Source organism: Gigantopelta aegis, chromosome 3 (assembly GCF_016097555.1).
Source record: "Gigantopelta aegis isolate Gae_Host chromosome 3, Gae_host_genome, whole genome shotgun sequence".
In the NCBI taxonomy this organism is placed as follows: Eukaryota; Metazoa; Mollusca; class Gastropoda; order Neomphalida; family Peltospiridae; genus Gigantopelta; species Gigantopelta aegis.
Window position 1 is genome coordinate 43,213,438 of NC_054701.1, and position 72,089 is coordinate 43,285,526.

A 72,089-nucleotide genomic window follows, 5' to 3' on the forward strand; every position below is an offset into this window, starting at 1 on the left:
AAAAATTAATAATAATAATATTATTAATAATAATAAAATAAAAACATGTTTAAAATCAAGGTCAAGGTCCGAGTCCTCGTTCGTATAGTTATCGCTGGCATAGAATGGTTTGTAGGTAACGAGTACGTTTCCTAGCGGCGGTGTAATTCATATGGTCAATAGACTTCTACGCCACAGGACCAGGGCCCCGTTCCACGAAGCGATCTTAGACCTAAGATCACCGTAACTGCACAGCTAACATATGCACTTAAGGTGATCTTGGCGCTAAGATCGCTTTGTGGAACGAGGCCCTGGCCGGCATAGATGGTGTAGTAGATAACGAGTACGTTTCCTAGTGGCGGTGTTATTCACATGGAAAATAGATTTCTACGCCAATGGACCTAGATGCTGTTAATTTACTATTAATATTTTAAAATGTAATTATTATTTTTAATATGATTAATTTCTTATCATTATTACACATTTACGCATATATTATTGCATGAGCGAGAGTTTCGTACAGAAACGAGTTTGGGAATTTTGTACTCCGCGAGCGAGGGGTGTAAAAGAATTTCCAAACGAGTTTAATACGTTTCGTGTGGTACTCCCACGTGTACTTTATAACAAACGTGAAATATAATTGTAATTTTTTTTTTTTTTTTTTTTTTTTTCCATTGTGAGTTATCCAGGGGTTAAACCTAGACTACATAATTAGGAGAAGCTAATTGTTCGTGGTCGTGCAAACAATGCTTGGCCATTTCTCTTGTACGAAGTATAATTTTAATTTCTTTTTATCTCATAATTATTGTAATTGATAACCACCCGTATAGTATTGTTGGGGAAAACTCGGTATATGATTTGTCGTTTGGACAATGGGTAGTATCGCAGGCTATTTATTTATTTATTTATTTATTTATGTTTCACAATGAGAAACTCCGCTGAGTTATGACACCCTAGAGAGATGAGTGACCCTAGCGTAAGGTTGTTGGCCGCTGTAAATACGACACCGAGTTTGTCCCATTGTAATTACAATAAAGAAAGGTAAAAAAAGACAAAGAAATCGTAAACAAATTCATACTTAGTACAAAAGAAATGATCAAGATTTGTTTGCACGACCACGAACAGTTAGCTTCTTCTAATTAATCACTGTAGGTTTAACCTCAGGGTAACCGACAATAGTTTGAAACAGACAGCGCCGGACGCATGTTTCGCAGAACTCTCATTTTCATATCATCACAATCATCAGCATACCAGTGACAGAGCCTAGTTGTTAAACACCACGATGTAGTTTTTACAATTAGAGCGATTTTTTTTATAATTGTATTCAGACATTACTTAAAGTCGCAGACCCTAGTTTCAACTCGTAAATATGGACACTGAGTTTAGTTAAAGGAACATACCCTAGATTTAACCCGCGAAAGTTAACACTAAGTTTAGTTAATCTACAAACTGGTAACACATTTGGATAAAGTTACAATTGAGTGAAATATGAGTCTGTGACTTTGAAAAGGTGAAATACCCTCTAAAAATAGACTAAAACTCGACTCCATAGCTGTTACTTCTCAGACGCACGTGCGTTTTTAAAAATATGAGAAATGCATTTTGTGATATTAAAAACACCAGGATGTCCAAAAACACTTCGAATGTACGGAAATTGATAATCTAAGCAATAAAATCTAAGTAAAGTATTATTTAAGTTACCAAAAACGGTTATAATAGACAAAAATATGCGTTAGTGTTTAAAAACTAGGGTATGTCCCTTTAATCTACAAACTTGTAACACACTTGAATAAAGTTACAACAGAGTCAAACAAGAGTCTGTAACGTTAAAACCGGAAAATATCCTTACAAAAATAGACTAGAACTCTAATCAATAACCGCTACTTCACAGACGCACGTGCGTTTTTAAAAATATGAAAAATGCATTTTGTGATATTAGAAATAACAGGATGGTCAGAAACACTTCGGTTCATCTAAACAGTAAACTATAAGTAATGTTTGATTTCAGTGATCATAAATGGTTCTAACATTGAAACATGTGCTGTTGTGTTTAAAAACTAGGGTCTGTCCCTTGTATTGTTTACATTGTCCGTACATTCTAAGTTTTCTGGTTACCCTGGTGTTTCTAATACCACAAAATACTTTTTTTTTAAAGAAATAATGGTTATAAAGATGAGCTCTTGTCTATTTTGAAGGATAATCCCCCGGTTCAACGTCACATATTCTTACTTATTCACATAGCAATGAAATATATTGATCTACAAAAACAAAACCATAAAAGTGATTTTCGGTGAAATCATATTCATATTTGTATGAACAAATTCATGATTCAATTATCCCCCTTGTAAATTATTACGTTTTAATTATTGAGGCCAGTGTCGCTTCTTCGTGTTTAAGTTTGATGATTACCAATGCATTTGATCGTATTTGAAAAAAAAGAGAGAAGTAATTTAAACAATTGTACCTATAAAAATGGATATGAAGTGCAATTACGATAACATATCTAAAACTGATTGAATATGAAGCTAAATAATGACAAAGTGTTTTGTCGTTGAGTGTAAATTAAAGTTAAACTTGGCGTTCGATTCGTTTTGTTTTTCTGTGTTTTGTGGGAGGATCGCTTTGTCAGGTATGTTTGCACAGAAGAATTATTAATTATTAATTTAATAAATTAAATAAAGGTAATTTTTTTATTAATATTTATTTTTAAAAGTCCATAGTCAAGTACATTTTGTGGAAAAGTTCTAACGGAACAAATATATATATTATGGCGATTTCGATAGGATAAGCGAAATATATTAACAAAAAGCAACATAATTGTCGTCATTTCGCTATTATTATTGTCATATTCATTATCATATTATCATCACTTTGTCACACAATATCTTTATTAATATCATCACTATATATCTAATGGCGACTTACACAGGCTTTATTAATATCATCACTATATATCTAATGGCGACTTACACAGGCTTTATTAATATCATCACTATATATCTAATGGCGACTTACACAGGCTTTATTAATATCATCACTATATATCTAATGGCGACTTACACAGGCTTTATTAATATCATCACTATATATCTAATGGCGACTTACACAGGCTTTATTATTATCATCACTATATATCTAATGGCGACTTACACAGGCTTTATTATTATCATCACTATATATCTAATGGCGACTTACACAGGCTTGTTAAGGGTTTTCCTCCAGGCGGGACGATATACTCTCCCATGGCATCTCTCGGGGTAGGAGCTGAAATAAAGCAACCATGTAATCTACAGGCATTATTATGTTATGTCCCCTCGGGAGGCCCATTGGACTAATTTTTTTTTCCAGCCAATGCACCATGACTGGTATATCATAGGCCGTGGTATGTGCTATCCTGCCTGTGGGACGGTGCATATATAAAAAGATCCCTTGCTACTAATGAGAACAGTGTAGTTGGTTTTCTCTCCGAGATTATATATCAAAATTATCAAATGTTTGACATCCCATAGCTGATGATTAATAAACCAATGTGCTCTAGTGGTGTCGTAAAACAAAACAAAAAAACGTTTTATTATATTATGTTACGACACGTTACGTTACATTACGTTACATTACGTTACACTATGTTACGTTACGTTATGTTATGTTTTGTTGTTATTTTTATGTTATGCTATGTTATTTTATCTTATGTTGTTGTGTTGTGTTGTGTTGTGTTGTGCTGCGCTGTGCTGCGCTGTTCTGCGCTGTGCTGTGCTGTGCTGTGCTGTGCTGTGCTGAGCTGTGCTGAGCTGTGCTGAGCTGTGCTGAGCTGTGCTGCGCAATGCTATGCTATTCTACTCTATTCTGTGATATTTCATTTTATTTTATTTTATTTATACATTTTGGGAAACAGAGTGGCGAGAGACAATGTTGTTCCAATATTGTTCACATGGATGGGTGGGTGGGTTGGCTGGGTGCAATTATTTTATAAACCCATCGCCCACAAATTTCATTTAAATTAAGTATATGTATGTATGGGAGGAGGGGGTGGTGGGCTGGTATGTGGCTGACTCATTAGACATAACATAATTATTACACTACCCCCATGTGATAAATTCTGGGAAAAACCCTTAATACAAAAGTGCACATAAAATATCAAATATGGAAATCAGTGCCCAACATCAAAACCCGTAGAATCTACTGTCTTATATATGAGAAAATGCATATGAAAAATATCTTGATGTAATTTCCATACGAGTAGTTTCCACAGTGGAGCGGTCTCACCAAACCCCCTTCCCTCACGACAGCGTGTAGAAATAACTATATGCTAGACCAGGGATGTGAGAGGGGCTGAAAAAAAAAGGTTTACTGCGGCCGGGGTCCAGGGACCGCTGAAGGGCCCCTGAAGGAAAATTGGTGTTTGCAACCCCTGGAAGTGCCAAAAATTGCATTCAATGCTAGCAAATCTAAACTGGTTATAACTTATACGGCACACATCATAAACTTGAAACCGTGAAAACATCCAAATGAACCTTGTGTGGTCAACAGTATTGAACATCATGTTTTTGTTGGGGTTTTTTTAGACGAAATTGGAAAATTGCATTTACGCGTTTCCGCATAGCTCTCACATCCCTGTGCTAGACACAAAATAGCTTCAATTTAACGTTTGCTTTCCATCCGTTAGTGTTATGTTTACACTTCTTACGTAATTCACACCCGCATGACATCACATCATTTGTTAGATAATATTATCTTACTTTTTTACGTAATTAAATCTTCGTTAATTGTCTCGTTATACCACCGAACATAAGGGACTTTATTACACCCAGACCGTTAGGCAACGGCATATGGGGAAACATGTACATAGAGAATAAAACATACGTGGCCGTTAGATACCATTTATCTCACAACGAGTTGTTTTAAAATGTATCTAACGAGCGAAAGTTTGATACGTTTTTAAACAATGCGTTTTAGAAACAACAAACATTTTCTATTTTTATATGCACAGAATAGAATAGATATTTAACGACACCCCAGCACGGGGGCGATGGGGGGCACGTGCCTCCAACTTTTTTTTACATTAATGTTTGCCATTGTAACCAAAATCTGATATAGAGTTTGTACCCGATCCGTCAGTGCTCCCTACCCCACCCCACCCCCACTCCTAAAGTCGTTCCTACGGGCCTGAAAGGTCGGGGTATGTTCTGGATAGGGGCAGAACTTAATATTAATTCTAACTTTCAGTAGGTGTTGTACCCTCCGCTTCTGACACCTATGCTACAAACTAAGAAGAAATAAATGTAGGCCTAAAGTTTTGAAATACAAATTCTAAAAAATGCTTACGCTTTGGACCAATAGGCCTATTGGTTTTCTTTGCCTCCGAGTCTGTCGTGTTCGTGTTTCTATGCATCACTTTCTGCATTTTCACCATAACCTCATCCACAGTATTAGGCCTACTCGCTATTACTGATGATTTCTTCTCAAAAAGCGACTCGAAAGATAGGGTCGACATAGATTTTGTTTTCTTTTACTCTAAAACAAACATTCAAATCACTGTCAAATCTATGACGTCATTGCGTAACTTTTAAGTTTTCGTTGGCATTAACGACTTTATCATTTCGAAGATACTAATAGATTATTACTGTATTCATTTATTTAGGGTATAATATCACTGTGTTTTGTTGATAACTACACAGAGAATACTAAACAGGTTCCCGTGTGAAACTGTTTATATTACCTTGGGTGTGTTTTCAATTGTACTTCACAAGCGAAAAAGCGAAAGCGACTGATATATGATTAAACACACACAAGATGTAATATAAACTGTCTCACACGTAAACGAGTATAGTATTTTATGTATTACACCGCACACCAATGAACAAAAAATCGCACAGAATGACATCCAAAATAACTAAACAAGACATTGAAAAAGATTAAAGACCGTGAAAATGACGTCGCTTACCAAATGACGTCATTTAGAAAAATGACGTCATGGTGTGGGCACTTCATTTAGCTATTTATCAATGGAATTTTGCATTCCTACGCCACACATCAGATTCTATTAATGAAGTTTACACAAACAATATTATAACCATATTCAAGGCTAAACCAAATTATTAAAATATATATTTTGTTAAATTATGCTGCTGACATTAATAATTATAAGAATTGACAGCAAGCAGTGGCGGATCCAGAAAATCCATTTAGCGCGGGGGGGGCAATGACAATGGCATAAGGCGGAATGCCAATGGAACTTTGAGGGAGGTTTGGTGGGGATCGTAAAAAAAATGAAAATTAATATATAATAAAATTATAACTGTCGCAAAATTTAGGGGGGGGGGGCCTCCCCTAGATCCGCCTCTAGCAAGTATTTTTTTCCGGTTTAAAAATATGAATCGAAAGAATCACGCACTCACTTTTTGCATGAAAATCTATGCGGAGTTGTACTGTGTGACACAGTCGATCACTTGATCAGAGGTTATGACCTCTCAAAAAGCATATTCCACAACGTGAAGAGACGATAAATATCACTGCGGTGTAATAAAAGAATTTCCAAGTATCAAGATATCCTTCACATCACTAGATAATAACTCTTGAAAGTTAAAGTTTGTTTTGTTTAACAACACCACTAGAGCACATTGATGTTTTAATCGTCGGCTATTTGATATGCCAGTCGTGGTGCACTGGCTAGAACAAGAAATCAGAAGTTTGCTTTGTGTAACAATACCACTAGAGCACATTGATTTATTAATCATCGGCTATTGGATGTCAAACATTCGGTAATTGTGACATATAGTATCAGAGAGGAAACCCGCTGAATTTTTCCATTAGTAGGCTAGCAAGGGATCTTTTATATGCACTATCCCACAGACAGGAAAACATATACCACGGCCTTTGATATACCAATTGTGGTGCACTGGCTGGAACGAGAAATAGCCTAATGTGCCCACCAACGGGGATCGATCCAACACCGCCTGCGCATCAGGCGAGTGCTTTAAAAATACATTTCTTTAAATGAGTCGCTGCGTCCCGAACGAATGACAAAATAGTAAACGTCGCGCTCTAAAAGGTTCCGTGAAGTCGTTTTACATTGATTGTTATAGACTGATAAATAGGATCGATCCTCGTCAATGGGCCAGTTGGGCTATTTCTCGTTCCAGCCAGTGCACCACAACTGAAATATCAAAGGCCGTGGTATGTAAGCCTAGGCTACTGGGTCATTCTACGATTAGTGTATCTTTTCAGATGATAAATTCAAGATGAGGCAATGTTGGTGAATACATTTTTATTGTCGAATCAATTAACGTATACAACCTGTTTTACATAAAATTTAAATATTAGAGATGGAGTAGGCCTACAAATATATATGTATTTTTAATCGCTTTACATTAGAAGGTATACACTTAAAATGTCATTGGTGTTACCGGACAAAACGTGTCTCTTTGCAATATTTCTATAGCAATGAAATAGGATCTGATACGCATACCATTGTTTTAGAAGTGTCTTTTGTAAGTTTTTATTACATGCATGAAATGTAAAAAGACGCATTAGGAAATAAGTAACATTTTCATTCCGTAAAATGCTTATTTGACTATTTCTGCATCATTGTTAACATCAACAGAAAAAAAGAGTAAAAAAGCTTTCGGAAAAAAAAAAAATGCAGACTAAAATATATTTTATTTGTAGAAAATTAGTTTGGTTTAATTATGTAAAATATTAACTATGCTGAACTACTTAAAACCACCCATAACACCAATGACACCAACCAAAAGTAACAAGGGGACAGGGCGTAACCCAGTGGTAAATCGCTCACCTTATGCGCGATCGATCTAGGATCGATTCCCGTCGATGGGCCCATTGGGCTATTTCTCGTTCAAGACAATGCTCCACAACTGTGTAACAAAGACCGTGGTATATACTATCCTGTCTGTGGGATGGTGCATGTAAAAGATCCCTTGCTGCTAATCGAAAAAGTGTAGCCCATGGCGACAGTGGGTTTCCTCTCTAAATATCTGTGTGGTCCTTAACCATGTGTCCGACGCCATATAACAGTAAATAAAATGTGACAGCGGGTTTCTTCTCTCAATATATGTGCTGTCCGTATTAGTCCTTAACTGTTAAATAAAATGTGTTGAGTGCATCGTTAAATAAAACATTTCCTTCCTTCCTTCCAAAGATAACACCAATGACAATAAGTAACACCAATGACAAAAAATTTACAATTGTTTTTCACGAATAACTATGAAAGCATTTCAATTAAAACAAATTATATATATTACAGTTTGAAATGTTGTTAACCTTAAAATCGTGTGTATGTTTGATATTAAAGTTATGACATTTTGGGGTGGCTAATTTTTCTTGAACATTTTTTTTGTCAATACATGAGATCTACACCGTTAATCAAACAGTCTTTAAAGCTCAATAATAGACACCATTACCACAACAAAATCTAATGTTCATAAATGTATTTACTTGCAAACAGTGATCCATTACATTTAGAACATAATTATACTGACTATTGACTGTATACACGGCGTGATATAACACTATAACATTTAATGTTGTAACGTGATGTAGATGTCTGGCACAGGCCGACTATACTCTTAAAAACGTAGGCGTTATTCAGTGGGTATGATACAGGCAGACCTCTAAATGTATATCCTGGAATAAATAGTTTTTTTGCCACCCACTCCTATTACTGTAATTCATAATATATAATATATATGACATCCAATAGCCGATGATAAATAATGTGCTCTAGTGGTGTTGTTAAACAAAACAAACTTTTTATAGACTGGTAAATTTAATTAACCATCTGACATCGTCATATCCCCCAAAACCCACCATAACTAGTCTATCAAAGCCCATGGTATGTGCTGTCTTGTCTGTGTGATGGTGCATAACATAAAAGATTAATGAAAAACATGTAACGGGTTTCCTCTCTAAGACTGTATGTCAAAAATGACCGTATGTTTGGCATCAAATAGCCGATGATTAATAAATCAATGTGCTCTAGTGGTGGTGTTAAACAAAGCAAACTTTAACTTTCAAATGTTAAATGAAAACAGTGTAAAAAACTGCTAAAAAAATACAAATAAATTAAAATTCAGAATAAAATTCATTATCACGAAGAACTTTCAATAAAAATTCAGGATGGAATCGAAATTTCTTCAACCAAATATATGTTTCCTAATTTGAAGGCGGGACGTAGCCCAGTGGTAAAGCGTTCGCTTGATGCGCGGCCCGTCTGGGATCAATCCACGTCGGTGGACCCATTGGGCTATTTCTTGTTCCAGCCAGTGCACCACGACTGGTATATCAAAGGCCGTGGTACTACCCTGTCTGTGGGATGGTGCATATAAAAGAACCCTTGCTGCTAATCGAAAAGAGTATCCAATGAAGTGGCGACAGCGGGTTTCCTCTCTCAATATCTGTGTGGCTCTTAACCATATGTCTGACGCCATATAACCGTAAATAAAATGTGTTGAGTACGTCGTTAAATAAAACATTTCCTTCCTAAATAAATAAACCTAACGACTGAAGACGATCCTGAATGTGGTTGAGGTAAAACAATATTATTTGACCGTTCTAACATCTCATCAGTCGACTATATTAACACGTTCCCTGCTGATTAAGGAATCGCGAAAGTGTTGCTCTTGCTCTCGAGAAAAGTTATGCAGCGATGATGCTTTCGAATGGAATGATTGTCTTTTCATAAAAATTGGTAGCAAAACACAAGCCTCTGGTTGATATGGTGATCCGGGTGAATCGCCACATGTAAATATGCGTCCTTGGGATATAATGGAAACGGCCAATCCCCTGGTTATATTAGAACATTATTCCAGGGCTTCTAGATTATGGTAGCCCTACTCCCATGGCTAGTGATATTCAATGTCGGGCTAGTAAATAACTACTATTACCATGCCCGACAGTTAGTGAAAATATTTTGTCAAATGCTGCAGTTAAGTGTATTTTGTAAATTTTAATATCCCACCCTCACCCCCATCCTCCTAATGTTAGTGTTTTTAAGCTCCATCTCCCTCTTCAGGTGACATATCCAATTATTACTATTATTTAGTAAAACTGTATTAACTTAAATAAAGTTGTGCTAGTGAATTTTTAATCGTAGCTAGTAAATTTTAAAAACCACTGATCCCCTGGCTAGTGGATTTTATAAAAATTCTAGTAGCCCTGTTATTCACAAAGCGAATACAGATACCGTAGGATGTTTTAGAAAATGATTGTTACAGAACATCTGTCCCGGGTCAGACTACTGGCTATCCAGAGATCGGGCCCGGGACAGACATACTCGAAACTCTAGTGGTATAGACGCATGCAAATAAATACTGGAATGGAATGTTACAGAACACCAGATTGTGGATAAGAGAGGTTTGTTTCCCTTGCCATGTCCGTCACGGTCAGTATCAATTTGGCGGCAACTTCCATTTCGACCCCAAACCTCACTAGTGAAATAAAAAGTCGCCATGGGATATATTGTCACGCGAGGTTGTAGATTCAATATAACTGTATTGCAGCACCAGGATTAATTACGGATTACTGATTAAACTGATCCACTTCAGAAGAAAAAAAATCAGAGCCGCTGGAATTGTTCTTTGACTATGGCCATTGCTGGAAATAACGGAAGTATAAAAGCTAAATATGTAAGAGTATTTTAATCATTTTACAGTTCTTGGCTTTTAAAAAACCGTGGCTTTTGAAAAATCGCACACCTCAAAAAGCTTAGGCGAGTGAAAACCAAGCATTATTAATTTATGAAGTAACTGGTACAGTGTACAACTAATTTTATGTTGTTTGGTTCCTTAGTGTTGTCTTGACTTCTTTTCCCATACAGGAATGGAAATTAAGGAAATGTTTTTATTTAACGACGCACTCAACACATTTTAATTACGGTTATATGGCGTCGGACATATGGTTAAGGACCACACAGATATTGAGAGAGGAAACCCGTTGTCGCCACTTCATGGGCTACTCTTTTTGATTAGCAGCCATTGATCTTTTATATGCACCATCCCATAGACAGGATAGCACATACCACGGCCTTTGGTGTACCAGTCGTGGTGCACTGGCTGGAGCGAGAAATAGCCCAATGGGCCCACTGACGGACATCAATCCCAGACCGACCGTGTATCAAGCGAACGCTTTACCACTGGGCTACGTTTCGCCCCCTTGCAGGAATGGAGTTATTAAAATGTCACGAGCAGCAGTGCTATAGAAATATAATTATGACATACACTAATGCAGACATATAATTTGATACACGCAATTATAGATACCTTTTGAGTGTCAGATGATTTGATGAACGTGCAGCTAAACGGGTGTAGGAATCGACTTATCTTGAATTTCATTATTATGTACATCGAACATGATTAGGACAGCTGGGATGGAAAAAAATCCACTGGTTCCGAGGAGGTGATTCTATTAGAACTATATGACCCAAGCATCTCAAGTATGCACTACCGAGTGAATTAGATCCATCATATTATTAAAAACATTCTTTTAAATAAATCGTTAAACATAGGCCTACAATTAGTTCAATTGATAATGTTGGTTGGGGCATTGGCATTCACGTGGCATTTTTAATTCAACAATTACACAAGTCTCCCTCCCTCATAATTTTGTAACACGTCTTTTGACCTACAACTACCAGTTACGAACGGCCACATCATCACCGTTACGTTATTGATCTAGAACGGTCCCGATGTTATTGATAATTTTTTTTTTACACAAAATCTGTCTTTACAAAGGATTTATTCTACTCAACGTTCATCAGGACGGCACTAAATACTAAGCGGTATCTGCCAATCTCACCGGCCTCGGTGGCGTCGTGGTTAGGCCATCGGTTAACAGACTGGTAGGTACTGGGTTCGGATCCCAGCCGAGGCATGGGATTTTTCATTCAGATACCGATTCCCGAGTGAGTGCTCCACAAGGCTCAATGGGTAGGTGTACACCACTTGCACCGACCAGTGATCCATAACTGGTTCAACAAAGGCCATGGTTTGTGCTATCCTGCCTGTGGGAAGCGCAAATAAAAGATCCCTTGCTGCTAATCAGAAAGAGTAGCCCATGAAGTGGAGACAGCGGCTTTCCTCTCAAAATCTGTGTGGTTCTTAACCATATGTCTGACGCCATATAACCGTAAATAAAATGTGTTGAGTGCATCGTTAAATAAAACATTTCTTTCTTTCTTCCTGCCCAGCTCAAGAGGACTGGTATAATCTTCAGTCCATAGTTCCAACCTTCCAACGAAACATCTTCCTTTTTTTTTTGGAATCCGATTCAGTTATTTTGGCATCCCTTCTAACTCATCTGAAAACAGTTGGCAGACCAGTCCTTTTTTTTCTTTCTTTGGCCTTATTTTTTTTTTTTATTCAGTCATGGACTTTACCTTTTTAATTAAATTACTGTTCCAAACTTTGTCCACCTCAAACTTACAACCCAGGTTGTACCCAGGGTAAACATGTCTGAATCTTAATTCGACACAAGCACCTCGAATATTCATAAACATCAAATGTGCTAGAACGTGGACAAAGCCTTTGAAGGGTATTGTAACAAAAACAGAATTAGTTTTTGGCACTGCTCATGTGAAAATCGTTTTAATGATAAAAATACTGGTTTAACAAATGTTTGTGCGTTATTTGAATGTACTAATATTCAGAATTGAAATGGATTCAAACGTAAACCAACAGCATTTGTTTGGCCCCATACATAATAACATAAAAAAATTTAAAAGTAAAATAAAGAAACAAAACTAATTGGTTTGTTGAGTATATATTTATTTTCTAATTTATCTTTTACAAAATAAGTGATGGTCATGCTATCCATACACACTTTGTGTAGTTAGTACTTACCACGGATTTTAGATAAATCACAGAATGTTCATGCCATAATTATCTTTCATAAGCAATACAGGATGCTATATTAAAATGTATTTGTACCAGTAATATCTGTTCAAAAAAAAAATCAACTTCATGATCATAAATCAATGCTTTAAGGATGAAAAAGCTCCACATTTAGTTCTGTCCGGTTTCCCCCGACTAGCTATTTTGGGTAAATGACAAGTGTATTTGACTACACAAGTCAGCTTACATTTGGCATGTTTCAATAAAAAAAATTCTAGTGGAACAAGCACATTTCAGATCATAATGGAATACATAAAACTTGAAATATGCTGGTCTTGAAGGACAAGTTAATGTTGACTTAATGTAGAGCCCTGAACAAGTTCAACATCGTGATCCAGAGAATGCTTGTAAATTCAAAGGGAAATGTTTGTGATCAACACACGAAACAGACCATTTTATAGAATATTACATGAACGTTTCTTCATTAATAATAATGTTCAACAACAGTAAGTTACATATAAAACATGTGATTCCCATGTAAATATAAAAAAAATTGTGATTCAAGAAAGATGTTAAAAACAACATCATACTGTTCTGATTAACAAGGCATCTAGGTATACATGTTCTGGACACACTCAATTTGAATAAAAATACATTTCTCCATATTATAGCATAATCAGTGAAGAAGGTTTGATTTAACAGATACACATGGGCCAAGGGCAAAGAAAATAACCTCTACTGAGCGACATTAGCCAGAGCTGGAATTAAGGCATAATATACATCTATCCCCTTCAGAAAAATCTTCTCATTCAGATATTCATTGTGGTCATGCAACAGAATCGGGGTCTTGTTCATTGGTGAGAAACCAATGGCTGGTATTCCACACTGAAAGATACAACAAATCACAAAAAAAAGAGAGTTAAAAACAAACGGGAAGAATCTTCATTTTAAAAGGTCAAGAAATATGTAACCAACATACTGACTACGTTTATTCATGGCATGAAACTTCTGTATGAAATTTCTACAGTAAAATTATTCAGTTAGCATGCTAGGTTATTTAACGTTGAATTCATGTCAACACAACAATTAACTGGTTACCAATAGTATGTTAGTTTCTCGAGATAGTAGATAAAACAGGGATCTTAGTTACTAGGCACAGTACATTATTTTTGGTTATAGCAGTTTTTTATACCAGTAACTTACACATGATATAAAATGACATATGGCATCTTGCTTAATTTATCAATCTTGATAAATCCAATATACTTTTGGTCATTTGTTTATTTGTAAAAAAAAAAAAAAAAATTAAAAAAAAAAAGGTCAGAGCCCCTATTTTCGAAACTATCTTAGCACTACGAAATCGTAAAACCATCATAGGTTGTGACATCACTACAGCACATGCCATAGTGACATCATAGCTTAAGATAGTTTTACGATTTCATAGGCTAAGACTGCTTCGAAAATAGGGACCCAGTACTCTAAGGTCAGTGACTATAAAACCATCATGTCTCTAAAACTATTAGCTCCACTATTACCTGTGGATCTAACAGCAGCCCGTTGGAGCTCATGTCCAGTTGACCTTTCATTCGACCAATCAAAACCTTACATGCAAAATCATTCCAGTGATTTGAAAAGAATTTGAAAACATTCGGGTTTATGCCGAGGGCATACAAAATGATTCGGGTGAATTACAAAGTATGCCGGAAACTAATTTCAATATAAAATTTGTTTCAAGATGAAAAAAAAACCCATGATGAAATAGCCATAAAATCTGTTTATACTAGTATACAATCCAGAGTTTATTACTGCACTTTTCCCCCTGTTTTTTCAATATTGATATAGACCAACAAGTTCGCCTATTGCATAAATAGTCTTGACCGATATTTTTAGAATTTGTATGCTCCCGAATAATGTTATAAAAGGCAAAGTGTAATTGGTCGATATTTAAATTGTTATTTATAGATGAAATGTCACCTGGACATGGGAGTCCACGCAATGATGTTAGATCTACTGGTGAGACCAGGAGATCTAATTTTAATCAGATTGGTGTTTTGTCTTGTTGCATTGACAGCAGATAACAGTTATGATTTAAAGTCATTCATGTAGCCTAATGACTGTCATCTGTGTAAATCTGCGTAATGAGACCACCAAATGTGGAATTTTCATGCCGTTCATTGCTTCATCAAAATACAATGAAACCCCTCAAAACTGGACATTTAATAAACCAGAATATCTTCACAATTGGATGTTTTTCAGTTCCTTTTTAAATATCAGTACATAAGAAAACCTCTCTAAACCAGATAAAAACTTACAACCAGACATTTTACTTGGTTTAATGTGTGTCCAGTTTAGGGAGGTTTAACTGTAAATGTACATTCAAGGCATAAATTACAAGTTACAATAGTTTTTAGATTAAAAATGAATTTTCAAATATTTCATTTTTCATTTTACTCTATTTGTGCCTATATCAACTTAATGTTCAGGCACGTTGGTCCTGGGCACAACTTAACATTGCCAGTGTCTGGGATGAATTTTCTAATAAACAAATTAGTACTATAAATAAATGTGAACAAGGTTTAATGAATATGTTAAGTCTTACAATTTTCATATAAATTGATCACAATGACTGCAGTTTGTATTAACATGTGTCAATATTTAAATAATGTCAAACCTTCCGGGTGTGTTTGCTGTCAGTTCCAGCCGGAAATATTTCTTTCACTATTTTTTGTCCTCTAAAAAAAAAAAAAAAAATTAATGTTAACAGTACATGATAATACAAGCAGTCTGCAGATTTGGTAAGTTGTGGGGGGGGGGGGGGGGGGGGATCTACTGTTGAAGCTTAGTTTCAGCAGATTTGGAGAGTGGGGGGGGGGGAACTACTGTTGAAGATTAATTTCAGCAGATTTGGAGAGTGGGGGGGGATCTATTGTTGAAGTTTAGTTTCAGCAGATTTGGAGTGGGGGGTAATATATTGTTGAAGCTTAGTTTCAGCAGATTTGGAGAGTGGGGGGGGGGGGGGTGGAATTTACTATTGAAGCTTAATTTCAGCAGATTCGGAGGGGGGAATCTACTATTGATGCTTAATTTCAGCAGATTTGGAGGGGGGAATCTACTATTGAAGCTTAGTTTCAGCAGATTTGAAGAGTGTGGGGGAATCTACTATTGAAGCTTAGTTTCAGCAGATTTGAAGAGTGTGGGGGAATCTACTATTGAAGCTTAGTTTCAGCAGATTTGGAGAGAAGGGGAATCTATTATTGAAGCTTAGTATCAGCAGATTTGGAGAGAAGGGGAATCTATTATTGAAGCTTAGTATCAGCAGATTTGGAGAGAAGGGGAATCTACTGTATGAGCACTTTAAAAGTTAGATATTCTCCCATTAATTACGCTAAGATTAAATGTCGAAATTGAATAATTAATTTGTAGTTATTTTATCACAAATGTAAAAACACAGAAATGTGGCACTTACAACTATAAATATAACAATGTATTTTAAAATTTAGATATTCTACCATTAATTACGCAAAGATTAAATGTCAAAATTGATTAATTAATTTGTAGTTATTTTATTACAAATGTAAAAACACCGAAATGTGGCACTTACAACTACATGTATAAATATAACAATGTATTTTAAAATTTAGATATTCACCCACTAATTACGCAAAGATTAGATGTGGAAATTGATCAATTAATTCTTGGTTATTTTATCACAAAACATTTAATGTAAAAACACCGAAACGTGGCACTTACTACTATAACAATGGACCTTTAATTTCACTAAAACTGAAATAATAAATCCAGTGTCTCGATCAATTAAAGGGTATTTTCCCGTGCATTACCGCTTCGGTATCCCATTATAAATGCCCATTATCTTGGGGTTAAAAGTCTGTCAAGAGTTATGTCAACATGACATCAATTTACAGACCACTAATTAAGACGACGTGTGTGTGTTATATTAGTCGGCTTGTTTAGCAAATCAATGAACACGGCAGTCGTGTCATACCTCAGGACAGTCCAAACACGTCGCCATGTTCTATACCTGTATTGATCCACCACAAAGAGATCGGAGGTCTCTTTAAAGCTCGTGATAATATCGCACTTGTCAAGTACCCGGTGCTATTAACAAGGCAAATAATATGCCACGTTACACATATAACCACCTAATGATTCATACAACGAAACACATATATAACCAGGTAATGATGTATACAGTGAAACGCATATATAACCACCTAATGATTGATACAATGAAACACATATATAACCAGGTAATGATTGATACAGTGAAATGCATATATAACCACCTAATGATTGATACAATGAAACACATATATAACCAGGTAATGATTGATACAACGAAACGCATATATAACCACCTATTGATTGATACAACGAAACGCATATATAACCAGGTAATGATTGATACAACGAAACACATATATAATCAGGTAATGATTGATACAACAAAACACATATATAACCAGGTAATGATTGGTACAGTGAAACGCATATATAACCAGGTAATGATTGATACAGTGAAACACATATATAACCAGGTAATGATTGATACAACGAAACACATATATAACCACCTAATGATTGATACAGTGAAACGCACATATAACCACCTAATGATTGATACAATGAAACATATATAACCAGGTAATGATTGATACAACGAAATGCATATATAACCACCTAATGATTGATACAACGAAACACATATATAACCACCTAATGATTGATACAGTAAAACGCATATATAACCACCTAATGATTGATACAACAAAACACATATATAACCAGGTAATGATTGATACAACGAAACGCATATATAACCACCTAATGATTGATACAGTAAAACGCATATATAACCACCTAATGATTGATACAATGAAACACATATATAACCAGGTAATGATTGATACAACGAAACGCATATATAATCACCTAATGATTGATACAACATAACACATATATAACCAGGAAATGATTGATACAATGAAACACATATATAACCAGGTAATGATTGATACAGTGAAACACATATATAACCACCTAATGATTGATACAATGAAACACATATATAACCAGGTAATGATTCATACAACAAAACGCATATATAACCAGGTGATGATTGATACAATGAAACACATATATAACCAGGTAATGATTGATACAGTGAAACGCATATATAACCAGGTAATGATTGATACAACGAAACGCATATATAACCAGGTAATGATTGATACAACGAAACCCATATATAACCAGGTAATGATTGGTACAGTGAAACACATATATAACCAGGTAATGATTGATACAGTGAAACACATATATAACCAGGTAATGATTGGTACAACGAAACGCATATAATTATAACCAGTAATGATTGATACAATGAAACACATATATAACCAGGAAATGATTGATACAGTGAAACACATATATAACCAGGTAATGATTGATACAATGAAACACATATATAACCAGGTAATGATTGGTACAGTGAAACACATATATAACCAGGTAATGATTGATACAGTGAAACGCATATATAACCAGGTAATGATTGATACAACGAAACACATATATAACCACCTAATGATTGATACAGTGAAATGCACATATAACCACCTAATGATTGATATACTACTCAAAAGAATTTAAGGGTCAAAAATTTATAACCAAATAAGTTTCAGAGTGTATTAGATTGATGATGTAAACTACACCAATTTTTTTATTTATTGTTCCATATTTACAAAAACCCACAAATAAACGTCACTGTATACAAGAAAGTCACATGACATGCTGTCAAAGTTGAAGGTTGTCAAACATGGATTTTACACATTAGAACATTCGTTTAATAGTGTGTGAATCCACCCCTGGCGCGAATACACTCGACACATCGTTGCCTCATGCTGTTGATCAGACGTCTGAAGAACTCTTGGGGAATGGCCTGCCACTCTGCCATAAGAAGTTGACCCAGGTCATGAAGGTTGGCCGGAGGGGCATGGTTATCCCGAACTCTCCTGCCTAATTCGTCCCAGGCGTGCTCTATTGGGGCCAAGTCAGGCGAATATGCTGGCCAATCCATCCTGGTGATACCTTGTTGTCTGAGAAAGTCCGTTACCACCCTGGCGCGGTGGGGTCTGGCATTGTCATCCTGCAGAACTGCCCCGCCGCCAATCTGCTGAAGGCCTGGGAGAACCAACGGCCGGATAATCTCATTCAGATAGCGGATTCCATTCAGATTGCCATCCACCACATAGAGGGGGGTCCTGTGGTGGATAGAGATGCCGCCCCACACCATGACGCTGCCACCACCGAACCGGTGATGTTGTCTAACGTTAACGTCAGCGAAGCGCTCCCCAGGACGTCTGTAGACACGAACCCGACCGTCGTTGAACTGGAGACTAAACCTGGACTCATCAGTGAACATCACTCGACCCCACTGAACACGTTGCCACCGCAGATGAAGCGTGCACCAGTGATGTCTGGCCGTTCTGTGACGTGGTAGGAGTGGTGGTCGAACAGCTTGGCAACGGCAGCGTAGATTATTGGCTCTCAGACAATTGCGTATGGTTTGATCAGACACTCGAGTTCCAGTCGCAGTCCGCAGATTGTCACGTAATCGGCGTGCAGTGGTTGTGCGTTGACGTAGAGCCATATTGGTGATGTAGCGGTCCTCTCTATTTGTAGTGCTTCGGGGTCTTCCCGAACGTGGACGATTTCGAACAGAATTCGTTGCTTGGTACCGTTGCCACAGTCGGCCAACGACACTCTGACTGACACCAAGTCTCAGAGCAACATTTGTTTGCGTATTGCCATCCTGAAGCCAAGCAATAGCCCTTCCTCGATCTTCGATAGTCAGTTGAAGTCGTACCATTGTCGAATTTGGAGTGTGCACCGTACACGAACGCAAACTCCAATTATATGGAAATTCAGCATTGAGAACATGGAATACACGTGCAAAGCGTGCAAATGAAGCCCTTTGTGAAAAAGCAAGTTATGGGCACTTAGCAGACCTTTCGCTTTCGCCCTAATTTACGTGCAAATGTAAGCATGTTTTCGCCATTAGAACTAGTCGACAGTGTCAATGATAGTGGATTTTCATTTCATTTATGGGTTGCTTAGACCCACTTTCGTCAAAATGAAACAATACCATGCGTGACATTATGGTCTAGCTAATATAATTGACATTCAGAAAATAATGTCGAAAATATTGTCTGACCCTTAAATTCTTTTGAGTAGTATACAATGAAACACATATATAACCAGGTAATGATTGATACAACGAAACGCATATATAACCACCTAATGATTGATACAGTGAAACGCATATATAACCACCTAATGATTGATACAATGAAACACATATATAACCAGGTAATGATTGGTACAACGAAACGCATATATAACCAGGTAATGATTGGTACAACGAAACGCATATATAACCACCTAATGATTGGTACAATGAAACACATATATAACCACCTAATGATTGGTACAACGAAACGCATATATAACCAGGTAATGGTTGGTACAACGAAACGCATATATAACCAGGTAATGATTGGTACAACGAAACACATATATAACCAGGTAATGATTGGTACAGTGAAACGCATATATAACCAGGTAATGATTGATACAGTGAAACACATATATAACCAGGTAATGATTGATACAACGAAACACATATATAACCACCTAATGATTGATACAGTGAAACGCACATATAACCACCTAATGATTGATACAATGAAACATATATAACCAGGTAATGATTGATACAACGAAATGCATATATAACCACCTAATGATTGATACAACGAAACACATATATAACCACCTAATGATTGATACAGTAAAACGCATATATAACCACCTAATGATTGATACAACAAAACACATATATAACCAGGTAATGATTGATACAACGAAACGCATATATAATCACCTAATGATTGATACAACATAACACATATATAACCAGGAAATGATTGATACAATGAAACACATATATAACCAGGTAATGATTGATACAGTGAAACACATATATAACCACCTAATGATTGATACAATGAAACACATATATAACCAGGTAATGATTCATACAACAAAACGCATATATAACCAGGTGATGATTGATACAATGAAACACATATATAACCAGGTAATGATTGATACAGTGAAACGCATATATAACCAGGTAATGATTGATACAACGAAACGCATATATAACCAGGTAATGATTGATACAACGAAACCCATATATAACCAGGTAATGATTGGTACAGTGAAACACATATATAACCAGGTAATGATTGATACAGTGAAACACATATATAACCAGGTAATGATTGGTACAACGAAACGCATATAATTATAACCAGTAATGATTGATACAATGAAACACATATATAACCAGGAAATGATTGATACAGTGAAACACATATATAACCAGGTAATGATTGATACAATGAAACACATATATAACCAGGTAATGATTGATACAGTGAAACGCATATATAACCAGGTAATGATTGATACAGTGATATATAACCAGGTAATGATTGATACAACGAAACACATATATAACCACCTAATGATTGATACAGTGAAATGCACATATAACCACCTAATGATTGATATACTACTCAAAAGAATTTAAGGGTCAAAAATTTATAACCAAATAAGTTTCAGAGTGTATTAGATTGATGATGTAAACTACACCAATTTTTTTATTTATTGTTCCATATTTACAAAAACCCACAAATAAACGTCACTGTATACAAGAAAGTCACATGACATGCTGTCAAAGTTGAAGGTTGTCAAACATGGATTTTACACATTAGAACATTCGTTTAATAGTGTGTGAATCCACCCCTGGCGCGAATACACTCGACACATCGTTGCCTCATGCTGTTGATCAGACGTCTGAAGAACTCTTGGGGAATGGCCTGCCACTCTGCCATAAGAAGTTGACCCAGGTCATGAAGGTTGGCCGGAGGGGCATGGTTATCCCGAACTCTCCTGCCTAATTCGTCCCAGGCGTGCTCTATTGGGGCCAAGTCAGGCGAATATGCTGGCCAATCCATCCTGGTGATACCTTGTTGTCTGAGAAAGTCCGTTACCACCCTGGCGCGGTGGGGTCTGGCATTGTCATCCTGCAGAACTGCCCCGCCGCCAATCTGCTGAAGGCCTGGGAGAACCAACGGCCGGATAATCTCATTCAGATAGCGGATTCCATTCAGATTGCCATCCACCACATAGAGGGGGGTCCTGTGGTGGATAGAGATGCCGCCCCACACCATGACGCTGCCACCACCGAACCGGTGATGTTGTCTAACGTTAACGTCAGCGAAGCGCTCCCCAGGACGTCTGTAGACACGAACCCGACCGTCGTTGAACTGGAGACTAAACCTGGACTCATCAGTGAACATCACTCGACCCCACTGAACACGTTGCCACCGCAGATGAAGCGTGCACCAGTGATGTCTGGCCGTTCTGTGACGTGGTAGGAGTGGTGGTCGAACAGCTTGGCAACGGCAGCGTAGATTATTGGCTCTCAGACAATTGCGTATGGTTTGATCAGACACTCGAGTTCCAGTCGCAGTCCGCAGATTGTCACGTAATCGGCGTGCAGTGGTTGTGCGTTGACGTAGAGCCATATTGGTGATGTAGCGGTCCTCTCTATTTGTAGTGCTTCGGGGTCTTCCCGAACGTGGACGATTTCGAACAGAATTCGTTGCTTGGTACCGTTGCCACAGTCGGCCAACGACACTCTGACTGACACCAAGTCTCAGAGCAACATTTGTTTGCGTATTGCCATCCTGAAGCCAAGCAATAGCCCTTCCTCGATCTTCGATAGTCAGTTGAAGTCGTACCATTGTCGAATTTGGAGTGTGCACCGTACACGAACGCAAACTCCAATTATATGGAAATTCAGCATTGAGAACATGGAATACACGTGCAAAGCGTGCAAATGAAGCCCTTTGTGAAAAAGCAAGTTATGGGCACTTAGCAGACCTTTCGCTTTCGCCCTAATTTACGTGCAAATGTAAGCATGTTTTCGCCATTAGAACTAGTCGACAGTGTCAATGATAGTGGATTTTCATTTCATTTATGGGTTGCTTAGACCCACTTTCGTCAAAATGAAACAATACCATGCGTGACATTATGGTCTAGCTAATATAATTGACATTCAGAAAATAATGTCGAAAATATTGTCTGACCCTTAAATTCTTTTGAGTAGTATACAATGAAACACATATATAACCAGGTAATGATTGATACAACGAAACGCATATATAACCACCTAATGATTGATACAGTGAAACGCATATATAACCACCTAATGATTGATACAATGAAACACATATATAACCAGGTAATGATTGGTACAACGAAACGCATATATAACCAGGTAATGATTGGTACAACGAAACGCATATATAACCACCTAATGATTGGTACAATGAAACACATATATAACCACCTAATGATTGGTACAACGAAACGCATATATAACCAGGTAATGGTTGGTACAACGAAACGCATATATAACCAGGTAATGATTGGTACAACGAAACACATATATAACCACCTAATGATTGGTACAACGAAACACACATATAACCAGGTAATGATTGGTACAACGAAACGCATATATAATCAGGTAATGATTGGTACAGTGAAACGCATATACATGTATAACCAGGTAATGATTGGTACAGTGAAACACACATATAACCAGGTAATGATTGATACAGTGAAACACACATATAAAACACACATATAACCAGGTAATGATTGATACAGTGAAACACACATATAACCAGGTAATGATTGGTACAGTGAAATGCATATATAACCAGGTAATGATTGGTACAGTGAAACGCATATATAACCAGGTAATGATTGGTACAGTGAGACACAGATATAACCAGGTAATGATTGGTACAGTGAAACACATATATAACCAGGTAATGATTGGTACAACGAAACACATATATAACCAGGTAATGATTGGTACAGTGAAACACATATATAACCAGGTAATGATTGGTACAGTGAAACACATATATAACCAGGTAATGATTGGTACAGTGAAACACATATATAACCAGGTAATGATTGGTACAACAAAACACATATATAACCAGGTAATGATTGATACAGTGAAACACATATATAACCAGGTAATGATTGATACAACGAAACACATATATAACCACCTAATGATTGATACAACAAAACACATATATAACCAGGTAATGATTGGTACAGTGAAACACATATATAACCAGGTAATGATTGGTACAGTGAAACACATATATAACCAGGTAATGATTGATACAGTGAAACACATATGAAAATTAATATCATAATATAAAAATCAAAATCTATTCAAGAATTAATCATTTGTTTTACCAATTATCCAATAGTATGTAAATCAAGGAGCTGTATTCTATTCCACAATTATTTTCTCATAGAGATGACATTTGTGGAAAAATTCGTATTGGGTGTTGGTGAATTTTGAGGGGCAGAAGTAGCCCAGTTGTAAAGTGCTCGCTTGTGGGGAGGAGTGGGGAGGCATGGGTCAAGGGACAGGCCCGTAGCCAGGATTTTGAGAGAAGGGGTCGTTTAGGCTTATGGTGAGGCATGAAGTGCACCACACAAGGGCACAAAGCGTTGAGGAATATTTAAAAAAAACAGTCATCAGTAAGGAGGGATCAACCGACCCCCCCCCCCCCATTGGCTATGGGCCTGAGGGATCAATTGCCTTTCAATGAACTCTGGTTTTCCGTCCCAACAAGTATCAGTATATTACACATTAGGACATTAAAGGCTTTGGCATATACTGTCCTGCCAAAGGGTAAGTGCATATAATATTCATTTCAATTTATTTCTATGCTTATATCCAATTAAGGTTCAAACACTCTGTCCTGGGCACACACACCTCAGCTATCTGGGCTGTCTGTCCAGGACAGTGGGTTAATTGTTAGTGGTTAGTGAGAGAAAAAGAGGGTGTAGTGGTCTTACATCTACCCACTGAGTCATTAAAACTCGCTCTGGATGGGAGCCGGTACCGGACTGCAAACCCAGTACCTACCTGCATATAATAGATCCCTTGTTGCTTTTTATGGTACTTAATTACCTGGTAGTGTATTTGGCAACAGTGGGTTTCAATCAACCCATGCAACTCCCTAATTCCTTCCCTTGCATCCATTCTCATTCATTCTCTCTCTCTCTCTCTCTCTCTCTCTCTCTCTCTCTCTCTCTCTCTCTCTCTCTCTCTCTCTCTCTCATATGAAAAATATCAACTGAGTCTATGCTAATCGGTATTGATTAACTAGACAAGGTTAATATTTTACATATTACATATTTATCCTATAACACTTCTAAAATAACATAATGAGTAAATCTTTGTTCTAGAGTCACCTTCATCAGTAATATATTATCACGATAAGCACAAACTTTAATGCAGTTTGATATCACACACTTTTACTAAATCTTTTCAAAATGTTCAGGTCTTGTAGTCTTGTAAACAAATGACTCATTGACAGCAATAGTTAACGGTATACTAAATGATTTAATATACTATAATATCAAATGGATTTATGACATGGATATCGTGGGTACCTTATAGAATAAATATTACTTTCTTTCTCTTGGATATAGCTCAGTGGTTAGAGTATTTAATCCAGGCAACACAACTTGCAGAATGCCTTATCCATAGGAGTTGATTACCGTAAAAGGAATGAAAAATACTGTAATGTTTGTTTAACATTTGGCCAAAACAACTAACAGTATTTCTGAGTATATGATGGAAAGGAAAAGAATATTCAACACCTTAACACAGTTTAATCTATGACTACATGTATATGGGAAGGAAGTAAGGAAATGTTTTATTTAACGACACACTCAACACATTTTATTTATGGTTATATGGCGTCAGACATATGGTTAAGGACCACACAAATATTGAGAGAGGAAACCCGCTGTTGCCACTTCATGGGCTACTCTTTTTCAATTAGCAGCAAGGGATCTTTTATATGCACCATCCCACAGACAGGATAGTACATACCACAGCCTTTGTTACACCAGTTGTGGAGCACTGGCTGGAGCGAAAAATAGTTCAATGGGTCCACGGATGGGGATCGATCCTAGACCTGCTACTGCCACATATAGGCTGCTCTTACTGATAAAGCTACAAGAGATCTTTTATATGCACTTTCCCACTGACAAGACACAGGCGTTGGAAGGTGCCAAAAGGTGGGAGGGGGGCACGCACACACACATACACACACACACACACACACACACATGTATATATAAATACATGTATAAATATATAAAAACCATCGCTGTTGCTACAAAGTGGGGTCGCATGCCCCCTTTGCTCCTCCACCCCATCTCCCACTTCCTACGCCAGTGCAAGACAGTACATACCACTGTTTGGGACAGTATCATGGGGCACTGGTTGGAATGGGAAATTCCCCAGTCTGTTAATTAAGGGCTCCATTGTACATCAGGGAAGGGTTCTACCACTGAGCTGGATCCCACCTCCACAATATGAAGGAAAAAAGTTTCTTTTATTTAACGACGCCACTAGAGCACATTGATTTTTTGTATCTTATCATCGGCTATTGGACGTCAAACATATGGTTATTCTGACACTGTTTTTTAGAGGAAACCTGCTGTCGCCACATAGGCTACTCTTTTTATGACAGGCAGCAAGGGATCTTTTATTTGCACTTCCCATAGGCAGGATAGCACAAACCATGGCCTTTGTTGAACCAGTTATGAATCACTGGTTGGTGTAAGTGGTTTACACCTACCCATTGAGCCTTGCGTCAATATGAAGGATGTTTACAGAATATAGCATGAAATTAACACTACTTACAGTGCCTCCATTGTAGAACTGAAGGCCGACCACCAAGGATCATTCTTGTCTGTAGATGTAATATCTTGACCTTCGTGTTTCTACAACAATGTTCAACAACAAAAAAAGAGAATCATAATTCAAGGTGCATATATATTAAGTAGAATAAAAATTCCAAGTGCATACAATTTACTGTGTGACCAAAAGTTTAATAGTTTTGTTTAATGACACCATTAGGGCACATGTTGGTTTATTGATCATCAGCTGTTGGATGTCAAACATTTGGTAATTCTGAAATGTAGTCTTCAGGTGAATCCTGCTACATTTTCCCATTAGCAGCAAGGGATCTTTTATATGCACTTTAAAAATTCTCATAGACATGGGCGGGATGTAGCCCAGTGGTAAAGCACTCGCTTGATGTGTGGTCAGTTTGTGATCGATCCACGTCGGTTGGCACATTGGGCTATCTCACGTTTCAGTCAGTGCACCATGACTGGTATATCAAAGGCTTGTGGTATGTGCTGTCCTATCTGTGCGATGGTGCATATAAAAGATCCCTTGCTACTAATGGAAAAATGTAGGTTTCCTTTCTTAGACTATATGTCTGAATTATGAAATGTTTGAAATCCAATAGCTGATGATTAATAATCAATGTGCTCTAGTGGTGTCATTAAACAAAACAAACTTCTTTTTCTCATGGACAGGACACCACATACCATGGTCTTTGATATATCAGTTGTTGGGCACTGGTTAGAAAACAAAACAAAATTATGGGTCAATCCACCAAGGTGGTTTGATCCTATGACCCAAGCCACCTCAGGTGAGCACTCTACCGACTGAGCGAGATCCTGCCCCTGACACACTGAAAAAACAATAAGTACATCTGAACTCCTAAATATACAGTGAAACCTCTCAAAACTGGACCCTCTGTAAACCGGAATTCCTTCAAAACTGGACATTTTTCAGGGTCCCATTTTAATAATCAATAGATATCTTAACCTCTCTAAACTGGATACCTCTTAAAAGAGGACATTTTAGAGGGGTTTCACTGTATGTAATTTGAAATACAGATTACATGTACGTACATTTTGGGTAAATATTTGAGGGAGAGGTGGGTTGGGTTGGTTGGTTGGTTGGTTGGTCTTGTTTGGGTTTTTTTGTTTTTTTTTTGGGGGGGGGCTTCCTGTTGGCTTAATCATTAATACCTTTTTGAAAGCAGCATGCAAATGAACTGGACTAACCTGAACAAATTCATATGTCACTTCTTCTCCTGCCTCCTGACACCAAGTTTTAATGGTCGACTCAAACGCTTTCAAATCGGCAGTAGGAGGAATGCGAATATCAAACCCTGATTCGTAAAATACACAGATGTCATAAACATTGTTGTCACTTGAAAATCCATTCATCCATTTTGAAATTGTGATCCACTGACTTAGCAAGTGGATTACCATTTAAAGTGTCAATCTTGCATTGAGGATATGTTAAACAAAGGATTTCTATTACTGAATGGGCTAAAAAGATCTTTATTACTATAACAAAATTAAATGGATATGCAATAACAAAACAAAAAAAATCCAAAAATCCAAAACAACCATTCATTTCATGCACAAACATTTGCAGTAAACTTTCCTATGTTTGGTCTCAGAAAAAGTCATTATTTGAAAATGAAAATCCTGATTAATAAAACATGTCACTTCACTTCATGACTATAATACTCTATGAAAAATAGGGGTTTTTTAAAATCTGATTTTATAGCAAAGTAACTTACCGACTGAAAGTTTATCAGGAACAACATTATACTGGATGCCACCCTGTTGAATAAATTAATGACTGGTATTTATATAAAACACACAGCAATGATTACATTGAAAACCTGAACACTGAAGAACAGTCTGATATCATACAGGGTATGAAACAGGGTATAATACAGGGTATGAAACAGGGTATAATACAGGGTATGAAACAGGGTATAATACAGGATATGAAACAGGGTATAATACAGGGTATGAAACAGGGTATAATACAGGGTATGAAACAGGGTATGATACAGGGTATGAAACAGGGTATAATACAGGGTATAATACAGGGTATAATACAGGGTATGATTAAGTAAGACATGATACAGTATAAAGCAGTGTGTCTGTGTAAACAATCATATGTTTCAGGGATAAAATAACCCAGCTGCAATACTTTGTCCCGATTATTTCATCAATTTGGACATTCGGGTTAGCAGTAGTTTTAGTGTTTGTTTTAGACATAATATATAGAACACACTTTCTGCAGTCCCTTATATTCTTGAGTGTATAATGCACTGTGGAACATACTTCCAGATGGACTCAATATACTACTGACATTCCGAAAACCTCAGCAATGGCGTAGGAAGGTGCCAAAAAGTGGGAGGGGGGAGGGGCACACTTTTATATTTACACACTTTTACACTATTATAAAGCAAATATAAAGCAAAATATCTGAAAAGTGGGGGGCATATGCCCCCCTACCCCCCACCCCCTTCCTACGCCAGTGCTCAGCATATTATAACTACAGCTATTTTGTTATTTTGTGTCTAACATAAGTCAGTTTGATACTTGGTCAACAGAGAGATTGGGTAGGGACATTCTAAATTTCATTTAAAAAATATATATTTCAGTATCAGTAAAACTTTGACATCTTGTGTTTCCTTTACATAGAATAAAATCTTACCATACCCAACACCAACAAATCAACATTCCGAATTGAATAATACAAGTCAAAACCAAACAAACCCTCCAATATTTAATTAGACACTATGTGTAAAATTAATTTTTCAAAATATTTTTTAATCCAAAACAATAATTAGATTGTATGACTGCTAAGAAGAAAAATAGTTGTTGAAAATAGCAAAACTAGTGTCACAAAAAACTTTTATTAGTTTATGGCTAATATTTTATTGTTTCATAATAAACAAGAATTTCCCAGAATGAAATGTCTCGCCTGCCATAAATGGCTTTAGTGCACTGTGATGATTAACATCCATAGGTGCAACTATAAACCAAGTTTCACTGACCTAGGGCTTATAGTTTGTGAGAAACTAATCTAAACACGAAATCTCAATGCAAAACTTTAACACAAAAGTTGATACTGTTGAGGGGCGAGACGTAGCCCAGTGGTAAAGCGCTCGCTTTATGTGCGGTCGATTTGGGATCGATCCCCATCAGTGGGCCCATTGGGATATTTCTTGCTCCAGCCAGTGCACCACGACTGGTACATCAAAGGCCGTGGTATGTACTATCCTGTCTATGGGATGGTGCATATAAAAGATCCCTTGCTGCTAATCGAAAAGAGTAGCCCATGAAGTGGCGACAGTGGGTTTCCTCTCTCAATATCTGTGTGGTCCTTAACCATATGTCTGACGCCATATAACCATAAATAAAATGTGTTGAGCACGTTGCTGTTGGAAAAGTAATTCTTATATCATGTCTTTTTACTTTGCAAAAGCGAGACAAAACTGGTAAACAAGAAAACACATTTTTGAAAGGAATTTTGTCTGCAACCCCAATGCATGGCAATGTGCCAGAAAGAACAACATACACCACTAAAATTGGGCTTTGCCACAAAATATTTTAAAAAACAATAATCCATTTAAAATATGTTGAACATTTTTTACCTTTGGTCCTACTCCCTGAGAAGTTGTATCTATAGTCCTTCCAACAGGGAACGCCTTTTTTCATACTATGGAATTGTCTATATGTTATTTATTTCTGACCCGACTGTTTTCTAAATTTCTCACAATTTGTAGGGTTTTTTTCAAAAAACATTTACCTTATGTCAAACCAAACTTAAATTATTTACCAAAAAACCCCCAACAACAAACATTTGGTAGGAGGATGTATGTGATGGGCTTTAGGTATAGGTACTATAGTGTTGTCATGTCATATTTCACAGAGGTGTGAATGAGTTTCTTCTTCTTCTTCATTCAAATTTGTAAAAATTGTCTCATATAGATATTCTGATTTGAGTGATTAATTGGGCAGTTGTTTGCAGGTCTTCCCTGAATCCTCAGAGCTTTCTGTTCCATGTGGCCAGAAGTGGCTTCTCTCCGAGTTGTGTAGTGGACATTGTTGTAGGATATGTTCTGGTGTTTGCAGGCCTGTACCACACTGACAGTCGCTTGTGTGACATATATTAAGCTTGTGTGAATGAGTTTAACTTGACAGTCTACCCACCTCCAGCATGGTTAGGTTCACTGTCGTAACATCGCCAAGAGTCAGCTTCTCATCAGAGTTTAGTCTACAAAAAGTAAAATCAACCGGTAAGAAAACACTTTTTGCTTGTGAATCCATATACAGACAGGGCAGGATGTAGCCCAGTGGTAAAGCATTCGCTTGATACATGGTCGGTCTAGGATCGATCCCCGTCGGTGGACCCATTGGGCTATTTCTCGTTCCAGCCAGTGCTCCACAACTAGTGTAACAAAGGTTGTGGTATGTACTATCCTGTCTGTGGGATGGTGCATATAAAAGATCCCTTGCTGCTAATCAAAAAGAGTAGCCCATGAAGTGGTGACAGCGGGTTTCCTCCCTCAATATCTGTGTGGTCCTTAACCATATGTCCGATGCCATATAACCGTAAATAAAATGTGTTGAGTGCATCATTAAATAAAACATTTCCATATACAGACAGACAGATATCTTTATTTACGTCTCACCTCATGTACAACATAATTACATGTACACAACTGAGCACCAGATGCACAGTTTGTCTGAGGAGAGAGAGTGCAACTTTACAGTTTTAAATTTTTGCAGCTGGAGATACTATTGAGTAGAAATAAGCATATTTAATTTGTAGAAACTATAAGCAGCTGGAACATAATTATTATCCACTTCAAAACTTTTCTTGATAAATAATTTTCAGATTTCCATCCCATGGTAATTGCTAGTCTAAAGTTAAAATTACAGTTTGTTTTGCTTAACGACATCACTAGAGCACATTAATTTACTAATCATCGGCTATTGGATGTCAAACATTTGGTTATTCTGACAGTCTTAGAGAGGAAACCCGCTACATTTTTCCATTAGTAGCAAGGGATCTTTTATATGCACCATCCTACAGACAGGATAGCACCTACCATGGCCTTTGATATACCAGTCATGGTACACTGGCTGAAACGAGAAATAGCCTGATGGGCCCACTGATGGGGATTGATCCCAAACCGATTGCGCATCAAATGAGCGCTTTACCACTGGGTTACATCCCACCCTATATTTTGTATCAAGACTTGGTCCTCAACATTCGTAATCAGCAGTGTCACCATAAGAAGACATTGCAAAATGGATCTCAAACAGCATTTAATTTTTAGAGAGGTCTTGATTGTGTAGTATTAGAGGGATGACTATGAATGAGCTATGACCTTTTTTATTTTCTCTATACTTGTCATGTTTCACCCACATGGCCATCAGGCTTGCTACATGTACATGTACAAAAAACCCACAGGAAGGTGATCCTACAAAGAAAGGCCCAATTCTCTAAACCAGAATTATCTGACACATCAAGACCGGTAATGGTAAAGTAATTTTGTTTAGGGTTTCTTCATTTATTTGATGTAAATACTGTATGTATCTACATTGTAGTTTGTTTAATGGCATATTTTGCCTTTGGAGTTGTAGCTCTTAATTGTTCCATGGAATGTGATTTGGTGACATCAAATGGACATCAGTGCATGGATTGTACATGCATTAGTCTGGGATTAGTAAGGTTACAGTGCACTAAATTCCTCTCAATTTCTTTTTCACTTCAAAAGGTGGGCTTTTCATTATTTGTGATACCTGTACTTAGTTTATCAAGTCTTCAAATAATATTGATCAATTCAGTATCTTAATTCAATTTTATAGCAAAATTAAGCAAGTCGACCTCTGCTAAACACAGCTGTGTTGATGTCGAAATTGGGTTTTTTCTCTAACTATTTGAATGGTTACAGATAGCATTAACTAATCGTAATGGCCACACAAACTGTGGTTGATCAAAACCTCTCTATTTGCAAGTGGCTAAAATTTTGGCTAAGCCATTTTCTGTCTTCTGATGTGAACAAACGGTTACATAATCTATCCAACACCTCAAACATAATAATAATACCAAATATTCAATTAGTGTACTAGCGATCTCGCGACCGGTAACAAGAAACGGTGTCATGCAGAATTCAGCGTAGGCCTTATAATGTTTGCTTATTTTAATAATCACGGTTATTAATTTTAACGGTATGCATTCAAGATGTATGACAGCAACGTTCGCTAGACTGGTTTGTGCGCCACTCATTAAACCAAATGGACACGACGAACACCAATCAAATAGTTCGCGAATGTTAGGCTCTCGGTGCGAAAACACGTCACGCTTCAGAGTCAGCTGACACTTGCGTGTCAAGAAACATCGTTGCAGACATTAAACAATATGATTACGCAAAAGTAAATCTTGATGTAAATTTGTAGAAAAGCAATAGTTGTTCGCACAATGAATACCTAACTGCAGTTTTTGTTTATTCCTTTGTCTTTGTTAATTTCGTACCCATGGTCAAGAGCACGCATGCAGATCGCGATCGCGGGAAATGAACATACAGTATTCATACAAATTGTAGTTAAATGTACACTGAATAAAATTAATTTACAATAATCACATTGTTAGATAATTTTAGATATAAGACTGTGAGGTGACATTTAATAAGTTAGCTGGATTTTAAAAAGACCGTAAATTTTAATTTTATTAATTCTTTTTATTTTTTTTATTTTTTTAATAAATGGAGTATACTGTGAAGTCAGCATTCTTAGCCGAGATATTTTGCAAGCAGAAATCACAATAAGCATTTAACACGACGCTGAAAACAGCATCATCATGACACAAATTATGAAATTGTTTGAGGTGAGGGAATTGATGGGTCACTTAAAAAAAAGAAGAAAAAAAAAGAAATTAATTCAAACTAACATAAAGATTGCTATTTAAAGAAATAATGTGCTCAATAATAATTTAAAAAAAGCTCTCAAATTTTTATTTGGGAAAAAAGGAAGAAAGAAAAAACAACACCTTCCATAAGCATCCACCCACCCCATATTTCTGTACGTTTGTTAATTTAATGTCATAGGCCTTAGAAGTGGGGGTGGGTGTATGGGGTACTGACGTTACAGTAACGTCACACGCACAGCCTACATTGCAAAATCCCTTATTTCACCTCTAGGTCATCGTACAATGTGGCTGAAAGAACAGACATAATAGCTTTTCCCCTTAATTTTTATGGTCTGCAGGATAAGAGTAACTAGTTAATGATGTCAGATATCTGCTTTATCCTGAGAAGGTAAAAATGGGAAATTCCACAAGGCTCTGCCCAGTGGAATTTCTCATTAGGCCTGAACTAGTTATTCTCCATTTACTTTGCTATTATGTACACAAAAGATCTGTCACAAGTTGATATAAATTTTGAGAGCTTTAGACAATTCACAATAATTTGTTGGTAGAGAAGAAATTTGTTTTGTTTAACAACACCACTAGAGTACATTGATTAATTAATTAATCACTGGCCATTGGATGTCAAACATTTGGTAATCCTGACACATGGTCATCAGAGGAAGCCCACTACATTGTTCCATTAGTAGCAAGGGATCTTTTATATGCACTTTCCCACAAACAGGAAAGCACATACCACAGTATTTGACCAGTTGTGGTGCACTGGTTTGAATGAGAAAACACCTAATCATTTGAATGGATCCACCGAGGTGGTTCAATCCTGCGATGCAAGCACCTCAGGCGAGCACTCGACCGACTGAGATAAATAATTCACCGTTGTTGGTAGAGAAGTTCATTAAAAGTGTTGGAAAAGAAGTTACACAAGTTTATTAAAAGTGTAGTATCTGTTGTATTTCGCACCAGCATCAGTGGTGTAGTGACTAATTAAGCCATCAGACTTAAGGCTGACATGCAGGCACTGGGTTCCCATCCCGGTACCAGCTCCCATGCATGGAGAGCGAGTTTAACGAATCAATGGGTAGGTGTAAGGTCACTACACTTGACTCCACTCACACTAACAACTCACTGTCCTTGACAGACAGCCCAGACAGCTGAGATGTGTGCCCAAGACAGTGTGCTTGAACCTTAATTCGATATAAAAGCATAAAAATAAGTATAAATGAATGAATGAATGAATGAATGAATGAAAGAATGTGTTTTGCATTAGTCAATGATGGACATGTGAATTTGTTGCTTTAATTAAACCATTCATGAGTTTATCACAAAGTTAATTATCCCAGAAACACATTTTACCTGTTTTCTTCTTTTGTTCTGAAATCAAGAAAACTGTTGATGACATTTCGCTGAAATGACAAAAGTATTTCCTTTCTGTATAACGCTTTTTCACAGTTTCTGGGTAACACACTTTAAAAAGTACATTTATTTATTTATTTTACCCTATCTAAATTGTACACAAGCATGATCATTTCATATACAATAAATAAAAATTATACACCTTAGCATTAATAGAATGTGCATTAAGAAATTCAAAATTCACCAAAAAGCTCCATATTAATTTAATTTAGCGACACCTCTGATTAATTAATCACTGGCTACCAGACCTGTCAACCCTCCTGGATTCTGCGGGAGTCTCCCGGTATTTGATAAAATCTCCTTTCTTCTGTGCGGGAGACAGTTTCTCCTGTTAAATGACATTTTTGTAAGCATAAAAAAAAATCGATCCTCTTTTGTTAAAATAACAGAAGGGAAGTAACTCTGCCTTTTTTTTTCTCATTCGGAAAATGTCGACTATTTTCGGTTTCCGAGAATGTAACAGGCCGAATTGTCCCGACTGTTTAACCTTTGCCGAAGTGAGAATTGTGGGATAGCCTATTTATATTGTTAAAAAAGCACATGGAGTTTATAAAATGACGTGTTATTATAATGTTTGTTGTCATCGTAATGGCTACGAAGCGTGTTGCCGCTAATTCAACAGGCTGTGTATTGACATTCAGTGTTGCCATATATAAAAAAAAAAAAAACTATCCAATTTAGTTCTAATAACACCTCTGAATTGTAAAATGTCTTCCCACTGGATTACATAATGCAACTATGACGAATCTGAACTGCCAGACTCCCGAGTTGACAGCGATACACACGATGCATGTTAAAATCACATGTCACAGCAAGACAACGAAAAGACCAATTAGCTGTATAAACATACTTGTGTCAGTTAATTTTGTATGTTTGTGCGGTAAAATGTTGGTTATAAGGGTACACTTCAAGAAATTATTTTTGTACAATTAAAAAATGTTGTGTTTGACATTGACATAAAGTTACTCACGGAAATGGGTATAATTCCGGTATATTTCACACGATGTCCGTAATGAGGTTGTACTTATGATTAATGAAAATACAATGTTTATTGCATCATTATAACGATTTTAAATAAGTACCACGCCACCGTTCCTCATTATAGTAAAAACTGAATATTAATTTATAAGATTTATATAAATTTGTTTTTAGTACTTAGGTACACTAACCACAAATGATAATGTAACGCAACCTGTAAGGCTGTAAGTGTAATACCGTAAATGTACTAATTAAAAAAAAAAAATCTTGTTCATGTTCTTAACATTTTTGGATAAAATATTAAAAAAAATTTTAATATGTTTTAAATCATAATATTTAAACTTAATTTTTTTTTTTTTTTTAAATGCCAAGATCTAAGGTTAAGAAGTATATATGACATTATAAAGTATTCATATAACTTATTGTAATAATGTTTTTTTTTAAATCTTGCGATTTTGGGTTAAATTGTGTGAATTTAAAAAATCTTTTGCTTTTTGACAAAATCTCCTGCTTTTTCAACACACACCTCCTGCTTTCTCTTGACTAAAGGTTGACAGGTCTGCTGGCTACTGGATGTCAAACATTTGGTAATTCTTACAGGTAGTCTTCAGAGGAAACCCGCTATATTAAACACAAAAGTTGGTACTATCGTCATCACTGAAGTAAAAGTATCACCCATAGCCCGCGCTCTTCCATGTGAGATGAAATAAAACCATGAAACTTTTGTCTTTCTCCAGCCCCTGCCCACTACCGACCCTGGTTGGGCTGCTGGTGCTCTCTTGCACTTTGCCAAGCACGCGCGGTCACTTGATCTTCCCACCCCAAACCCTGTCCTGGACAGAGGAGCTGCCATGGGTTGACACCTGCGTATATGACAGGTGTGTGCTACAACAGCTTGTTCTGAATGTGCATGTTAAACCCTATGACCTGACCTGACCTGACCTAACCTGTCTTTCTCCAACAAATATCTGTTGACTAAGTCGGTGTGTTCTATTGTTCTTACCAATTTCATCCCTGCTGTGTTTTTCAGTATCTGTGACCCATGACCTGGCTGGCCAGAACATGTGACTCTCACCCCTGAAATATATTCAACTCAAATATGACTCTCACCTCTGAAATGTATTCAACTCAAATATGACTCTAACCCCTGAAATGTATTCAACTCAAATATGACTCTAACCCCTGAAATGTATTCAACTCAAATATGACTCTAAACCCTGAAATGTATTCAACTCAAATATGATTCTAACCCCTGAAATGTATTCAACTCAAATATGACTCTAACCCCTGAAATGTATTCAACTTAAATATTACTGTAACCCCTGAAATGTATTCAACTCAAATATGACTCTAACCCCTGAAATGTATTCAACTCAAATATGACTCTAACCCCTGATATGTATTCAACTCAAATATGACTCCAACCCCTGAAACATATTCAACTCAAATATGACTCTAACCCTGAATATGTATTCAACTCAAATATGACTCTAACCCCTGAAATGTATTGATCTCAAATATGACTTTAACCCGAAATGTATTCAACTCAAATATTAATATATTTAAAGTTATAGGGCTAAATTTACAAGGCCTGTTGTTTTCAAACACAGCTGTTTAAGCATCGTGAAAATATATAGTAACTGTTACACTTGTGTAGGACAAAAACAAGCTCTGTAAATCAGTCCATAGTTTATTTTACTTAACTACTCCATTACATGTATATAGAGGACACTGATTTATTAATCATCGGCTACTGTATGTCAAACATTTAATAATAATACTGAAATACAGTCTTAGAGGAAACCTGCTACATTTTTTCATCAGCAGCAAGGGATCTTTTATATGTACTCTCCCACAGACAAGACAGCACATACCATGGCCTTTGATATACCAGGCACAGACTCCGATTGCGGAAAGAAAAGCAATCAGAGAGATTTAATCTTACGACTAAAACACCTCAGGAGAGTGCACTTCTCATTGAGGTGGGGCGGGATGTAGCTCAGTCAGTTGAGTGCTCGCTTGTGGTGCTTGCATCACAGGATCGAACCACCTTGGTGGATCCATTCAGCTGACTGGTTTTTTTTTTTTTTTCATTTCAACCAGTGCACCACAACTGGTCAAAGGTTGTGGTATGTGCTTTTCTGTCTGTGGGAAAGTGCATATAAAAGAACCCTTGCTGCATAAGGAAAAAAGTAGCGGGTTTCCTCTCTGATGACTACAAGTCTGAATTGCCAAATGTTTTGACATCCAATAGCCGATGATTAATAAATCAATGTACTCTAGTGGTGTCATTAAACAAAACAAACTTTAACTCTAAACTTTTTCTGATTGACATAGATGTCGTCAACAATTTTATGACATTCGATCAGCAGAAAAGAGCTGTACAATCAGGACATAGTTTTAATAACTCTCTACTTACTGCTTGCAATGTCTTCCTAAATAAGCCACTGCCCATAGGGTTTGTTACCTGGTGGAAACCACTCATTTCAACCCTAACTGAAATCAGTGTCTCGAACTTCACCACCATATTAAAAAGTGAAATCATCAAAACCCACCCAAAATATCTGAAATACTTTTACGAATGACAAGGGCTAGTGAAGTCCTTCTTTGTAGCAACACACAAAGAGATCAAGTTACTTTCTAGATACAACAACTTTCTAAGAGAGAACATAATAAACCAGGACATTATAATACTTAGCCATGAATCCGTGATTTTACATTGGAAATATTCACTCTATGCTGTGTTATACTTACACCAAACTTGTCTCTCAGCATAGAAAATTCGGAATTCATCACCTGGGTTGGCAATTCCTTTAAAAAATAATTGAAATAATTATAAAATCATCATTAAAAGGACTCAAAGTAAAAAAAAAAAAAGTTAAAAAGTTAAAGTTTGTTTTGTTTAATGACACCACTAGAACACATTAATTTAGATGTCAAACATATTGTAGTTTTGATTCAATTTGACTATTTACATTTCCGCCCATTGGGCTATTTGTCGTTCCAGCCAGTGCCAGTGGTGTATCAAAGGCCATGGTAGGTGCTATCCTGTCTGTGGGATGGCACTTATAAAATGTCCCTTGCTACTACTGGAAAAATTCAGCAGGTTTACCAAATATTTGACATCCAATAGCTGTTGATTAATAAATCAATGTGCTCTAGTGGTGTTGTTAAACAAAACAAACTTTTAACTATTTACATTTCCAAACGGACTGAACTCATATAAGCCAAATTAAAACTACCATATTAATTTATCCCTATCAACTGGAGCACCAAATTAATAAAAAAAAAAAATAATAATAAAAAAACAAAAAAAAAACACCTAAAGATTGAGGTATAACTTATGTCTAACATGGTCTGTATCAAGTTAGATGTGCGTCCTGCCATGGAAATGCTGTGTTTATGATAGACATATGAGTAGAATGAAACAAGATGAATAGACTGACGGGAATAATAAGGAGATAAACACACTGGGCTGAATTTACAAAGCCTGTTTATGTCTTACACACATGTAACTACATTCATTTACAATGGGGGAGGGAAAGGAAGGACGGAAATGTTTTATTTAACGACGCACTCAACACATTTTATTTACGGTTATATGGCGTCAGACATATGATTAAGGACCACACAGATAATGTGAGAGGAAACCTGCTGTCCCCATTTCATGGGCTACTCCTTTTTATTAGGGGAGAGACGTAGCCCAGTGTAAAGTGTTCACTTGATGTGCGGTCGGTCTAGGATCAATCCCCATCGGTAGACCCATTGGGCTATTTCTCGTTTAAGCCAACTGGTGTAACAAAGGCCATGATATGTACTATCCTGTTTGTGAGATGGTGCATACGAAAGATCCCTTGCTGCTAATCGAAAAGAGTAGCCCATGAAGTGGCGACAGCGCACTTCCTCTCTCCTTATATGTGTGGTCCTTAACCATATGTCCGACTCCATATAACCATAAATAAAATGTGCATCATTAAATAATACATTTCCTTCCTTCCTTCATTTACAATGCTTAAACACCTGCATTTAAAAAACAGAAACAGGAATAAATTCATCTCACTCTTTTTTTCATGTGTTGAGGTAGGTTACCATGGATTTAAAGCTGAATGTGTTAGCTTGAGGTTTCAACTGTAATTAACATTCATTGGTGTGGACTGGGGAGTACCAAATTAAGTTGCATGACGAACCCTCATCAAGTGCAAAACCAACATTCATCTGGGAAAACTCTTTTCGTTTTAGAAACTCGATCCATGGACCAGAACCAATCTCTTCATCTGCAACGATAAAATGTTCTTCATACATATTCATTCTAATGTTTCACAAATGTTAGCAAAAACGTTTAAAACTAAAGTATCATGTACTTTGTTATTATTTGCAAAGTAATATTTTGTGTTGGTGTAACCAATGAAACAATTATTAGAGCTGGTCAGCACCATATATACCGTTCGGTATTGGTATCATGTCAATACTGATTTACCGCAACGAGCAAATATAAAAATACCAGAATTTCTGTATTGAAAAATGTTATCTGCCATTTTAGTAAAGCACAATCAGCATATCTGACGAACTCAAAATAGCTGAAAAGAAGATAGCGATGAGGGCCTTGTGTAAGGAATTTAATTGTATTTAGATGAAATTAGTGGGTGAGACTCAACTCGGGTATGCATTTAAAACTAAGTATACCAAAACAACTACTCAATATCGGTATCAGTATTGTATCAATATGGAATACCGTAACGATACCGAGGGAAATCACCCCCAAAATACCAATACCGATACCAAACCTGAAATTTCAATAACGCCCAGCTCTAACAGTGATATACCTCAAACAACATAATTATTTTAATTTTATGTTTTTAATGTACAATTATAGATGGATGGATGGATGGATGGATGGATGGATGGATGGATGGACGGACGGACGGACGGGCGGGCGGACGGACGGACGGAAGGATTGTTTATTTAATCTTACAGTTACATACAGTAGACAAATTTATTTCTCATATGGAGAAAGCAAAGTGATCATAATGGTGTAATTTCACTGGACCGGCCTCGGTGGCGTCGTGGTTAGGCCATCGGTCTACAGGCTGGTAGGTAATGGGTTCAGATCCCAGTCGAGGCACGGGATTTTTCATCCAGATACCGACTCCAAACCCTGAGTGAGTGCTCCGCAAGGCTCAACGGGTAGGTGTAAACCACTTGCACCAACCAGTGATCCATAACTGGTTCAACAAAGGCCATGGTTTGTGCTATCCTGCCCGTGGGAAGCGAAAATAAAAGATCCTTTACTGCCTGTCATAAAAGAGTAGCCTATGTGGCGACAGCGGGTTTCCTCTATAAAAAACAGTGTCAGAATGACCATATGTTTGACGTCCAACAGCCGATGATAAGATAAAAAATCAATGTGCTCTAGTGGCGTCGTTAAATAAAACAAACTTTACTTTTTAATTTCACTGGAGTTACGATCATACCAATTGTAATACCTCAAACTTACTTGACAGATATCTTATACTCTGCGTAAAACCAAAGTTCTCTTCTGTAGGTAATAATGTCACAAAAGTCGTGAAAAATCTACCTGATGAAAATGACAAATAAATATTCCGAAGACAAGATTTTCCTTCAGCCTTCAGGCGCCGGATAGCTTCAAGATATCTGGAAGTATAATGGTGATATTAAAATGTACCAAGAATTGTTAAAGAAAGAAAGAAATGTTTTATTTAATGACACACTCAACACATTTTATTTGCGGTTATATGGCGTCAGACATATGGTTAAGGACCACACAGATTTTGAGAGGAAACCCGTTGTCACCACTACATGGGCTACTCTTTCCGATTAGTAGCAAGGGATTTTTTATTTGCGCTTCCCACAGGCAGGATAGCACAAACCATGGCCTTTGTTGAACCAGTTATGGATCACTGGTCGGTGCAAGTGGTTTACACCTACCCATTGAGCCTTGCAGAGCACTCACTCAGGGTTTGGAGTCGGTATCTGGATTAAAAATCCCATGCCTCGCCTGGGATCCGAACCCATTACCTACCAGCATGTAGACTGATGACCTAACCACGATGCCACCAAGGCCGGTTAGAATTGTTAAATGTTAATTAAGTAATAACATTCTTATACAGTTGCAATGTCAAATATGAAAGTGTCATCTTTCCACATTTTTACATTTATTTGTCAAAAACAAATTCAAATTAATTGATACCACATACGATATTACTAATATTTTAAGTAAGAAAATGTAATTAACATGTGATTTTGATCTTTGAAAAATCTCTATTATTCAGAAATATGTTATATAACATAAAATGTTATATATTATGTCCCTTTAAATTAATAGTATATATATATATATATATATATATATATATATATATATATATATATATATATATATATATATATATATATATATATATATACTGCATGATATCCAAAAGAAACTTTACAAGGCTTGAAATTATATTAAAGAAAACCAACAAACAGTATCGTGGGATATGAAAGTATCATGAAGTTCAACATCTAAACATCACAATGCGATATATGCAAAGTGTTTGTAAGGTTGTTTCTCAAAATGGTTATTTTTTATTAGCAACAATATTTATCAAATTATTCAAATTTTATTAATGTAAAGTTTCTTTTGGAGGTCAGTATATTATGACCATGCACGCACTGCTTCAGTCTCACCCCATGTTAACACTGATACCAATCTGTACAGCAGTTCTTAACCAGTCTTTATCGTTTGACACAAGCAATTGCCCTCGTTCATGTGAGCTCTTGCAAAACAGTTTCCACATGGGCAAATATCTGCTTGCTTCATCAAATGCAGATATTGCAAATTTATTTTATTCAAAATGACTGTGAATTTGACACTAAGAGCTACTGCTCTCCTAATTAATTTCAGAACAGTTTATTGCTTACCATCGATTTTCAAACCATAAGAACTGTCTTAAAGGAGAGGACAATTAAGGCATTTGGCCTGGTATGCATATTCAACGATATATACTGAACAAAATAAGAAACTTCCGCTAACCTTGCTTGAACATAACTTGATGAAAACAAACCGGGGGAATAACTGTTATATATGCGTTTAAAGAGTGTTCCATGATGCATCGTTTGGTGCAAAAATCATGGCCATAGGTTAACAGAAACTGGGAGAAATTTTGACAAGTGTGGTAGGGGTTAAAAAAAAAAACACCCAGTTAATAAAGGGTATGACCACCTCTTGAATTGAGCCCTGCAGTGCATCGCAGGCGCATAGATTGACTAAAGTGTTGATTTCTGCTGTGGAATATTGTTCCATTCCTGAATGAGCGCTTGACGAAGTTCGTTGACGTTAGCGGGTGGGTTGGGACGACGCTTCAATCGTCTGTCCAGACTATCCCAGACATGCTCGATGGGGTTGAGTTCAGGACTTTTAGCGGGCCAGTCATCAATGAAATCAATGTTATTTGTCCTAAGACAATTTACAGTGTCTCTAGCTGTATGAGAGGTGGCATTATCATGCTGAAAAATCGAGATGTTGGCGTTGTTATGGAACAGAGGAATGACGTGATGAGCGAGAATGTCATCGCGGTAACGTTGAGCATTTAAATTGCCATTAATGACTAGTGGTGAACGATAACCATTGGCAATGGCTGCCCAGACCATGACACAACCCCCACCCCCGAAACGATCTTGCTCAAGAACACAACAGTCAGCATAGCGTTCATTTCTCCTATGGTAGACGCGCACCCTGCCAACACCACGTTGTAAAGAAAATCTGGATTCATCCGAAAAAAGAACAATATTCCAGCGTCGCCGTATCCAACGAGTGTGTACACGTGCCCAATTACGACGATTTAGACGATGACGTTGCATTAAAACGCACCAGACGTAAGGACGTCGTGCATGTAAACCGTTCTCCCGCAGACGATTACGAACAGTTTGCCCACTGATTCGGTTATTATGAAGCCCAGGTGTGTTAGCAGCAGTAGCAGTGGCAGTTTGGAATCGATTGCGCAAATGCGTGTTCATGATATAGCGGTCTTGACCACGCGTTGTAACACGCGGACGTCCACGACGTGGCAAGTCATTGGTGCTTCCTGTCGTTCGAAATCTTACGCGAAGATTTCGTATCGCTCGACTAGAACTCCCAACATGCCTTGTAACGTCTTCTGTTGACATGCCAGCATCAAGCATGCCAATTGCCCATTCACGTAAATTATTGGGTATTCTTGGCATACTAAAAATGCTACAATGTAAAAAACGTTAATTTTTTTTTAAATTTTGAAGCGTTTTCGTTCACTTGACAATAATGTCAGTAAGACGAGTAAAACAAATTGACCGAACACTACACAGGACATGTCGAACCATGCATGCACGTGCAAATTGAATTTTACGTTGTCGACGATTTTACGATTTTACGTTGTCGACGATTAACAGTGCAAAAATAATCGATAAAATTCATGAATCCTGATAATACAGCTCAAGGCTAATACTACCTATATATTTTCATTACACAATGAATTCTTTAACACAACAAATACTATATGTACAAATCGGAAGTTTCTTTTTTTGTTCAGTATATAATGCACATTATTGCTAAATATCAACACGTATAAACGGTTAAATGTGACGGCTATTATATATAACAGGCGCATCCATTTTGTACCATCTCAGTGAGTACGCCCTCTGGCGAGCTGGTGGTTACGTAATACTTAACGCATAACGTCAGGAATGAGCCTTAGAACTAGAGAAACACAATCTACCTGGTTTTTGCGGGATGATAAATAGTCATACATTGCAATGTTCTGTAATAATACACATCCCAGTATGCCAGCAATAAGTATATCCAGCACTCTATATATTAGTTTTCAATACAAAATAAAATACCATTGTCAAAGTGGCTACACAACAAGTCGAAACAATTAACAATGTTTTGCCCATGCATTAACCTACGTACTGAAATGATACACAGAGTTTTTCTTAGTGAATTGGTCTATGCTGTTAGTTGCTTCTACCTGTGAATCCTGATTGGCAGCTGTGTATTTGATTGGTAACCAGACGAGCCAATTAATTGACGCTGTCTAGACACAAAAATACATACCGGTATTGTGGAATATTACCTGTCGCCCCTAAAATTGTAATGGACATGGTTTATTAATGTAAATAGTTCTGTAAAACTATTGATTAAGTAGACTTTTTCTATCTAAAAGCACAGAACTGACCAATTACGTAGTCCCAAAGAAAAGAAAATTATCACTTGGGTATCGTGGGTTGTCGTTTTTGCTCCAACGTAGCATATCAATAGGCCTAATTTTGTACATTTTTCCTTTGGATTATTTAACAGAGAAAAATACTATAACCCCATTTTGTTCCGTTAATGCAACTTGAAATATATTTAGTTAAATACTAGTAGTTTATTATAATATTACGTCATTTATGCTGTTTTACAAGTCAGGTTGATCAAAAAGAAGCGCCTTGTCGAAAATTACTACATACAGGAGATGGTCAGGAGCTGACGTCACTTCGCCCCAAGCTATCCCACCGGACGTCACAAAAACGAAACAAAATGGCTGCCCCCAGTTAGCAGGAATAATCATGTTTTTTTACTAACTCTAAAATTACGCGTTTCTCATTTGCTAAAGTGTCAGGATGTGTTGGTGGTCCGGGTATGCATCTTTCCAACACATAAGGCTCTTGTTTGAGTTGACCCTACCTTTAATACTTGTTTGTAGGAACTCAATGAATTTGGTTCTCTTAATTTGAAACAGTGTGGCCATTCAACAAATACTCGTATGTAATGTGTAATGTTCTGGCTCAACAAACTCATTTCAAAAATTATAGTGGCTTTTATTCATTGAGAACATATAGACTTGTCGTCTGCTTGACTATATGACGTAACCCTAGGATACGCTTCTGGGTATTGTTATATAACACTTCTGGTAATAGTAATTAAATGATAATAGTTTCTACATCGCTATTGATATTAATGCTATATACATTACATAATGCTTTTGGGAGGAGGATTCATTACAAAATATTATGGGGTTCAGAAGGAGATGCCATGTTTGTCAAGAGTTACAAAATATTCTTAAAACAAATTCATAGGACTTGTGGTATTAACTGCTCTATCAAAAGTTGGGATGCACCTCGAACTTTGACCCAGCTGATAGTTATTTGGTTTAGTCCTACACGTACAGGAGTATTATGTAATTACTGATGTGTAGCTAGATGTTGTTTTATGCATTATGGAATTGCTGAACATCACCCACACGTGCAGTGAAGATATCTAACACAGGGCTTCAGATTGCACTAAAGTCAGAACAATTTGTGTTTCCGAAATAAGTATGCCTAAAATATATAAGCATAAATTAAGTACAAACATGCTGATCTAAAAACATTTCACCTCAAAAAACAATGAAATGTTAAGCTGTAATTAGAATTTTTTTTTTTTTAAATGACATGAAATGCATTTCTAAATATGTATAACTCTTTCCCAGCTATTAATATTACTGAACTAATAATATCTTGGTGTGCTTGAACAGATAAAGAACCACTGTGCCCAAATTAGTGAGATTTGAAACCCTGTTGCATAAGTCTATTTTTGCATATTATAGCAAAATTTACACTTTATAATGCAATTAATTTGCAGCAAACGAAATATTTAGTCATACAGGGGTCAGGTCATGCGTCCCCAGAAACATATTGAAAAACAAAACAAAACATAATATAGCACGTGGGGAAGGGGACTGTTCTGATTGGAATATTACATATAGTCCGTCCCATCCTCCTATTTTTGTATATAATTTAAGTTTGACGTAAAAATAAAAATAAAAGTGTTTTGGAAGTAACAAAAAATTACTATTTTTGTGTGTAATTTAGAAAACAAGCAGCTCAGAAATAAATAACTTGTATTTGAACTTGTAGTAAATTGCATAGTATGAAAAAAAATGCGTTCCCCGTGCGATGCACTATAAACATGTTTCTATCATCTAACTATTACAACTGTTCATTAAAACTGTGGGTGTGTTTGTATGTTTAAATGAAATTATGATAATTAATGTGAGGCGAGATTGCAGCTTTGAAAAAAAGAATTTTTAAATTCCATGCAAGAAAACCAAAACAATCAGGGTGGGTGACAGCTCGCTAGATTCATCTCCTTATATTTAACACATGGTCAGTTATAACAAAACGCAATTTCATCAACTTAATTTTCACCTGTATCAGTCTTTATTTTAAAAGCATACATATAGGTGGGGAAATTTACGATGCCAGGGGCTGGCATGCATAAATCTCAGCTGAAGATTCACAAACAACTGTGGTCATCAGCCATTCTTGCTGTTACCGGAACTGGAGAGCGTTTAGAGGTATTTCAATGGTATTTTTAACTCGGGTTATTTTCCCCAAAACTGGGCTGTGGGATCTATCGTTCCTGTTTTTAAGAAAGGTGATAAGAACGACCCGGACAATTATAGAGGGATCACGTTAGTGAGCTGCTTAGGAAAATTATTTACCTCTATATTAAATGAAAGGCTCCTAAATTTTGATGAACAAAACAATGTCATTACCAATGCTCAGTTTGGTTTTAGAAAGCAGATGTCGACCATTGACGCTATTTTTGTATTACAATCTTTAATAAACAGAACTCTGAAAATTAGGAAGCGATTATATTGCTGTTTTGTAGACTACAAAAAGGCTTTTGATTTTGTAAACAGACAAAATTTGTGGTATAAATTAATTCAACAGGGCATAGGAGGAAAATTGTTATCTCTTATAAGATCTTTATATGATAATGTTAAGTGCTGTGTAAAATATAATGACGTAGTTTTCTGATTATTTCGTATGTAGAAACGGTCTATTACAGGGAGAAGTACTATCACCAATATTATTTTCCATGTACGTTAATGATTGTGAAATGCAATTTTTATCAGACAGTTGTCCATATGTGAAATACAAACGTTAAATATATTCTTAATAATGTACGCTGATGATATGGTACTTTTCTCCGAAACTCAGGCGGATTACAATCAATGTTAAATTCACTTGCAAATTACACCCAAAAATGGGATCTACCCGTCAATACAAATAAAACAAAAATAGTTGTCTTTAGAAATGGGGGAAAAGTAAGAAAGAACGAGAAATGGTCATATAATGGCCACCAATTAGAAGTTGTAGACGAATTTAATTACCTTGGATTATTACTTCGTTTCAATGGCAAATTTAATAGTACACAAAAAAGACTTGCTGAACAAGGACTCAAAGCCCAATATTGGATAACAAATATCTGTAGTAAGAATTTCTTTAATATTGAAACAATGTTAGCCGTGTTTGATACTTATGTCAATAGCGTTCTTAGTTACGGATCTGAAGTCTGGGGTTTTCACTCAGCTCACGATATTGAGAAAGTACATATACAATTTTGTAAAAAAGTATTGGGTGTGCATAAAAGAACATGCAATTATTTTGTTTATAACGAATTAGGGCGATATCCTTTAGCAATTATCAGAAAAACTTAGAATTTTTAAATATTGGATAAAGCTTAGTAGTACCAGTAACTGTATCTTAAAAGCTATATATGAGGAAATGTATCAGTACGGAGATACCTGGTTAACGAACATTAAACAAGAACTAGATACGCTTGGGCTAAGTTATATGTGGGACTCGACCAATATCAATTTCTAGTTTTTATGTCATAATAAAAGAACGAGTATATGATGTTTTTAAGCAAAATGCCTATAGTACAATAAGGACATCGCCAAAGGGATTGCTATATCAGCACTTATTATTAAATGGATTTACTTTACAAACCTACCTTACAAAACCAATAGAATCTCGCAATTTAAGACAAATAACAAAAATGAGAATTTGTGCACATAAATTAAATATTGAGTCTGGTAGGTATAAAAATATCGAAAGGGCACAAAGAATATGTACTTTATGTAACTGTAATGAGATTGAGGACGAATTTCATTTATCCTTCAATGTCCAAGATACGAAACTTTAAGAAAGAAATTCATTAAAAAATACTACTTTAAGCATCCCAGTACTTTGAAATTAATACAACTCTTATCAACCGGAAACAATAAAGAGATAAACAACCTAGGAAAATATTTATTACAAGCAAACAGAACTAGGGATCAACTATTACTGGAAATAAACTAATATGTTCTCATTTTATCATTACCCTAGCCGCTGAGGATAACCTGTAAAATAACTTATCTTTATTCTGTTTTGTTTTTTCTATTATATATGTGTGTTTGTGTGTTTGGGTGTGTATTTGTGTCTGCGTGTGTGTGTGTGTGTGGGTATGTGTGTGTATATATGTATATATGTAAGTCACTCTCCACCATTGTTCCGCACTATTGTATATATTAATGTTTGTTCATTGTTATAATGCTGATAAGTTGAACAACTTAAAGCAATAAAAGAACTTGAACTTGAGAGGATGTAACTCTGCCTAATCTGTTCTCATTAATTTCTAACGAAGGCTAATTAGCAGCTGGCCAAAATGAGTGGATTAGTGGCCTAATGATTAGAAGTCATCCGAGTTCACAGTCAGTCAGCACATGTTTTCATAAACTCATTAGTTGGTCATTAATTTCATTTCAAGGTTTTTTTTCCACTCCTCTTATTGGCGGCAGTATTGGTGTGATCTGTAAATGACATTCGTGTCTGGGATGTGGAGATGACTCGTCCACCAAGAATTCGTCTACCCATGAACTCGAGACAATTCGTTCACAACCGAAAATTACTTTTGGACAATTCGTCCACTAGATTTTTTCCACCACACCCCTGACTGGCAGCAATAGTGGCGTAATTTCATTTCATTTCAACTTATTTCTGTGCTTATATCCAATTAAGGTTCAAGCATGCTGTCCTGGGCACACACGTCAGCTATCTGGGCTGTCTGTCCATGACAGTGGGTTAGTTGTTAGTTGGTTAGTGGTTAGTGAGAGAGAGAAGAGGGTGTAGTGGCCTTACTAAGTCATTAAAACTTGCTCTGGGTGGGAGCCAGTACCGGGCTACGAACCCTGTACCTACCAGCCTGTAGTCCAGTGGCTTAACCACTGCGCCACCGAGGCCAGTTTAGTTGGTCAGCTCAGTCTGCGGTTATGTGTGACAAAGCAACATGACACTAACTTCCCTAGATGCTAGGCAACATACAGTAATGATTAAATAATTATATAATAAACAAAAACAACCAAAAAACAACTTAAAGACCTGGGCCCCATTCCACGAAAGAATCGTAGCTATAAGGTTAATTGTACATGTAGTGACTTAAAGTGCATTTTACGGTTGGCACACAAACTTTACAGCTGTTCCACAAAGCAACCTTAAGTGTCCCTTTAACGATTAAGATCTAGCTTCTTTTATTTGTGAAGAAGTGCGAATTAGTTAAATAATACATTTACTTTAATTTACGACTATTTGGAATATCTTGGAAATATTCAATGGTATCGGACATCCACAAAGTAACTTGTTCAGTTTCTTTGCCAAGTGATAATTGCCGAATGCATAAGACATGAGAGTTATCTGCCATATTTTTGTGTGATGGTCATTTGGTCTAGAATGTTTTTCATTGAATGCAGAGTTTCATAAAAGGCATTATGCGTATATTAGATACATTCTCACACAAAGAGTTTTTATCCTTCTTAGAAACTCATTATCTAACTGCCATTTGACATCTACGTTAGTGGCTTACAACTGCCTGGTACCAATTGTAAATTTTCACCATAATTTATGACGAAAGCAAACTACGCTGCACCATGGAACAGGCTGGCGATCATAGAAAAAAGTTACAGTTGTGATGGTAAGTATTTATGATGATAGGAATGCAAAGATAGCTTCGTGGAACAAGGCCCAGGAAACAATTCCCACCTCCAGAATAAAAGATTTCATTAAATACACTTACTGTATTCCAACACATTTCATATCCTGAAAATGATAACATTTTGTTAACATTAATATTCTAATACAAAATACATTTTTATTCCTTGATGTCTTTATGTTTTCTTTTATTATTAATATGTATATGTATATGACATAAGAAGTTAGTAATTTATACTAGTTTTTAATTAAAGTTTTCTTAATTATTAATGAAAACAAATTGTGTATTAAAATGTGCAGCTGTTGCCATGGTAACATAAATGAAATAACAGTCTACAAAATACTCATTACAAAATCATTACGTACATGTACAAATGCAGGTAGATCATCATAGTATATAAACTGTATATGGGTGTAATTTCCTGTTAAAGGGACACACCCTACTTTCAACCTGTGGAAATTAACACTAAGTCTAGTTAATCTACAAACATTGGGATAGTGAAACATGAGTCTGTGACTTTGAAATGGTGAAATACTCTTTCAAGAATAGACTAAAAGTCGACTCCATAACTGTTACTTCTCAGAAGCATGTGCATGTTTTTAAAAATATGAGAAATGCATTTTGTGACATTAAAAGCACCAGGATACCCCCAAAACACTTCGAATAGACGGAAATGAATAATCTAAACAATAAAATCTAAGTAAAATATGATTTCAGTTATCAAAAACGGCTCTAATATTAAAACATATGCCTTAGTGTTTAAAAACTAGGTTATGTTCCTTTAAAATGTTAAGATTTTAACAATATTACTAGAAATGTGTAACAGGTGAAAATTCGTTAAATTTTGCAAAAAGAATGCAGCAGGATATGGGTTAAATGACTCCCCATGATCTATGTTAGGGGAGCAATTAATCACTCCCCTCAGTTGTTTTCACTGTGAGGCCTGATGAGTGAATGAAAAACAGGGAGACTTTAATAGACTGAATATTTATTATTTTTCAAAATAATAATTTAAAAAATATATAGAGAGAGAGGATTCGTCACAAGTGTTTTTTAATATGGAAAATATCAACCGAGTCTATGTTAATTGGTATTTGTCAAGGTTCTGCCGAGACAAATACCGATTAACTAGACGAGGTTGATATTTTACATATTAAAAAACATGAGTAGTGAATTCTATTTATCCTATAACACTTCTAATTATACAATTTAATTCAATTTTGAGTAAATCACAGTATTAAAGTCACCTCCATCGGTAATATGACATTATCATGATTAGCACAAATTAGTTTGATGTCACGCATTTTAACTAAATGTTATGAAAACATTCGCTCAGGTATACAGGTCTTGTTGGCTTGTAAACAAATGACCCATTCACAGCAACACATTATTCCTAGAGACCTTGCAAATTTGCATATACCTTTAAATTTGCATACCATTATTAACCAGGTTAATACACTAAATTATCACATGGGTTTATGACATGGATATCATGGGTAAGTTTGGGGGGGGGGGGGGGTTGGGGTTTTTTCAAAGTTTATTATCCCCAGAAATGCCAGGGTTGGGGGCCCTGGTATTACTACCTTACATTAATGTGCAAGTTATAGGATAAATGTATATATAAGCTAGAGCAACAAAATATGTTTTTAATACTTTCAAAATAAATACACATATAGCAACTTAGCAAGTAATATGTCTCAAAGCAAAACAACCTAGTAACGTGAAAACTTACCTGTGAACCCCTGGCATATATATCTCCATTCTCTGTCTTTTCTGCACTGAATGGCTCAAATTTCCATTTATCCTGTGTACAAATTGGATTTACAGTATAAAAACTTTAAAAGTCAATTAGAAGTGAAAACAGGAAAAACTAAGCTACTAAAAATCATAGGCCGTGGAATAGTGGATGCTGCAGGGACCACGACGCCCCCCCCCCCCCCCCCCCCCCTCCATATTTCCCTATTAATGAACTCATAAGGCTGGAAATGCAATTTTCGCAAGGGTTATGTCCCTTAACCCTTAAAGCACAGGATAGGTTTCAGCTCTCAGTATTTTTATGCACCCAGAACATTGAACTAACAGTGACCCCCCCCCCCCCTCTCTTTCAAATACACTCTGCACGCCCTGACAATTAGCATAATAGTAGTACAGTAATAGCTTCCAATTGGCTTTCGACTGAAATCAAACAGCACTGTGAAATAAAAATTAATTTAAACATTACTATATAATACTAAAAAAGTCACGGTTAATATAATTAATGATTTAATCAATAACCAATATTTAATTAATATTGTACTTAGTAGGAGATGGAGAGGGTGTGGGGGGGGGGGAGGGTGTGGGAGGGAGGTGCATGGTTAATAAGAATGAACCTCCTTGGCCATGGGATGTGCTATTCTGTCTGTAGGTAAAGTGCCCCTCGGTATCTGGTACAAAAAGGTTGGTGTGACCTATAAGCTGACTCAACTTTGATGTAGTGGAAAAGGACAAAAATATAGATATATCCAATCGAGATAATGTCGGTCTCGTGCAACAATCAATCACGAGAATTTGCTTAAACTTTTTGTAAAACGATCAAAACTATCTTAATAATGATTTCAATACAGCTAAAAAAGAATCAAGGTTTTTAAAAAAATCCCATAATATGGGATAACATTGTTCTGTTCTTTTATTTCTATCTTTTTTTATTTAATCGATCACATGGATATCGCTAGCTGATAAATGTAGTTTCACTTTTATTAGGCTGTGTAAATATTATTTATCATCCATTAAAGGCTTTTGTAGGTGATATTGCTGGCACTCTTATTTGCGATATCTTCTGCAATATTCACCGCAGGAGATATCGCTTCTTATAATCTTGACTGGTCAAATTTTAATCACAAGACAATATTTTGTTATGTCACTGTGTTTGTTTCAGCACTAAACCTATCATTACTGACGTCACACCACTGCCGTTCTGCTACTTAACAAGTCTACCACTGCCAAATATAGTGACATTCAACCCACATTACTGACATTGTTTACAACTGTCGCAAATAAAAATAATGATAATGGATGATAAAAAGAATACCCCTCTATTTAACACCCACGATAGATAATTGCAATGATGAACACTATACCTCTATCATTCATTTTATAAGTGGCGATATCTCTAATAAAACATAGTTAATATCTAATCATTTATTGGGAATTGCAGAATAAACAATCAGTGGTTATAAAAGACTTAATGACTGTTCCGATCACGTGTCAAATTTGGTACAAAAATAGTGGTGCTAGTTGTTAGTGGCTTTTGCCAGAAATTGTCGACACAATAAAAATAAAATACATTTCATTTCATTTCTCAAATAAAATAGAACTTTTATGGTGTGTATCAAACAAACAAATTGACATTGGTGTGTGACTTAATAGCTAGAGTTTGTTAAATATACTGGTTAAATAACACACCAGTAAGGTCTTGAAGTCTAGAATGACTGACATGTTTTCGTTAGTATCGTATTTCCGTACACGCCAATATTTTATTGTATTTTCTTAGAAATTTGTTGATGACTCTGTGTATTGGCCGACACCTCTTCTAATGATGGTATTTAGAGGCTTGAAAAGTCAGCTAATACACAGTGATATCATATACAGTAGGGTTATATGCAGAATCAAATATAATGCAGATAGACCTAGATAATTCTTGGGCAACGAACTCTCATTTGTGACTACCATATTACTGTCTACAATATGATGTGGAGTGTGATGTACATACTAATTACTAACAGAATGGGAAATGGATCCAACTCACTGGAAATACTGGAACAACATCCATATGGGAACTGAGAAGAATGGATGACAAACTTGGGTTTTGTCCTTTCCAGGTTAACACAACAATTGGCTTCTTTGGAAGAACCTGACAACAAAAATATAGATAATTAGATAATTATAGGGTTAACATAAAACTCCAAAGCTTGTCTTCCTAACATTGAATGTATACATGTAGAACTTGGGTGCACTTCCAAGAAGGGTGATGAAGTACTCCCAAAAAACTATTTTTGACAACTCAATATACGGTTTTATACCGGTAATCTTCTTCTTTTTTTAAGTTAGGGATGATGGTAATATCTTGGTAGTATACATGTACTTTACATAATTCTCATTTAAAAAGAGTTATACATCCACACATACCACTGGAAATGAAGAAAATTGCTACCTAAGTTCAAGGGCCATAACTCTGTCACAAATGCGTAAATTGTCATGACGGTAACACTTGATCTATAATGGTATATGATAAAGCTATACACAAAGTTTCAGCTCAATTTCTCAAGGCATTGTGAAAAAAAACCATCAAGAAAACTATAAGTGGGACATATTATGCAGCATGGGCGGATGGACGGACAGACGGATGGACAGACAGACATAAAACCTATAGTCTCCTCCATTAGGACCAGTAGGAAACTAAATGCCAAAAGAAAATTTAAAACACTGCAGCAACCTCTGCTGTGGTCAGTTGCCAGGGTTGTACAAATTACTGATCACTAATAGTACATACATGTACTTGGTAGCGAGTTAAAAACACTGACCTCAAACACCTCATAGTCAAGTCCTATTTCAGTAGCTTGATTCTTCAGAAATGACAAACAACCATCTGAAAGTGAGAAATAAACCTAAAAAGGGTTATTTTACAACAGACGTAGCTGTATTTAAAAAAAAAAATGCTGTGAATACATCCCTTGCAAAGTTTGAAATTCAGTTTCTGAAGTGGGATGCAATCTTCACTTCTCGAATTAAGACTTTTTAACAAAAATGTGGAAGACTTGAGACAAACACAGATAGAAACCATAAAATTTATATTGTCGCACTCCTGAAGAAAAAAAACCCCCAATCTTGGTACATGTCTACTGAAATACTGTCAAAAACAGGATGGAAAGCAAACCCTGCTTCTGAAACTGATTATCAGGAAAAGCACTATGTGCATTTTGAGCAACATATGTCTGTAGGTTTCGAGCCCTGCCTTATGTGTTGAGGCAGAATGCAGACCAGTGTGGTAGAGTGCTTGGCTATGTTGGTTTAAACAATATTTAAGTCTGTTTATATTAACAGATGGGATTGATCAACAGGCTATATTGTGATGAGTACTAGTAGGATTGATGACCTACATTGGACCCATCTTGTTTTGTCCATCCTACAACTGCTTTATCAATGGCCATGGTAGGTGCTGTCCTGTCTCATTAAAAGTGCTATATAATTATATGACAGGCACCAAAAAACTGCAGAATCGTAGATTAGATGAGGGCCTCTGTGTGTGTGTATGTGTGTGTGTGTGTGTACGCGAATGGATGGATGTGTGTGTATGTATGTGTGTATGTGTATGTGTTTGTGTGTCTGTGTGTGTGTGTGTTTGTATGTGTGTCTGTGTGTGTGTGCATGTGTGTGTATGTGAATGTGTATGTGTGTGTATGTGTGTATATGTATGTGTGTGTATGTGCATATGTGTATGTGTGTGTGTATGCATGTATATGTGTCTATGTGTGTGTGTATATGTATATGCATGTGTGTATGTGTGTGTGTGTGTGCGTGTGCACGCGTGTGTAAACAATGTATATAAACCAAAAACAAAAAGTGCTTATGTTCCCCACTTTGCATATGCTTCCTACGAGCCTACTGTGGTGAAAAATGTCCATGTTGTTATTAAACAAACATTCCTTTTCTTCCCCTTGTTTGTCTAGTGTTATTGTAACTAAAATGTCACATGACAGTCACACCAGCATCATTATAAAAACTGACCACTGTACACATGTATGCGCATATTAATTAAGCTCTAGGTCCAACGAGTTTCCGATATGTAGCAACCTGACACATCACTTTAGCAGTAATAGTGGATTGGATGTGGGGGAAGGGGAGGGTTGCTAAAAGTATATATTCACTTCGAACCCAAACTTTTAAGTATTTCTTTTTAAGTCCTATTTCAATCAGCTGGGTGTATATTTGGAGACAAATGTATACCGGTAGATGCAGGTGGTGCAGAATCTATCAGACTGAGTCTGCTCACCAAATGTCAGTAAACATTTTAACAGATATGTTAAGAAACACAACAACCAGCACTGGCAAAGCAATGGAGGGCCATGCACCCCTCACCCCACTCCATCCCACCTCCAATCACGTTTTTAACCACTCCTTTTATATTTGCCTTCACTCCATGACGCACACACCAATGTCAGACATTGCAATTAAAAAAAAATTCAAATTGTCTTTGTTTTTACTGTTTAAAGTACTTGGTCCATATTTTTGAAGCTATCTTAGCCGCGGTATGTCGTAGCTAAGATGACTTTGAAAATGCGGGCACTGTGCATTTGTACTTGTACTGGATGATCATTTGAAGTGAAGTGTTTATTATAATATGATATTATATTGTGAAGTAGGCCAACAGACTGCAGGGATCACTGAATGTTGGTTGGTACTAGTCTGGCAGTCTAGTGAGATATTTCTCATTTCTACACCCATTTATACAATCATGTATATAACACATGTATGCTAGTGTACTTGGGAATACTGTTCATGCCCTTGCTCAAAGTTGCACCCTTTGCTTAAAACTTCCTACATCAGCATCTGTGCAGTTGACGGGGGTGACGTAGCCCAGTGGTAAAATGTTCACTTGATGCGCGGTCGGTTTAGGATCGATCCCCATCGGTGGACCCATTGGGCTATTTCTCATTCCAACCAGTGCTCCACAAATGGTGTAACAAAGGATGTAGTATGTACTATCCTGTCTGTAGGATGGTGTATATAAAAGATCCCCTGCTGCTAATCGAAAAAGAGTAGCCCATGAAATGGCGACAGCGAGTTTCCTCTGTCAATATCTGTGTGGTCCTTAACTATATGTCTGATGCCATATAACCGTAAATAAAACGTGTTGAGTGTCGTTAAGTAAAACATTTTTCCTTCCTTCCTGTGCAGTAGGTTAGTGTGATAATATACAAAAAGAGCACAGAAGTCAACTTTGCCATCTGTAATTCTGATAACTACAACATAACTGATTATTTATAAACTAAAATAGATTTCTCAATAAATTTTACCCATTTTCAACTAAACTTTTTAAAACTAATAAATGAAAATAATTTAAAGGTTGAATTTAACTTATGTTAAAGTTTGTTTTGTTTAACACCACCACTTGAGCACAGATACATTAATCATTGGCTACTGGATGTCAAACATTTGGGCATTCTGACATGTTCATATAGTTAGAGGAAACTCACCATATTTTTCCAATAGTTAGCAAGGGATCTTTTTTAATGCATTTTTTTCAGACAGGATAGTACATACTGCAGTCTTTGTCACACCAGTTGTGAAGCACTGGCTGGAATAGGAAATAGCCCAATGAGCCTCACTGTCAGGGATCAATCCTAGAACGGCCGCATATCGGGGCAAGTGCTTTACCACTGGGCTACATCCCAACCCAAATCAGAGAATACCATTTGGTCCATTAAAGGGATTTGATATTTCAATTAAAGCACCTCAAACAAGTACTACTGCCCTACAAGTCAATAAATCAAACTAAACCAGATTGATGATCAATAAAATGTATTTATAGCAGTGGCCATAGTAGCAGCAGTAGTACATGTAATTAAAAAACTTTAAAAAAAAAAAAAAAAAAATTACCCTCCCCCCCCCCCCCCAACCAGAAAACAATATATTTCAGTCTGAGAAAATAGGCTTAAGTAATGAATGTGAATTATTATATCTGTGAAAACAGCAGTCAGCTTTTCACTCCCGAATAAAGGGGCAGGACGTAGCCCAGTATGCACAGTCCATCTAGGATCAATCCCTGTTGGTGGGCTCATTGGAATATTTCTAGTTCCAGCCAGTGCACCACGACTGGTATATCAAAGGCCGTGGTATGTGCTATACTGTCTGTGGTATAGTGCATATGCTACTAATGGAAAAATGTAGCAGGTTTCCTCTCTAAGAGTATATGTCAAAATTAACAAATGTTTGACATCCAATAGCCATTATTGATTAATAAATCAATGTGTTCTAGTGGTGTTGTTAAACAAAACAAACTTTAACTCTCAAATAATTGGCATGACTTCAACTGGTACCCCGTTTTCAATGGTTAGGGTTAGTCTAAAGGTTAGGGTTAGGGTTAGGGTTAGTCTTAGAGCCTTTGATACAGAAGGGGTACGGGTCAAACTTTTTCCAAATAATTATCATTGAAAAATGCCAGTTAAAGAACATTTTGTTATTCTCTACTACAGATTTTTTAATGAAAAACAAGTCTTGCTAGTAAATAAACTTCTTCTTTTTTGTAATTTTTTATCGACATATTATACAAGGTACAAAATAAATTATATAATATATAATCCACAAATACATTCATAACATTGACTTGACTAGCAGTTTAACGTGTCCATATACCACTATGGTTTTGAACATGCCTATCCCGAGTCCAGCCTCCGATAAGATCGGGGGTCTGACTCGGGACAGGAATCCATAAATACAACTTTGATATAGAAACAGTGGTGTCAGGACGTTTCTGCCCCAGTACATGTTCGGCCACAGACGTTTCGGCCCCTAATGCAATATACGGCGATCTAGTGTTTATGTTCAGAGATATATGCTGTAATTGGTATAGTAACACTTTAGATGGTCACATACACCGGTAAAAATATAAATAAAATACAAATTTGTAACATTAATTTGTCGAATAACATTCATGTCTTAATGATGCTACTTTCAATTTACCTACCGGCCTCGGTGGCACAGTGGTTAAGCCATCGATCTCCAGCCTGGTAGGTACTGTGTTCAGATCCCAGTTGAGGCATGGGATTTTTATTCCAGATACCGACTCTAAACCCTGAGTGAGTGCTCCGCAGGGAAAACATTCTTTATGATCATACCTAATTTTTGTACACATGTAACCCCTACTAACGTCAAACATCAGTGGTTCCTATTCTAGCCACATGTAAAGCGCCCCTATTATGGGAAGGGCCTATATGAAAATATAAGTAGAACAAATGCAAAACAATTTATTGCAATTTATTAAATTGTATTTACACAAACAACAAAATCAGTTTAATAATTATACGTTTGATGGTGATGATTCAGTGATAATTCAGTTGAATAAATATATCTTTTAAAAGTCATCCTCACTGTCGACAGTTTCAGGCATGGGTGCATACATAATCCCCACACGTTGTAAAAAGTCTGAGGTTTTCACTTCTTTTGCCTCGTAAAAATAATAATAATAATAACAAAAAGAGACAGAGAAAGAGGGTTGGCGTTGGGGTTGGGGTTGGGGTTAGGGTTGGGGTTACGGTTAGGGTTACGGTTAGGGTTAGGGTTAGGGGAGGGGGGGGGGGGGGCCGGGCGGATATTACCATACCATAGTCTACATTTGGTTGAATTGATTTGATGCGAAGATATTTTCTGAAGTTGGTCACTGCTGAGTGTTCGCCGCTGCTTGTTGCCATATTCTTTCCTGCTGACACTGGTCGCCACGCCGGGAAGCTCTACGTTTACCTGAGTAAATAAAGTGTACTAGGGTGTATTTTGGAACGCTAGAGTTATCTTTCTTGACAAAAGTGTGATGTATTAAAGGGACATTACCGGCCTGGGTGGCGTAAGGCTGGTAGATAGAGGGTTAGCAGCCCGGTACCGGCTCCAACCCAGAGCAAGTTTTAACGACTCAATGGGTAGGTGTAAGGCCAGTACACCCTCTTCTCTTTCACTAACAACTAACCCACAGTCCTGGACAAATATCCCAGATAGATGAGGTGTGTGTGTGTGTGTGTGTGCCCAGGACAGCGTACTTGAACCGTAATTGGATATAAGCACAAACATAAGTTGAAATGAAATGAAAGGGACAGTACCGCCTCGGTGGCGCAGTGGTTAAGCCATCGGACATAATGCTGGTAGGTACTGGGTTCGCAGCCCGGTACCGGTTACCACCCATAACGAGTTTTAACGACTCATTGAGTAGGTGTAAGACCACTACACCCTCTTCTCTCTCACTAACAATTAACAAGTAACTTACTGTCCTGGACAGATAGCTGAGGTGTGTTCCCGGGACAGTGTGTTTGAACCTTAATTGGATATAAGCACAACTCAGAGCTAGTTTTAACGACTCAATGGGTATAGGTGTAAGGCCACTACTCCTTCTCACTAACCACTAACCACTAACAACTAACCACTAATCACTAACAGCTAACAACTAACCCACTGTCCTGGATAGACAGCCCAGCTAGATGCATGAGGTGTGTGTGTATGTGTGTGTGTGTGTGTGTGTGTGTGTGCGCGCGCGCCCCATGACATCGTGCTTGAGCCTTAATTGGATTATAAGCACGAACTTAATTTAAAAGAAAGAAAGTATTTCTGTCTCTCAGATCATTTTATGACATGAATATCTTAATATTTGCAGTTTCTTATTTATAATTTGAATTAAAATTATATACCTCTTGTTTTTATTTAGTCATTGTGAAAACGTGTTTAATTGTAAGGAATGAAAAGGTGCAGGCGCGCAAGAATATATGCGGGGACGGGGTCTAGACTGGCGAAATTTATTTGGGGGGAGGGGTCTAGTCATGCTCCCCCAAATAATACACTGAAAAAAAGAAGAAGAAAATTTGCTTTAGCGAGGGGGTTTTGACCCCGAACCCCCGGCTTCCTGCACACGCGTCCGTGTCTTAACCCTAACCCGAAACCTAACCCATTTTCTTTCTGGGTGAGGCCTACATATATATAGGAGGCCGTTTGTCAATTACGTAACGATTTATTGGGAAGGTTTGTATATTTATTGTCATTTTGTTCCCTAACAAATGATTTTTTTTATCAAAACATTTTAATTATTAAACCAGATAAACAAATAGAAATAGAAAATCCAATATATAGTATTATAGGAACCTTCATCAATTGGGCTTCGCAAGCAAAATTTGCCATTTTTGTTACACCACTCCTCCTCTAAAGGGGCGAGACGTAGCACAGTGGTAATGCGCTCGCTTGATGCGCGGTCAGTTTGGGATCGATCCCCATCAGTGGGCCCATTGGGCTATTTCTCGCTTCAGCCAGTGCACCATGACTGGTACATCAAAGTTTGTGGTATGTGCTCTCCTGTCTATAGGATGGTGCATATAAAAAAAATCCCTTGCTGCTAATCGAAAAAGAGTAGCCAATGGTACTGGTCTGGCAGTCTAGTGTGTATATAACACATGTATGCTAGTGTACTTGGGAATACTATACATGCCCTTGTTTAATTAAAGTTGAACTTTTTGCTTAAAACGTCCTACATCAGCATTTGTGCAGTTGAGGAGCGGGACGTAGCCCAGTGATAAAGCGTTCGCTTGATGCGCGGTTGGTCTAGGATCGATCCCCGTCACTGGACCCATTGGGTTATTTCTCGTTTCAGCCAGTGCTCCACAAATGGTGTAACAAAGGCCGTGGTATGTGCTATTCTGTCTGTGGGATGGTGCATATAACACATCCCTTGCTGCTAATCGAAAAAGAGTAACCCATGAAGTGGCGACAGTGGGTTTCATATCTCAATATCTGTGTGGTCCTTAACCATATGTCCGACGACATATAACCGTAAATAAAATGTGTTGAGTGCGTCGTTAAATAAAATATTAAAATCCTCCTCTAAAATTACGTAACCTTCGTCAATACCCTCAACCGATTTCCCTGTCAAAATTACGCAGTTCAACCAATATTATTAGAAGTTTCTGTTTTTAGGCCTATTTATCTTTGTTTGGTTTGGTAATAAAAATTAGCCTAGATATAAAAGACATGAATTAAAAACAAATTTGCAGTGACTGGCTGCATTTTAAGCTAAAAATTAAAATGAGATACTTGTTTTGAAAAACATTACGTAATTCTTGACAATTAACCCCCTTACCCCATAACTTTCTTAACACATCTGATAATACCCCCCTCCCCCTCCATAATGATTCGTAATGCATCTCATAATAGAGCGTTAAGTACTTCGTATTAGAAAGCAGAGTGATGGGTCTTAGTTACAAAACGATACTTGGGAAGGGGGGGTCAGGGGGGCGGAGGGAGTATTCAAATGCCTAATTGTGGACGACCCCTAAGTTCAGTGGTAAAGTACTCGTTTGAGGTGCAGTGGGTTATTTCCATGACAATCAGTTCTTTGAGACTGTTACATAAAGGCCATGGTATGTACGTGTTACATAAGGGCCATGGTATGTACTGTTCTGTCTATGGAAAAGTGCATATAAAAAATCATTTGCTCCTTTATCGGCAGGAGTAGCCTATATAGCTGAAATACGTGGTTTTCTGTTGTTCTTCTTCTCTCTTTCCACCCCCCGCCCCTCTCTCTCTCTCTCTCTATCCCCCTCTCTCTCCTCTCTCTCTCTCTCTTTCTCTCTCTCCCCAAATGTCAACTAAGCATTATGTGTAAATGGTCATAGTTTAAAATGTGCTGAGGTGTCGTTAAATAAATGATCCTCTCCTTTCCTTATGCGCCTCCAGCTATGTAGAGTGTCATGTACAGATATTTAAATTTTTACATGTATATATTCCTAAGTCAATTCCGGAACATTATAATTTATAAATCCACTTTCCTGTCATTTTAAAAGTGGGTTAGGTTGTAGCGTTGTAAGGCCGAACTAACCAGGCTAGAGATTTTCGAAGCTATCTTAGCACTAAGATATCGTAAAACCGTCGTAAGCTATGGCGTGACAACGACCCATGCCATCGCTTACGATGAGGTTACTATATCGTAGCGCTAAGATAGCTTCGAAAATCTGGGCCCATGGCCTTAAAGGGAAGATCGCTGAATCCATCATCTTCATAAATCAAGGCTAATATTCGTTCTTCGTATTCAGCCTTGATACATGTAGTCAAGATTACTGATATCCACTACTAGCGCCCTCTATTGGAAGAAAATTTGTAACACCGATTATGTCCCTTACACGATGACATCGCTGACCAATCACAGCATCGGTAACATGTGACAATCTTGAAAGCAATATCAAAAATTAACCGCCGGACGCTGACGCTGCCATCTTTGTTTACAATAACAAGGGAATCTATAAGGAGCGTTGCGATTCGTTGCAATCAGATCTCATCGCATCCAATGAAATTTAAGCTTTTTGTGGCACGATTTCTTGACATGTATCAAGGCTGAATACGAGGAACGAATATTTGCCTTGATTTATGAAGATGTGAATCCATTAGCCTAACCTAGCTTGTCCTCTTGTTTTTTGTAAAAAAAACTGATGATTAGTTTCTTGGGGTGGGGACATAAGTATCCTAACTGCCTCCCCTTACATGAATCGTCCATTAAATTGCGATAGAGTACTATATAGGTACCGTCATTTTAACTGTATCCTCACGTATGGCTAGCCCCTTGGGATGGGGGGTATATTAGTAAGCCAAGCATAATGCCCTTCCTCCTTTAAATGATCAACCTCTTGGGAATACGTGTTGAGAGTGGGTATTGAACTGTTGGGATTTATCCTCCGTCATAACAGTCCTGACCTAATTCACTAAACTCTCGCAACTTTGCGATATCGCAATGCAATGCAAAAAGACTTGCAAAGAGGATGCTTTGTTGTCTAGCACAGCCTAAGAAAGCTTTGTGAATTAAGCCTGATTAAAATCAAGAAAACCCCCCCACCTGATTCGATGGGTTCGGTCGAACCCATCGAAACCCCCCCCCCCCCCCCCCCCCCCCCCACCCCCCATGTACGCCCATGAAGTATTTTAAATATATATGCTTATTGTATTGTATTGTATTGTACTGTATTGTATTGCATGGTATTGTATTTTGTATATACATATATTTGAAGAATAATGATTTGCACATCTAAAAGTCAGCGAAGATGTTAATGGCTTCCCACGGAGAAAGTCTACGCTACGGCTGCACTAATCTACTTTAGTAACATCAAACGATTCCACTTACTGAAAATGACATTTTGTTATAACTTCTGGCGCTCCTCCAAGGAAAAGTAACTTGACTGGTGAATTACTTTATTACCTGTACATATGTAAAAATTCAGTATCATCCAATCCAAGTGGGTTATCTCGGCCCATGGCCAAATAAGTGCCGTGGTGATGAGGGTACAAGATGAAGCATTGCCCTCCTGGAGTTGGTTTCGAGAAGGACAGGTGATAACAACAACCACTATTTACCTATTCAATAAACACTTAGTTTCCAGAGACAGTAAAGTGATAATAGACGTCTGTCTTTACGGTAGGTTACTGTGCAATATCAGGTTAGGCATTAGAAAGGCTGAGTGTAAAAGGAAATTGAAAGGAATATATTTGTGTGACGTACGACATCTTAAACTACGGTTCTTTCGGTGTCTGTGATCGGTGTGTGAAATGCCGATGGATTTGGTCACGTTAATGCGGGAGAGAATTAATATACCGGTACTTCGATTGTCTAAATAGGTTGTACTATATCAAATAAAATTCCATGGGCGACCATGTTAACGTTTCTGCTTAAAAACATTATATGCAATATATCACCCATGACCCATAACTATGACCCATAAATATCCGTACTACAACCGCTACCTCAAAGTATTAACTGAGGAGAATGGTACCTTTCATGGCTCATTTTCGGTATAACCAGATGTTTTTACAACACCCCTAGTTTTGAGTACTCTTTTTTACAGGTACCCTATACATGTTTCAAGCACAAGACTACTTGACACAGTGGTACTAGATGAAATAAAATTGCATAAATTTTTTGCCCAGATGAAACTTTTTTTTTTTATAACCAACACACTCACATTTACCACCAATCACAGGGTTTGTGGTGTTAAAGTCTCTATCAAAATTTTGGTGCACCTCGAACTATGACCCAGCCGGAAGTTGTTTGGTTTAGTACAACCTAAAATGCTCGTTGTTCTATACACATGTTGTAATTGCTATTTTCTGGTATATCCATCCATCCATCCATCCATCCATTTTAGCTGTCTTTGTTTCTGTACGATTAACTGTCCGACTGACTGACTGACTGACTGATTGTCTGACTGTCTGTCTGTATTTGTGTTTGACAGCGTCAGTGTAATTAATTTGAACTCAGACCCCCATCCCTCTTCGGATCTCTTTGTCAGTAGATCTAATCAAATCCAATGTTAACCCACGTCCACCATTCAAAATACCAGTGGCTTAATAAGCCTTTGATATTCTGGATATTAAACAATTTCACTATGCCTCAGCGCTTTTACGATGAAGGAAGGAAGGAAATGTTTGATCCGACGACACACTCAACACATTTAATTACGGTTATATGGCGGCAGACATAAGTAAAAAAAAATTAAGTTTGTTTTATTTAACGACGCCACTAAAGCACATTGATTTTTTATCTTATCATCGGCTATTGGACGTCAAACATATGGTCATTCTGACACTGTTTTTTTAGAGGAAACCCGCTGTCGCCACAATAAGGGATCTTTTATTTGCGCTTCCCACAGGCAGGATAGCACAAACCATGGCCTTTGTTGAACCAGTTATGAATCACTGGTCGATGCAAGTGGTTTACACCTACCCATTGAGTCTTGCGGAGCACTCACTCAGGGTTTAGAATCGGTATCTGGATTAAAAATCCCATGCCTCGACTGAGATCCAAACCCAGTACCTACCAGCCTGTAGACCGATGGCCTAACCACGACGCCACCGAGGCCGGTACATATGGTGAAGGACCACACAGATATTGAGAGAGGAAACCCGCTGATTAGCAGCAAGGGCTCTTTTATATGCATTATCCCACAGACAGGGTAGTACATACCACGGCCTTTGTTACACCAATTGTGGAGCACTGACTGGAACGAGAAATAGCCCAATGGGTCCACCGACGGGAATCGATCCCAGACCGACCGCGCATCAAGCGAACGCTTAACCACTGGGCTACGTCCCGCCCCTTTTAACGATGAAGTCTGCTTTTGAAACAGCTACTATCGTTATCAACAACATCCTTCAAAAACTTGAATTTATTAGTCCCCTACTAGTCCAAATGGAGGGGAGTATATATGTTTTATCTCCGTCTGTTTGTCTGTCTGTCCAACCGTCCATCTGTCTGCACACCCATCTGTCTGTCTGTCCGTCTGTCTCACATATAGTTTTTCGGACTTTTTGTCGGAGTGCATTAAGATACAGAGCTGAAATTTTATGTACAGCTTCATCATGTTATAGATAAATGATTGTCATGGGGATTTAGGCGGGACGTAATGCAGTGGTAAAGCGCTTGCTTGATTGATGCTCGGTCGGTTTGGGATCGATCCCCGTCGGTGGGCCTATTGGGCTATTTCTTGTTTCAAGCAATACACCACGACTGGAATATCAAAGGCTGTGGTGTGTGCTATCCTGTCTGTGGGATGGTGCATTTAAAAGATCCCTTGCTACTAATGGAAAATGTAGCTGGTTTCCTTTCTAAAACTATATGTCAAAATTACCAAATGTTTGACATCCATGTGGATATGCCCATTTTTACAGTTATGGTTCTTTAACTTAATCTGTCGCCACATAAGATAAATCAAGACAATGTGGGTGCCCCCCCCCCCCCCCCTCCTCCTCCCCCTCACACACGGTACCAATGTGGGAGGTATAAACAATGCAATGAATATTTCACTGCATATTTCCTTATTAAATATCATTTCATATACATGTACATTAAGCATGCGGGCAAATGGTATCTTGATAACAACTGCATGTATTGTTAAAAATGGACTAAAAGGGAATAAATGCGTTTGAAACAGAGAAAAAAAGAAGGAAAAAAAACAAAAAAACTTCAGTAACTCGGCACTTAATCGTGGCATATTGGAAAAAAGGGGGAAAAAAGAGAAAGAAAAACAGAATATGTCATGTCATGTCATAGGGTTTTACGTGCACATTCAGAACAAGCTGTTGTAGCGCACGCCTGTCGTGGGCACAAGAGCCGGCCTTGGCCGGCTCCTCCGTCCATGACAGGAAAGGTGGGGGGAGGGGAGAGGAGGGACCGTCTGCACTGGCAGGTGCAAGGGAGCACCAGCAGCCCGATCAAATCGGTAGCAGGTGGGTGGGGGGGGGGGGGGGGTGGTGCTATGGAATTTGAATGGAGCAGTTAAATGCCAAAGAGAAAAGGGTGCGCAATTTTGATTGAGGGAATTTGGCGCAATTTTGAACGGTCGGTCGAAAGGTAAATGGCCGAGCTAATATAGGTTTTGATATTAGTGAATCGAGAGTAGCTCGTTAAAACAGAATAAAAACCCGGTTGCTTTTATAGGGAGACGAGTGCAGGCAACGCATGTGCAAAATATTATCATATGCAATGCTATAAAAACCATGTATTTCACCTATTAATAGTTTTGTTTGGTGTTGTTGAATTTGTGCATATGCAGGGAATTGTGCAAGGGGAGGGGGTCTAGACTGTGGTAAGCGAAGTTTTAGGTGGGGCTCAGATCATGTTGCCCTGAAAAAAAAGCATTTTAAAAACAAACAATTCGCATGGAGCTGGGGGGTCGACACCCAAAACTACCCCTCTGCACAAGCGCCTGGTTTATTTTTGTTGTGGTTGTTGTACTTGTCGGTGTTGTTATTGTTGTTGTACTTGTTGTTGTTGTTTTTTTGTCTTTATGTTGTCTTTTTTGTGTGTGTGTGTGTGTGTCTTTTTGTTGTTTTCTATTTGTTTGTTTTAACGTATATTGCTCCCTTTTGTTTTCGGATTTTAATAATATTTTCTTTCAGTTACTAATGTTTAATTTGTCAGCCTGCATAATGTATATATGCTATGGCATTTCTATAACAAAACATTCAGTGAATTATCCATTGCATTATTTGTGTCTCACACTATATATAGGGGCGAGGCGTAGCCCAGTGGTAAAGCGCTCGCTTGATGCGCGGTCGGTTTGGGTGTCGATCCCCGTCAGTGGGACCATTGCGCTATTTCTCGCTCCAGCCAGTGCACCACGACTGGTACATCAAAGACCGTGGTATGTGCTATCCTGTCTATGGGATGGTGCATATAAAAGATCCATTGCTGCTAATCGAAAAGAGTAGCCCATGAAGTGGCGACAGCAGGTTTCCTCACTCAATATCTGTGTGGTCCTTAACCATATGTCCGACGCCATACAAGCGTAAATGAAATGTGTTGAGTGCGTCGTTAAATAAAACATTTCCTCAGTACATAGGCCTATTTACTCGAATATCTATCTTTACCATACGCTGGTAGAGTTGAGATGATGCCCATCCTTCTTTAGCCAATTTGTCTCCATCTCATTGAAATCAGCTCTACTGGTCTACCAGGTAATAGTTATTAACCAGTGGAGCAAATTTTAATCAGATTGGATACTAGTATAGACTTTTGTCCAAAAAATAGAACCAAAAAAAAAAAAAGAAGAACATTCTGAAAATTGCGGGTATCAGGTATTAATTAATGTGTGTGGTGGTGTACCACAAATACGCGACCCAGACGATTTGACATTAATTTGTAATAATTGGCTGTACGTGCGAGTCGGTTCGTTTCAAACTCCTGCACTGTATTTGGAGTCGTCGGCTCTCTCCGTGGTCTTTCAGCATCAAAATAAGTATCGCTGTTTTGTATCTGATAAGGAAATGGCTGGCTGACCGCCTGGGAGCACCGAGTTACTGAAGTCATTCTAATTAAGGTTACTAGTACTTTTGTGCGTGTGTGTGTGTGTGTGTGTGTGTGCGTGTGCGTGTGTGTGTGTGTGTGCGTGTGCGTCTGTATGTGTAAATCATTATATGTATGTATGGTTGCATGTAAGTATGTATGTATTGATGTATGTATGTATGTATGTATGTATTGATGTATGTATTGATGTATGAATATCTATATATTGTATGTATGTCGAGGTTGACTGTTACATACATATATATAAATCCTTTTTGGTTTCATGCGGTTGCTTGGACTCAAACTTTTATTTAATCTTTTCTCTCTTTTTTTGTATTATTATAATGTTTGTGTGCGTGTGCGTGTGCGTGCACACGATCGCGCACTTTCATATCTGTGGGAAGTCCTAATTTACTTAATGTGCCTTGATGGCACCTTTCTTCTACTCTCTCACTAAGGTCCGGTCAGGTCAGAGAGTTTAACGTGCACATCCAGAACAAGCTGTTGTAGCGCACACCGGTCGTGGGCGTAGGTGTCGGCCCACGCTAGCTCGTCCATCTAGGACAGGAAAGGGTTTGGGGTGGGTGGAAAAGGGGGCCCTCCGGCACTGGCAAGTGCAAGAGACCAGGGTCGGTAATGGGCGGGGGCTTTCGGGGTGCTATTGAATGTTGAATGTCCCGTAGCATCAAATCTAAAATATAAAGATTTGCGCATTTTTTATGAGGTAATTTTGGCGCATAAGTTGAATCGGTTCATCGAAAAAACAGAGAGGAGTTATTTGAGTAATTTTGACTTCGTTTGCCGAATTGTAGCCCATACTCTCTCACTAACCTCACTCCTTTATTATAAAGACCTCCGCAAGTCTCAATGGGTAGGTGTAAACCACTTGTACCGACCAGTGATCCATAACTGGTTCAACAAAGGCCATGGTTTGTACTATCCTGCCTGTGGGAAGCGCAAATAAAAGATCCCTTGCTGCTTGTCGTAAAAGAGTAGCCTATGTGGCGACAGCGGGTTTCCTCTAAAAACAGTGTCAGAATGACCATATGTTTGACGTCCAATAGCCGATGATAAGATAAAAAAAAATCAATGTGCTCTAGTGGCGTCGTTAAATAAAACAAACTTTACTTTTTATTATAAAGACAGCTCAGAAAAGCTGATTCCCGTGTCCAGGAATGCATGCTTGAGCTTTATATTTGAAAGATAAACAAATAAATAAAGTGTATACAGTCAAACCTGTCCTAGCACGCTGTCCTGGGCACACACCTCAACTATCTGGGCTGTCTGTCCAGGACAGTGGGTTAATTGTTAGTCGGTTAGTGAGAGAGAAAAGGGTGTAGTGGCCTTACACCTACCCATTGGGTCGTAAAACTCGCTCTGGGTGGGAGCCGGTGCCGGGCTACGAACCCTGTACCTACCAGCCGTATGTCCGATGGCTTAACCACGACGCCACCGAGGCCGGTCTTTATTATAAAGACAGCTCAGACAGCTAAATTTCGTGCCCAAGTTAATTAACGTACATGTTTCTCAGGTTATGCCTCCTGCGCATCAACAACGTCTGTGCTGAACATACAGCCCAGACTGCTGATTCCCATGCCCAGAACGGCGTGCTTGAGCTTTATATTTGAAAGATAAACAAATAAATAAAGTGTATAATAATATGACAGGCATTTGTTTTCAAACTGGTGCTGTAGCAGGTGCGATCCAGCGTAATTTATTACCGTGTTAACTTAGTAGGCATTATAGTCCGAAGGGACATAAAAAGTGTGGTTCTTTCTACGTCCGAATATTGTTACATACCCTATATATAGCTGGTATTCAAAACTTGTGGCACCATGTTTCAACCGTTTCTCAACCGAAATAGTGCAACAAATGGACACACAAACCAAAAATGTATAACCTACCGTACTCACTAAATGCCAACCGAAGTACTTGCATCATTATTAATAAAATAAATCTTCCATGACAACATAAAAAATTGCCCGCAATTTTAAAGGAGGGAAGCAACTCGCCCTACACATTAACTTATTGACTTACTGTGCACCCTGCACTAAGCAGTCACAGACTCGCGGCTCTTGTGTTATGATTTCGGTACGTTAGCAGTGCAGCAACCCTCTCACGCTTTTCGGAGTGATTTATGAAGTGGGAGAGAACCGTACATATAAATTATGATGCATTATTATAGGCACCAGGCAGTCGCAAGTAACTGTGGAGAGGTCCGCGGCCACACTCAGCTTCAAAACATATTTCGACAATGCTTTTAGGTGTAAATTTTAAGTTAGCTTTTTGTATCGTGTTAAAATTGGATTTAGTTGCCGCTTCTTTTTTTTAATTTAAGGACCTATGAAGGTAAGAATTCTTCAATCTTTTTGTTATATAATAATCAACTGTGAAGATGTAAGTTACTCTTTATTAGTCCCATATTTGTCGAACCGGAGGGGACTATAGATTTTGCCTCCATCCGTCTGTTTGTCTGTCCGTGTATCCTTTTTTTTTCTTCTTTTTTTTTTGCAATGACACGAGATATAGAGCTTAACTTTTGTGTATGGCTTTATCATCTAGAGTTACAGATCAAGTTTGATTTTCATTTGTTACATAGTTATGGCCCTTGGACTTAGGAGATATGAAAATGTGTTGGATCCTGTAGGGCACATGTATTGCTTAAGTAGTAGACTCAGAATTCTTGTTTTTATT

At 37.4% G+C, this 72,089-nt stretch overlaps 2 protein-coding genes across 6 annotated transcripts in view; both read right to left on the reverse strand.

Annotated features, from left to right (window-relative positions):
- LOC121368077 overlaps positions 1–5,923 on the reverse strand; it is a 72,498-nt gene extending 66,575 nt beyond the window's left edge. For 2 of the 5 annotated variants that reach the window (XM_041492612.1, XM_041492608.1), the window contains exons 1-2: positions 5,302–5,898; positions 3,175–3,243 (exon numbers count right to left, since the gene is read on the reverse strand). In XM_041492612.1, coding sequence (XP_041348546.1) covers positions 3,175–3,243; positions 5,302–5,470 — 238 coding nt within the window. In that variant the 5' untranslated portion in view covers positions 5,471–5,898. Of the gene's footprint in view, positions 1–3,174; positions 3,244–5,301 lie in introns of all 5 variants that reach the window. The other 3 variants (XM_041492610.1, XM_041492609.1, XM_041492611.1) reach the window with 3 other exon arrangements.
- A 6,815-nt stretch (positions 5,924–12,738) lies between these two features.
- On the reverse strand, positions 12,739–60,368 carry LOC121368078 (aminoacylase-1-like). Its single transcript, XM_041492615.1, has 16 exons — positions 60,204–60,368; positions 55,405–55,469; positions 54,630–54,734; positions 52,578–52,649; positions 50,930–50,952; positions 41,606–41,682; positions 40,218–40,304; positions 38,785–38,841; positions 37,034–37,107; positions 34,993–35,042; positions 30,918–30,981; positions 28,484–28,526; positions 27,957–28,063; positions 26,737–26,816; positions 15,493–15,553; positions 12,739–13,706 (listed from the first exon to the last, which is right to left on the reverse strand). Exons 1-16 carry the CDS (start codon positions 60,289–60,291, stop codon positions 13,557–13,559), a joined length of 1,203 nt encoding a protein of 400 aa, XP_041348549.1. The 5' UTR covers positions 60,292–60,368; the 3' UTR covers positions 12,739–13,556.
- Between the last annotated feature and the right edge of the window lie 11,721 nt (positions 60,369–72,089).

Bases quoted from the DNA above. Each gene is read 5' to 3' on its own strand.
- LOC121368078 (XM_041492615.1), bottom strand. From the start codon at position 60,291: ATGGCAACAAGCAGCGGCGAACACTCAGCAGTGACCAACTTCAGAAAA. The intron at 54,735-55,404 runs GTCAGTGTTTTT...TTTTGTTGTCAG, and splicing joins TTGACTATGAGGTGTTTGAG to GTTCTTCCAAAGAAGCCAAT. The intron at 15,554-26,736 runs GTAAGTAGTGTT...TTTTTTTTTTAG, and splicing joins AGTTCTACAATGGAGGCACT to AGGACAAAAAATAGTGAAAG.